Source organism: Aristolochia californica, unplaced genomic scaffold (genome assembly GCF_029961685.1).
Source record: "Aristolochia californica isolate CCGP_79_NKW_82.1479 unplaced genomic scaffold, dmAriCali1.0.hap1 SCAF_3, whole genome shotgun sequence".
Lineage (NCBI taxonomy): Eukaryota > Viridiplantae > Streptophyta > Magnoliopsida > Piperales > Aristolochiaceae > Aristolochia > Aristolochia californica.
Genome location: NW_027181992.1, coordinates 19,969,508 through 20,041,596, shown reverse-complemented (window position 1 = coordinate 20,041,596; position 72,089 = coordinate 19,969,508).

Genomic DNA, 72,089 nt, shown 5'->3' with positions numbered 1-72,089 from the left:
TCTCTCTCTCTCTCTCTCTCTCTCTCTCTCTCTCTATATATATATATATATATATATATATATATATATATATATATATATATATATATATATATATATATATTTCATTGCTTTCTTTTCCATATTGTATGTTATTGCATATGTGAGTCCCATATTTTCTTTCCCTTTAACGTGGCATTTATCTAGGTCTACTTCTTAAGCAAGGTGATCACTAATGAAAATTATATCCAAGAGGGTAAATACCAGGAATAACTTGTGGCATTTAGATTGGATGGAGAAGTCTGTTTCTTAAACCACTGGTGCAGTGATTATGAAGGAAAACATTCCTTGCTGGTCCCAGTAGGATATTGTGCAGTGTGTGGGGTTGAAATTTAATGGTGAAAAGACTCTCATAGAAGGAATTAATTCTAGGTTTTACTTTATAACCTAGAAGTCCTATCTTTCTTATGACGTGCAGAAGGTGGAAGGAAACCTAATTGGATGGGTATAGTCATTAGTTTGTGTTCTCTTTAATCTAAATTCAAATTTTATTTTGAGGATTCTCCCATTTGATGTTGGTTTGACTTCTCTCTCTCTCTCTCTCTCTTTCTCTCTCCCAAAGGTGATATTGGCTTGACTTTTTCTGTTTCCCCTTCATGTGCTCTAACTGATCCTCTATATCATGTGAGGCAACTTGGTGAAAAATGAGCATTTCATTTTACTTGAGATTTGGGAGAATTTCACATATATATTTGTATTGGTTTTGGGACATTTTTCTGTATGTTTCTGCAGAAGATGACTATTTATTTATTCTTTCATTATGCCTCAATAAAATATAGTGGGAATGGGTTTAAAGCCATCACAAGGTGGTGGTGGGTTTTCAAAAACCAGCCCTAGTCAATCTTTGTTATTAAGTATAAAGTTTCATAGCCAATAGGATACTGGTGGTTAACATTTTCTCGTGTATAAGCTAATTATTTAACATTCTGGTAGGTTTAGCAGTTGATACGCCCATTATGTTTGAGTGTCATTTTTTAATGGAAACTACATTTAGTTTGTGACTTTAAAGAAGATCAAATACTTCCTATGAAGATAATATTTGCAAGCATGTTTATATAAAACTAAGTACTCTTGTTGATTTTGTCTTTCACCGATAACTCAACAATCATATTTTCTTCTATGAAATTAGCATCGTTTTCATAAAAAGAAAAAGAGAAACAAATGAAATCTAAACAGTGAAAATGTGCTCATTGAAGGGGACTCCAAAGTTGTTATTAGTTGGTGCTCGAGCTCTACCTCTCCCCGTGGGTTAGCTCGAGCTTGAGTACAATTTTAGGCTTGAGGTTGGGGTTAGCTCAAGCTCAAGTTCAAAATATTTAAATCAAGCTTAACTCAAACATAGGAAGGTTCAAGCTCGGCTCGATTCGACTCAATGCTATCCCTACACTAGTGCATCAATTACCCAAATCGAAACACTTTCCCCGAAATTCTATGTTTGTACAGTCAAGTGGGTCCCACACCGAATTCAATTAGGAAAATTTAGCTCCCAACTCACTCAATTTAGAATGAATAGTGATCAATTCCAGCAATTGAGACCATAAATCGATGAAAGAATGACCTAATTGCAAGAAACCAGGATGATGCACGCTATATGGATGATGATGCAAGTATTGGGTTGATGACATAGGCAGATTTGAGAAATTTCCATAAATTGGGATCATCAAACACTTCTAAATCCCAACAATCAATCATATAGAAGCAGTAATCATTAGCCAATAGGCTAAGATAGGTAAAAAAATGGAAAATGGAATTTTTACCCTTCCAGTCAAGAAATTAATGAAGAACCTTCAGGGAGATAGCTAAAAATTGAGAGAAGATCCACAAAATTGAAAGAAAATTCACCAAGACTTGCGTTACTACTCTAATACCATGAAAAATATGTGATTTGGGGAGAAAAATAGAAGAGAAAAAAGAGTTCTGGAAGAGGGGCAGCTTTGTTGCCTTGGAATCCGAACCAAAAAGCCCTTCCGGCTTCTTTATAATCAGGGTTTAAGTGAAGCGGGAAGGCCTTTTTCTCAGGCCCCTTTGGTGCACATGACTTATTCAAAGAAGAATGCTGGGCCTTTTTCAAGTAATTGAGATCTTCTCCCAGCACTTCTACCACCATTGATTGTAGAACAGGATTCATTTAATGTCATTGGCTAGATGAAGAGGAACACTTCCTCTCCTTGGAGGATCTCTCACATATTTGACGAAAGTATTGATATTAGCTCCCACATAAATGCACAATGGAGGCATGCACACACAATGGTATTTCATATACTTCAACTAGAGAGGATATAATAAGATATTCTCTCTTTGAAGGAAACTCTTCCTATTCCTTTTAAGGTTTGTGGATTTCCTCTCCCTCTAGTATGTATTTGATTACATCTTAAAGCAATGAAAGCCAAAAAAAATCACCTTCTCAAAAAAAAAAGGTGGAAAGTCTGGAATAGACACAAATTAAATGCACACATATTAGAACCCTTAAAATGGTGTCAATATCTGAGATAGTAATATTTAATCATTCAAGATGGTGTGAACATATTTGATAGAGGTGAAGTGTAGCATTCATAAAGCTATCCGCAGTACTGGTTGGATGACTTATGAGAAAAACAGAATCAAAGATGATTGAAAGAGGATTTGTATTGTTGGTATAAAGATCTTAGAATGCTGTGGTTAGAAGTGTATGACCTTTTAGAGAGAATTTTCTACATCTATAAAGGATTTATATGTTGACTCCGAGAGAATTTACCAAACGGAGATGGGTCTTACTAAGTTATCATTTTGGGATGTTTAAATTGAGAGTTGCTGCTTTATTTTTAGTTGGCAGCCGATTCATATTTGCATAATAGCTTTAGAGTGTTATGTTATTATACTAATTTTTCCCTGCATTCTACTTTGCAGAAAGCTACAATGCATTTACAACATCAGAGCAGAAAGTGAGAGGGTAGAGTGGTGTGGTTTTTGTAGTTTCATATACAGTTGAAGGAAATTGTTCCATCGGTAACTCTACCCATGGTAGTAATCTATGACCAGGTGAGAGCATCAGCATAAGCAACATCCCTTGTGGTTCTATTAACCTCTTTTGGCGGTTCAAAGAACTTCCAAATAAATGCAGAATTGAGGATTACAATTGGGACTATGAATGGGTCAGAATGGCCTATTTGGCCTAACAGGGTCGAGAGTAGGCCCAAACCCTATCCAGCAATCCTTTTTAAAAGTCTATCTAGCAATCATTGTTTGACCAATTTAGCTAGTTGGGTTTTGGTAAAGGAATATTCCTGCAAAAAGAAATTTAGAACAAGGATTACTGGGCTATTTTAACAAGCTTGTGTGGCTTTGGCTTTTGATATTGGGCCTCAACTGTTTTGCTATAATAGATATGGACACAAAGGAATATAAGTGATAGCTTATGGGCTTAATTATTTGCTACACCATGTTTTCTCGCATGCATTATTACATGAGCTTCATTGTCTTTCCAGGAGAAAAGATCCTCCACCTTGGTTCCGATCATTATATGATGGATGCATCTAATAAGACACTTGTTAGGATCTCAGGTAGGATTAACTTGTAACAAAGCTCGAAGCTTCTTCATCATCATTATCATCTTATTCTTCTTCTTTTTTTCATGTCCTCATAGATTGAAGCATTTCCCATACATGTTATGTTCCTGTATTTTCATTGATGGCCAATTTGGATTTACTTGTATAAATCATACAATGGCTCTAAATCTGCCGATGGCATCAAGTGGGATTAACTCGTAATAGAACTTGTATTTTATTTTCTTTGTGTCCTTAGTGTGTAAAACATTTCCCTTGGAAGATCATGTTGTTGTGTTCTTGTTGATGGTCAATGTGGATATTCTTGCTTAATCATACTAAGGCTCTAAAATAACTGGCGTTGTAGTAGATGATGTTTGCATATGTTTTCCCATTTGATGTTTTGTGATTGAACTAGCTGATTGTGAAATTAGTTTCAAGGCTTTTAAAATTGTTCTATATGTAGGTGAGAAAATGTCAACAGCCACTGATATTGAAGTTGGAAGTGACTCCACAAAATGTTTTGAGCCCAGAAGGTTGTTGATCAGCAAGGATGACTATGAGAAGAAAATACATGTGTTTACTTTCAAATTCATATGTTTATACATTTTTGAGAGAGAAATGAAATCAATATGGAACTACTACAATTATACTATGAAGGCTTGAAACATATGGATGCCAATTCTCCCATGAGTTTGCATGTACTCTTGTACAACCTTTTCTTTATATGCTGCATGTAATAGTTTATGTACATTAATGTTTTGTAACATAAAAATCGTACTAGCAAGGGAAACAATCTTGTTAGGGATACAAGAAAGTTGAAAGACATATTGTCAAGAGAGAAGGTCAATGGAGCATGGATACCACAAGATTGAAGTTGGCAAAAAAAGCAGGAGTACTGCCTATTTTTTACTAGATTTGGGAAGTGCAACAAGGAAAATGGGAAGTGTCCATATATCCATGATCCAAATAAGATTGTAGTGTGCACAAAATTTATTAAGGGCGTATGTTTGGGTCTAAATTGCAAGTTGACCCATAAGTAGGATACTTATTTTTTAGGCAATTTGGTCATGATAGGCAAGCCTTCCACCCGCTTTTTCTGGTTATAGGTATACATAAGATTGGAAGGCGAAAAAATGTATGTCCAAAATCTTGAATATGCTCCCGTGTGCCCATAGTGTGTTTACTGTTTGCTTGTTAATCATTGAGTAGATTCTTAAGTCTAGCAGTCACGAAGTTCTCTCTCCTCTCTCCTTTCCACACCCACTCACCTACTTAAACCCTTAAAATCATGGACCTAGAATCTGGATGGAGGAGTTGTTGTGTAGATGTACTGAAAGCTACTCAGTGCCTTATATATGTTTTGTTTTGTTGGGAATTTTCAATTTATTTTCCTTGGTAACCTGTGTGATGAATTTTACTTTTTAGGTCATTCTAGAAAGAATGCAAGATTGCTCTTATTTTTGCAAGGTATGTAAGCATTGTCCACTGCTTCATATTTGTGCCAATCATTGTTGAAGTTTCTATATGCAGGCTAGTTTGACACTTTCTTTATAGGGTTATGTGAAAATGGAAATTGTTCGTATAGGTAAGTAAATGTAAACCCCAGAGCTATTGTTTATAAAGGTTTCCTTAGTGGCTACTTTCTTTACACATGAGGTTTTTGATTGTCACAACTTTGTTTAAGCTTATTATGAACTTTTCCATCAGCACAATAGCTCCTAAGGAAACTTTCACAAACAATAGCCCTGGGATTTACATTTACATGCCTAATATGGACAATTCTCATTTGTACATAACCGTGTAAAGAAAGTGTCAAACTAGCATGCATATTGAAACTTCAATAATGATTGGTAGACAATATGAAGCAGTGGACAGTGCCTTCCTTGCAAAAAAGAGAGAAATTCTGCATTCTTTTTGGAATGACCAACAATATAAAACTTATCACATAGGTTACCAAGGAAAATAATTGAAATTTCCCAACAAAACAAAACAGACATTAGACATTGAGTAGCTTGCAGTGAATCTACACAAGCACAACTCCTCTGTCCAGATTCCAAGCCCATGAATTTCAGGGTTTAAGTAGGTGAGTGGATGTGGAGAGGAGGGAGGAGAGAGAACTTCGTGATAGCACGACCTAAGAATCTACTCAATGCTTATCAAGTAGACAGTAAACACACTGTAAACCTTCATTTTAGAATACAATGATACCTGCTATAAGGAAGCTATGGGCACAATGGAGCCTATTCAAGATGTTGGACATACATTTATTGGCCTTCCAATCTTATGTATATCCATGACCAGATTAGGCGGGTGGAAGGCTAGCCTATCATGACCAAATAGCCTAAAAAATAAGTATCCTACCTTATGGGTCAGCTTGCAATTAAGACCTAAACACACACCCTTAAGAAATTTTTTGCACTCTACACTCTTATTTGGATCATGAATATAAGGACACTTCCTATTTTCCTTGCTGCACTTTCCAAGTCTAGTAAATAATGGGCAGCAATCCTGCATTTTTGCCAACTTCAATCTTGCAGTATCCAAGCTCCATCTGACCTTCTTACTTGCCAATATGTCTTTCAGCTTTCTTATATCCCTAACAAGGTTGTTTCCCTTGCCAGTATGAATTTATATGTTACAAAACATTAATTCTCATAAACTATTACATGCAGCATATAGAGCAAAGGTTGTACAAGAGCACATGCAAAACACATGAGAGAACTGGCATCCATATGTTTCGATCCTTCAAAGTATAATGCCAGTAGTTACATATTGATTTCATATCTCTCCTAAATGTATAAACATATGAATTTGAAAATAAACATATGGATTTTCTTATACTCATCCTTGCTGATCAACAACCTTCTTGCTCAAAACATTTTGTGGAATCACTTCCAGCTCCATCAATGGCATTTGACATTTTCTCGCTTGCATATAGAACAACTTTAAAAGCCTCGAAACTAAATTTCACAATCAGCTGCTTCAATCACAAAACATCAAATGGGAAAACATAGGACAACATCATCTACTACAACGCAAGTTGTTTTAGAACCTTAGTATGACTTAGCAAGAATATCCACTTTGACCATCAACAATAACACAACAACATGATCTTCCAAGGGAAATGTTTTACACTATGAGGACACCAAGAAAAGAAAATTCAAGTTGTATTATGATTTAATCCCACTCGATGCCATTGGCAGATTGAGAGCCTTAGTATGATTTACGCAAGTAAATCCAAATTGGTCATCAATGAAAATACAGGTACATAACATGTATAGGAAATGTTTTAATCCATGAGGACATGAAAAAAAAGAAGAAGAAGAAAATGATAATGATGATGATGAAGGTTCGAGCTCTGTTACAAGTTAATCCTGCCTGAGATCCTAAAGAGTGTCTTATTAGATGCATCCATCTTATAATGATCGGAACCAAGGCAAAGGATCCTTTCTCCTAGAAAGACAATGAACCACAGGTAATAATGCATGTAAGAACACACAATGTAGCAAATAATTAAGCTCATAAGCTATCACTTATATTCCTTTGTGTCCATAGTTGTTAAAGCAAAATATTTGAGGCCCAATATCAAAAGGCAAAGCCACACAAGCTTGTAAAAATAGTGGTCCCTGCTCCAAATATCTTTTTGGATAGCTGGATAGTCGCAACTATAATCATCGGGTCATGCATTTACATGGAAGTTCACAGAACTACCAAAAGAAGAGGTAATACAAATAAAACCACAAGGGATGTTGCTTATGTTGATGCTTTCACCTGGTCATAGATTAATATCATGGACAGAGTTACCGTTGGAACAATTTCCTTCAACTGTATACGAACCTACAAAAGCCACACTACTCTGCCCTCTGTTTTTCTTCTCTAATGCAACAAATGCATTGTAGCTTCCTATAAAGCAGAATATAGGGCGAAATCAGTGTAATAACATAACACTCTCAAGCTATTATGAAAATATGAATCGGCTGCCAACTAAAAATAAACCAGCAACTCTCAATTTCAACACCCCAAAGTGATAACTTAGCAACACCCATCTCCGTTTAGTAAATTCTATAAGAGTCAGCATATAAATCCTTTATAGATGTAGACAATTCTCACTAAAAGGTCATACACTCCTAACCACAACATTCTAAGAGCTTTATATACTCTATACAAGTCCTCTTTCAATCAGCTTTCATTCTGTTTTCTCATAAGTCATCCAACCAGCACTACAGATAGCTCTCTCAATGCTACATTTCACCTCTATCAAATATGTTCACACCATCTTAAGTGATAAAATTGTACTATCTAAGATATTGACACCATTTTAAGGGCTCTAATATGTGTGCATTTACTTTGTGTCTATTCCAGACTTTCCAACTTTTTTTTTGGAGAAGGTGAAAATTTTGGGCTTTTATTGCTTTATGAGGGAGAGGAAATCCACAAACATTAAAAAGAAGAGGAAGAGTTTCCTACAAAGAGAGAAGATCTTGCTATATCCTCTCTACTTGAAGTATCTGAAATACTATTGTCAGTGCATACCTCCACTGTGCATTTCTGTTGGAGAAAATATCAATAATTTCATAAAATATGTAAGAGATCATCCAAGGATAGGAAGAGTTTCTCTTCATCCAGCCAATAATATTAAATGAATCCCCTTCCTCATCGATTTCAAGGCTAACATAATCAGCATGTTGTCTATCACAAAAGAAAATATCCCCACCCCCAAGCTCAGTCATTTGATTCTCAGATACAAGTGACCTAATACCCACACCATCAATCAATTTGAGACAGTCAAAGTAATGGTCTCTGCCATTTCTCTGCTCATCTATGCGTTTCTGCTTTCCACACTTGCTTCTTTTCTTTTCTTTTTGATGGACAAATATGTTGATTATATTAGCCTAGTGGACAAATACCTTTTTTCTTTGAACTGCGGACAGACGTAAGTATGCTTCTTCCAACACTAAATTTGTAAAACATTGTATACAAATTGCCCAAAATCTAGTTACCAAGAAACCAAACTAATGACATGCTAACATTCTCAACTATAGATAAAATATAGTCAACCAAGTTCTCATTTTTTTCATGACCTTGATAGTGGAAACAAAGAGAGTTTAAGAATGAATAATCATAGCAACCCAAAGAAAAGCAAAAACTTCAACAAACACAATTAAACAACAAAATATAACAATAAGGTCCTGATTCTTTTAAAGCGGAATCTATTGCCAAGTACATCATAAAGAATCATGGCATCTGATGTAGTACATGGTTTACTAGTGGAAGTAGAAATTCATCTAAAAAATTGAAGATATGTAAATGATGGAAGAAGAATTTCTATTTTTGTAAAGTTATTGTTTTAGGAAAGTATTCTATTTTGATACTTCTATATGATTTTCTTGTCTTGGGCTAGCTACTTTTTTTTAATGAAGAAGTATGAACTATTAAAGGAGGAAAAAGTACAATACCTAGCTAAAAAGGGTCTTCTTCAACAACGAGGTGTTGGAGTGAAACACCGAATTTAGCTTGAGTGTCAGCTAAATGGTTAGTTGATCTAGGAATGTGCTTCCACTTACAGTTCATAAGAGAAATTAAATTACATATATAAAAAAATATCCCAATGCCGCCAAGGGGGAGGAGTTGACTTTGCACACCAGTTAATGACAATTTTAGAATCACCTTCAATACAGAGGGGGCCCACAAGATGGTGTTTGAAAATTTGTAGCCCATTAAACAAACCAGAGAGTTCAGTAGTGGTAGAATTGAAAATTACTATTGGCCCAACGAAGGTAAAAATTAAACAACCATTACCATCATGGATAACTCCACCAAATCCCACAGGACCAAGGAATCCAAATGCGCTACCTTCAAAATTTAATTTATAGTGGCTCATCAGAGGGGGAGACCAAATTTCCATAGTTGGGGGACGGTAAGGATATGCCATGCCAGCTACTAGCTCTTGGGTTAGCAACTACTAGTTACAAAAGTCAACTGAACATTCAAGTCCTCCCTTAGGTACTAGAAAACCATGAATTTCTTGAGTTAAGAAGATAATGGATGGTTATACATTTCTAGCTTTCTCTACCAACTTTATTTCTACGTTCAATGCTACTAGTATCCAACAACCCCAAACCAGCTAGGTTATCCACCACCATCAGAGGCAGATCTTGCACCCTTATGTGGTTAGTAGTTGGGATTTTTTGGAAAAGTCAATTTAGGATGGCCCTTGACCAACTTTAACAAGTTATAAATTCATTAATTATATATTTATTAAATATTTTAATATGTTTATATGTTAACAATAATTGAATATTTCTTAAGTTGTTTCTTACACTATGTTGAATTTTTGGAAAAGAGAAATACTTCATTGACTTCATTAACTTATTATAAATAGAGTACATGAAGCTCTATTTATAATAGAGGAAGGTTGTAGAGTCTAATTACAATAAAACTATCTTTGTCCCAATTACACCCAAACTCTAAAACTTAAAGATAAGTTGTAGCATAATTAAATAAGTCAATATAGATAAAAGACAAACATAACTCAAACTAAAACTCTTCTAGGACGTGACCATAAGATAAAAATACCTTTGTGAGTCCTTGATCTTTCAACTTATGTGATAAGGATGTCAACTTGTGCTAATCATGGTGGGTCCTACTTCTTATGTGTTTGGGCCTTCCTTGGTCATGTGGCCCATCTTATAATACTCTTACATATGTGGGCCTTCCTTGGTCGTGTGGGCTTGGGCCAACCTTCCAACACACTATTTACTATTACACGTTTATCCACAACTGATTGGATAAATAGACAAGTAATGAAACACCTTTTAGCCATTCCAAATGAAACAAATAATAGAATAGGTAAAGACAAATTGAATGGGTAACTAAACAACCTTTACCTTTTCAAGATTTAACCCATTTAGGACCCTACATGAAAGACATCCATGAAAAATGTAGTAGATCTTTACCATCAGTAAATAGAATGGAAATGTCCCATATCAACCTACAGAACTGCCAAAAAGTGGCTCTAGGATGGTCCAACTCACATAAATCATTGCATAATTTTTTTCCTGTCTATGTTTTGGATTTAGGGATTTACGCATCTTATGTGCATCCAATAAATAAAAATAGATTAACCTCCGACCCCCCCCCCCCCCCCCCCCCACATCTGGTTCAATTATCTGATTATTCAATTTAAATCTCAACCTATAACAGAAAATTTAAGAGGTCCAAAAATTGGGTTATATTCCAAGAGAAACATGTTGTTGTCATTGCAAAGCCAAATCAAGAACATATAGAAAATAAGAAGGCACCTCTTAGCCCTAGATTGAAATCAAGAACACTTAAGAAAGGGGAATGCAAAATGCAAACTCATCAGCGCTTAAAGAACTGAAGCTTTATCTGGTTCTATCATAGGAACATAAAACAACCATGCTTTTCGCCAGCCATAGTACAATATATATTATCAACACTCCAAAATTGATGGACCAAAATCACCATCAATGAAGTAAAATCAAACTCCTTTCCTTCAATTTTCTAGTTTTTTTTTTTACTATAAGCTACACACTCACATCCCCAAACACCTCAAAATAAATAACCAACCTAATCAGGAAAAGGACAGTCACAATCCCCTCCCCGCCCCCACCCCCCTCTTCCCTCTCTTCCCTCCTACACAACACACACACTCTCACCAACTCCCCTGAACAAGAAGTTGCAAGCAACCAAGAGAGATCCTTGCCCTAGAAGAGAGAGAGAGATGAGACCCATATGACTTGCTCAAAGATAAGTCTCTATAAGGCACACAGTAGTTCTTAAAACCCAGGTTGACTTCATCTAGAATAACATCTACATAAGTTACCTCATTTTTTTTTGACAGATAATGGAAACTCAACAAACACCGAAGAATCAATAGTCCTTGTTTAAAGTCTTTGCTTTGTTTGTACAATCCAAAGTTTTAGATTGCCATGAAGTAGTAGAAATCACAATGATTATATTAAGATAGTGAACCCATATCCAAGGAGCCATGCAAGAGCCTCTTTAAAATGTTATTTTAAATACAACTTTTATCCTAATCACATAGTTCTCAAATTTTTGGTGAGCTTCTTTGGACTTTCAATTCCTTTTTAATATACAAATTTTCATCCCTTTCACCAAAAAAATAAAAGTGAATGTGAGAGTATCTCGCCTATTCATATAAATTGTTTTAGAGTATTCTAGATGAGCTTTAATCAATTCCTCAAAATTTTTACACTACTCCATAAATTAGGGGAACATTGTTGTGGCATCTTACTATTCAAACATATCTACATCTTCTTATCAACTACGAGGCTATGTATAGTTTCTAGAGCATGATATTTAAAAGTGAAATAGAAACATATATAATCATAGGAAATGCTAAGCCAAAGTGTTAAAAATGTAAATTTCAATTAAAAAAATTTAGCAAGATGAGATTGGATCCTTACCTATTACAACTTCTTCCTCATCGATGTCAAGGCTAACATAATCAGCATATTGTCTATCACAAAAGAAAATATCCAGCCCTGAACATGACCCAATTCCTGCCCTAGTGAATCTTTGTTATTAATTATAAAGTTTCATAGCCAGTAGGATACTAGTGGTTAACATTTTCTCATCTATATGCTAATTATTGAGTATTATATTTTAATGGAAACTAAATTTAGTTTGTGACTTTATAGAAGATCAAATACTTCTTATGATTATAATATTATCAGGCATGTTTATGTAAAACTAAGTGCTCTTGTTGATTTTGTCTGCCACTGATAACTCAACAATTATATTTTATGCTATGAAATTAGCATTGTCTGGTTAAAAAGAGAAAGAGAAACAAATGAAATCTAAACAATAAAAAGGTGCTCATAGAAGGGGACTCCAATGTTGTTATCAGTTGGTGCTCGAGCTCTACCTCTCCCCCTTTATTTCATTGGAGCCCAAACTCAGCTCGAGCTCGAGCTTGAACTCCATTAAAATTATTGGGCTCGAGCTTGATTACGATTTTAGGCTCAAAGTGATATGCCCGGATCTAACACAGGGAGGATGACAATGAATAGGAAGGATTGCTGTGAGGTTTTGAGTTTTTGAAGGAGCTCCACCCTTAGGCCTCGTGAGAGAGAGAACCCAATCTCATTTACACTATGCTCAAATGCTTCCTCTTAAATTTAAATGATGCCCTTATAAAGATCAGGAATGTCCCTTACACAGCCAACGTAAAGCCATAGTTCTAAAGGGAAATTACATCAATGCCACTAAGAGAAAATAAGAAAATTACATAAGTCACCCTCTACGTCTACCTGCTACTCTGGATGCTATGAAGTTCATAACATCACTCCCCTCCTGGAGAGCAAACTTGCCCTCAAGCTCGTAGGTAGGTGTGCGGGCCCATGAGGACGTCACCACCCATGCTTAAGTGGCAACCGCAGTATCTGTGTCAGCCCTCTAGGCTACAAAACTAGAGCATTCACCTAGAGAAACGAAATTTTTTTTTTTTTGAGTTCGCCCACTTACATTCCAGTCAGGTCAAGAGAAACAAAATAATTCTCGTGTACATTCTTGATTTCTCTGGCCGGTAACCATGCATTCGGTGGCTGAGATAGATAGATCCCATGAAGCATAGCTTGTTTTGAGTTGTATAAGGTGAGTTCTTAGGCTAATTTCCTCTACCTGTATTGATACTGTTGAAGCTAATAGGTCTCCACATTGGTCGAGCATGACTCTCTCCAGTGCTGCTACGGTAGCAAGGTCTGACACCAGAGAATTCATCTCCTCTACCCTTGACAATAAATGATACATTGAGGAACCCATGGCTTGCATAACAACATCAGCTGAACTAATTGAATCCTTCACCATCTATACATCTGCCCTCGCCCCATCAGTGACAGGAGGTGGAAAGTGCATGGTTCCCATGCAGCAGTAGCCCCAGCCAAAGACATTGAATGCTCTCTATCCATTACAGCCCAATCAACAAGGTAGGTTATTTGTTCAATAAGTAGTGAATCCAACTTCATATCCCACCTGAGTTGCTGGAGGGTGATCCTCTTCATGGTGACAGAATCTCGGAGTTCTAAAGTAGTATTCGACATGTTATAGAGAAGATCCTCTGCCATTAGTCTCTGGATAGTCAAAGTTGTTTCTGCACATTCATTAACAAATCGCATTGAAAATGACAAAGCACTCCTGGAAGCTCTATCAGAGAGATCCATGCTTCAGGTTAAGGCACCCGCACCAACTTTACCATTCAATCTGCTTGGCCACCTATGCTGATCTACTAGCTTCTGTGAAAGCTCAATGGGTTTTGAATTCTCTGATTGATCAGTGCATTCTTCCCTCTCAGTGGATTACTCTTCCTCTCAGGGATAGCCTTCCTTTCTGGCCTTTCAGCTTGTCTATGAACCACATTTGCAGAAGACTTCAATGTATGATCACTTGCTGGTCTTTCTTTCTTTGCAACAGGCACTGGTGGAAGAAGTTTGAGAAACAGTGGACGAGCATCATACAATTCATCCAAAAAAATTAACACAACTATTTTAAAGGGACTGTTATAGCTGGAACAATGATCAGAAATAGCCACACTGATGCAGTGTTCATCCACAACTAAACAATTCGTCCCAGCAAAATGGATATAAATCCTCCACAAACAAAATGTTAGCACCCCGTTGTCAAATTGACTACCCAAAAGAATTCTATTTCCCTTCAGCAAAGAATATGAAACATGTCATTCAACCCTGTGGGCAGCAGAAATTGAAAGAGGCGCAAGGCGGCTGGTCTCAGCCGTATAGAAGAAAACAACATCCAAAAAAAATTTCGTGGCCGACCAGCATACATGGGATCCATAAAATTAAACCCCACAACGTCAATTGGAATGCCTCCAAATTCTCCAACCACATATTCCAATACCTCAATCGCATCATCCAAACTTCCCATTGCATTGTAAGTACCAGTGAAATTGCTATAAATTCCTACTGTCTCTGGGTGATATAGTCCATATTCATGTTTGAAAATGATCTTGGCTTCTTCGAAAAGATCTGCAGCCTCATTTATTGAATATCATTGTACACATACTAACCCCATTTGGTTAAGGGCAATGCCAAAGAATGCAGATTTCTTCGCTCCACTAGTGTGAAGCTTTTTAATAGCATTCATAAAGGACAAATAGGAATCTGAATACTTCCCGATCATGTATTACACCACCCCCGTCTGTGCTTCAATCCCAACAATTGTGCTTTGCTAGTCTGGGGCATTGTTGTATATTTTTAAAGTCGTTTCAAGCAACTTGAGTGCTTGTTCAGGCTCATTCATAGACACATAGATGGCAGAACCATTAGTTAGACCACTTCCAATCTTCTCACCAAGGATCCTAGGGGCAGGCTTATTTTAAATTCAGAGAGCATTCTCACAGTAAGATTTTGACTCCCTTATTTGACCAGTCATGTTATATAAATCTGCTAAACGAACAAAGATTGAAGCCACAGTCGGATGGTTGCCTCCTTTGGTGGACTTGAAAACAATAAGGGCTTTCTGATGGGCAAACTCAGCCTCATCGTATCAAGCCAACGCTAGATAGGTGTGCTAAAGGCTACAGTCCACTGAAGCCACCCTTGGATCCTTTTCTCCCAATACTTGCTTCTGGATTTCCAGGCCCATCTTGTAACACTGTATGGAATTTTCAAGTTGTCCGGCCAATTCATGATTAGCACCCCATTGTATATGGCCAGCAACTTTGGCAAGAGCATGCTCCTAACCTTCATATAAGTTGGGAATTTTAATTGAGTGCTCTGATACCAGTTGATATGTCCGGATCTAACACAGGGAGGAAGACAATAAATAGGAAGGATCGTTGTGAGGTTTTGAGCTTTTGAAGGAGCTCCGCCCTTAGGCCTCGTGGGAGAGAGAACCCAATCTCATTTACACTATGCTCAAATGCTTCCTCTTACATTCAAATGATGCCCTTATAAAGATCAGGAACGTCCCTTACACAGCCAACGTAAAGCCATAGTTCTAAAGGGAAATTACATCAATGCCACTAAGTGAAATTACATCACCCTCTACGTCTACCTACTACTCTGGATGCCATGGAGTCCATAACAAAAAGCTGGGTTCGGATCGAGCTTAATTTCCAAATATTTAAATCAAGCCCAGCTCGAACATAGATAGGTTCGACCTCAGCTCAATTTGATGCCATCCCTACTTGTATAGGCTCAGACCAAATCTTCAAACCACATAAATTAGATAGCCTTTTGAGTTCTGGTTGAGTTCATGAAAATCTTTTTTTTGAATGCTTGTGTAGCTTGTTTAATGCTTTTTTAAGTCCCTCTCTGAGCATTGCTATAGTTAGCCTTTGTGGCCTTTGATCATAAGTGCCATTGGTTTTTTATATAGTGGATTAAACACCAAAGTGTAAATTAATATTGGGAATTGATTAGCAACTTTAGTTGTGTGTGAAAAACTATAAAAATCTTGTTTGTCATTATTTGGACATGAGGAAACTTCTTCTCTGGTGGCCAAACTTTAGTTGTTAAGAGTTTTGCTCTCTCTTTTTGCAAACTTTCAGCAAAAACTTCATCCTCTTAGCATAAAAAATACACTCCTAAATGGTAACCTACACAAAGAAGTTTGTATCAATCAACCAACCGGTTTGATTTTGAGAGGGAAAGGTATGAAAGTTAAAAAAGTCAATATATGGCTAGAAACCTCCAATTCTTCAATTTGGTTTCAAGAGGTTGTAGTGGATCATTCGTTTGTTTTTGGTTTTTATGGTTGTGTATGAGGACTACATTATCCCCACTAGTTGTGGATCACCGATGTCAAGGCTAATATAATTAACATATTTGCTATCATAATAGAAAATATCCCTTCCCCAGGCTTTGCCATTTGATTCTCAGATACAGGTGATCTAATATGCCCATCGTCAATTAATGTGAGACAATCAAACTAATGGCCTTTACCATTTCCCTGCTCTTCTCTGTGTTTCTAGCTTTCTCAACAAACTTTATTTCTATGTTTAGTGATGTTTGCATCCAACAGCCCCGAACCAGCTGGCTTGGGAAAGTTATCTGCCACCATCTAGGACAGATCCTTCACCCTTATTTGGATGCTAGACAATTCATTTAATTGCAATGGAAGAATGATCTTTTTCACGGTCTCTTTCATCACTTGGATAATTTCACAGCAGTCATCATCATGGAGGGGGACTTAATGTGGTGATTTCATGGGTAAAGCGGACTGCACTCCCTCTATAGCAGTTTCATTCGCAGTTTCTCCGTCTCTCTATCTAGCCACATTTCTCCCTCTCATGGTTTCATGTGTATCATTTGGCTAATTTGATTGCAGATTGCTTGATAAAGAGGTCTGCTTTGATGCACACCTTGTTCTTGACCTATTGACGGTGCCTAAATAGCACATTTTGTTCCTAAATTCCATTTAATAAAATTACATATAGGCTAATGTAAGAAAAAGTCATATAGTTATTAGTTGGGATAAGACACATTCTAACTTCAGCTAATCATTTGGGATGATCCAACACCTAACTTTAACATGGTAGTAGACCAAGACCCTACATTATCAGGCCTAGTTTATGCCTCATCTAGTTTTCACCACATCTCACTTGAGTAGGTTCAAACATGAAGGGGAGAATTAGGGGAAATAATTTCACACAGTTTAATTTTAGCAAAGGTTATGTGGTTAGTAGTTGGGATTTTTGGGAAAAGTCATTTTAGGATGGCCCTAGACCATCTTTGACAAGTTATAAAATCATTAATTTATATTTATTAAATATTTTAATATGTTTATAAGTTAATAATAATTGCAAATTTCTTAAGTTATTTCTTACACTATTTACTATTACACGTTTATCCACAACTGATCAGATAAATAGACGGGTAAAGAAACACCTTTGAGCCATTCAAAATGAAATAGATAATAGAAAACATAAAGGCAAACTGAATAGGTAACTAAACAACCATTACCTTTACATGATTTAACTCATTTAGGACCCTACGTGAAAGACGTCCACACAAAATGCAATAGATCTTTACAATTATTAAATAGAATGGAAATATCCCAAATCAACCTTCAAAACTACCAAAAAGTGGCTCTAGGATGGTCCCTCTCACATAAACCATTGCATAATCGTTTGCCTCCTCTCTATGTTTTGGATTTAGGGATTTATGCATCTTATGTGCATCCAATGGGTTATATTCCAAAAGAATGCAAACATGATGCATTCATTGAAAAGCCAAATCAAGAGCAGATAGAAAAGAAGAAGGCACTTCCTAACCCTAGATTGAAATTAGGAACTCTTAAGAAAGGGAAATAAAAATGATATTCCACCGTGGCACGCACCCCCACTGTCCGCCATTGAGCCCAGCATTCCTCTCCACCTGAACACATCGCTGCCCCACATACCTCAAACCCTCTAATGGGATTTGACTCTAAAGCCGACGGAGATCAGACTCTCCAAATGAAGCAACATCGACAACAACATCAGCAGAAGCACGGTTCACAAGTGTGTTTCACCCCTCAAATCGGCCAAGACGACCATGAGCAAGACTCTGAACTCGTCCACTACAACAATGACCAAGGTTCAAGATGGAAAACGGTGGTTAGATGCACATCACGTAGAAGAATCCAGGAGGCCAAGACTCGTTGCTCCTCCTTTTTTGAGTCCCGCCATGGAAAAACCACCACTTCCAAGTGAAAGACAAATGAGCGGACAAGCGACGTTATCGGCATCCTGTCACGTACTGGGAAGAAGTGCTCTTTTGTGTCCTTACCCAATTCGACGGCAGAAGCTTTCATTGAGATTCTCGACAAGGTTCTCTCTAACATGGCGGGACAAAACTTCAGGCACACGTTGCAGATCGGTAACTTTAGATGATAAATACAAATTTTTCTTCAGTTGTTCAATTATTCTTTGATTTGCAAAGATTTTTTTTTTTTGCTGCTCTCTCCTTTTGTGTTTGTTGTTTTCATCTCTATTGCTCAATTAGATTTCTCAAATTTATTGATTTTTAGACTGCATTTCTGGAAGTTTTTTTATTTTTTATCTACACAAGTTCTTGTTTGTGTTTGTGAGTCTCTACATTTCTATTTGCTAGTCTCTACTTCCATCAAGTAAGTTTCAACACTGCTCTCATTTAGATTTCTTTACTTCTCTAATTTTCAATACTTAGAGAAAGATTATTTTGCTAGTCTCTACTTCCATCAAGTAAGTTTCAACACTGTTCTCATTTAGATTTCTTTACTTCTCTGATTTTCAATACTTAGATAAAGATTATTTTACATCTCTATTATTTTGTAAGATTCTTTTATATTTGTTATGGTTTATTAGTTGTGTTTTTCTATCTCCACTTCCATTAGGAAAGTTTTGTCATTGTTCCTCATTTTGGATTTCTTTGTTTCTTTGATTTTCAGTACTCAAAGAAACATGCCTTTATTTCTCAATTATTTGTGTCGGACTCCCTATATTTATTTATGATTTAAGCTATTTAGACATTCAATACATGTACTCTCCTATTTCCCACCTAGACATCACTATTTTTGGATTGTTATGTTTGTTTTCGAGACTAAATGCTTTTTCTCTATTTTATATTTTCTAAGAAAATGAAGCAACATATGAGAATGATTTCTAATAATATGCATCTAATCAAATATTTAAACCATTCATTGAACATTTTGATTTTCTTTTGGCTTGTTGACAACAAAACACCAAAGCAATAAAGAAAATCAATCGAGTTTCTTCTTCATTGGTGAAAATCATTGTGTTGTCATTTTGTATTCCTTCCTCCAACCATTTTTCTTTGTCCTGAAGTGGAGTCCATAATAATATACCGCACCTCCCTCAAAAAACTTAGACAACCCAAAAGCTTGGACGCCAAACTGCACTTGAACTTGAAAACCATCTCCAAGCCTCTCTCTCGGCTAATGTTACCGATAAAGCTTGGAAGTCATTCAAGGTCCCACTAACAATGCCTTTTACCTTTTAAAGCATCTCTCCAACTCTGTAATAGATCATCTCTACTCTCTTAAATAACTTCACAATCTCAAGAGAACTTTTGCTTCTACAATCTTTCTTCTTGAGAAAAAGGTCAAAGACCCTTTCATCCGAAATGATTGATTCTCTACTGAGAGCCTTTAATTCTGCTAACACACCTGTCATCCATGTTCAAAAAAAATTTATTTATAAACTTTAGCCTCTAGAGTCCAATTTTAATTGAGATTGGAAAAAGGCAGATTTATTGGATATTGGTAGGGTTTTCAAGAGAACTATAAGATAGCACTACATGCGAAGTTGGATTATATGAGACCAGATTTGGATGCTTGTAATGTCGCTTTAGAAGGATGTTTTTAAGATTTGAAATTTGTTAGTGATGTTGAAAAAATTACTGAAATCTTGTCAAATTAGGTGTTCGACCAACCTCCGCCAGCTTTGGACATCTTGCTTATTTGTATTCTTTGCAGGGTTATGAGGACAAAATCTGTGAATTTGAGAAATTGATGGTTGACTTTGTATTTGACTTCAATCAAGAAAATTTGGATCTTTTTATGGCTTGCAATATATATCCATCCAACACATTAAAAATCGTCTGAAGACGTTGAAGAAGAATTTTTTTACACTTCAAGAACTTCAACATAATAATGGTAGTGGATTTGGTTTTAATCAATCAACCATGATGTTTGAAGTAACTTCACAAGTGTGGAACAATTACATAAAGGCATGTTCATACATATTTTGTTTTTTTTTATGTTTTAAATAACCTTTGTTTACTAATTTTGTTTATAAGGCCCATCCAGATGCAAAACAATATCTATATAAGCCTATTCTGAATTATGATGACTTACATTTTCTCATCGAAAATGATCGTACAAGTGGGTCCTGTGGTACTATAGCCAAAAAGAGGTGAATGAATTTGGTAAGGGACCTACCATATCAAACTTGGGAGATAGCTACATCCCTTGAAGATGGTACTAATGAAGTGGAAGATACCGCAAATTCTCCTACTCAAGAAGCAATAATTCCTAGAACATCTACTTCGTTTGGAACTAGTAAGGTAAAGCTTAAAAAATGACAAGCTTTTGATGTCCCAGATGAAGTTGTGTGGAACTTCAGTTGGACTTCTCTCTGAGGAATGAGAAGTTATTATCGTTGTAGAGGTGATATTGATGATAGATTAGTCTCCAATTGGTAGATTGTGGAGCCTAATTAACGCTTGCTGAGTTGAGGAGCCTAATTAATGCCTTATGATATATTTTTTTTTTTTTCATTAAGGTCAGTTTGAGAATTTCACTCTTGTAATGTAGTTGCCCTTGCTTTCTCTTTAAATATGAGGGTGCCGCTATTAGTGTTTTATGATTTTAATCCGAGGAGCATCTCAAGTTGCAGCCCGAGAGGTTAGAGGGAAACACTTGTAAGTGTGTGATTTCTCTTGTAAACTACTTCATCTTCATAGTGGATTACTGCAGTAGTGGAAGACAAGACGTAGTCTCACCTTGAGGCGAACCTATATAAATCTTGTTGTGCTTTTCCATGCTTAATTTTCCCTTCTTCCGCGTTTATTATTATTGCTCTCGTTAGTTTGGAATTAGGGCATCTAATTCCTAACAGCCTTCACATAAATTATTGATTATAGTTTTCAACCCTGGTAGCTTCCCTTTGGACTAAAGCAATATCATTCCCTTCTCACTTATGTGAACGAGCCTATAATGCCACACATTAGAATCAATAACAGCATCAGCAATTGCAATTGTGTCTCTACAACTGGAAGTAATGTAAAGAGTTCCACTTTTAACTCTTCATGCAACAACCATGGCTCCCTTAGTGGCTTTCCAGGCAGCACCATTAAAAATCACATTATGATCTTCATCATCAAACTGCCCTATTGAGATAAGATTACGCATCCATTTTGGCACATGTCTCACATTGTGAATAACATTTTTTCCATGAGAATCATCTCAGATTTAGATTAAAAATGGTTGTAAGAAGACAACCAACTGCTCGATCATATGAAATTTGGACTTTCGAAGAAGACAACAAAATGCTTGATCTCTTGGTCGATCAAGTCAATATAAGGAACAAGCTACCCAATGGGGTTTGGAAGCATGAGGTATATATGGACTGTGTCAATAAGTTCAATGAAGATGTAGTCAATAAAAATTTGTTGAGCAACTCAAGAATTGAACAAGATCATGGAAGAAAACATACCAAACGATAACGAGTTGTCTCAAGACTAGTGGGTTCGGTTGGGATGCAACTTCACAGCAAGTTACTGCATGTAATTTTGTATGGCAAGACTACATAAAGGTCTGTAAATCATGATATTCTGTAAAACATTTTGTATATTTCCCGCATTACTAGAACTCTATTCCAAGTCGTCTGAAGGATATTTTAATCTTGTAGGAGCTTAGAGATGCTGAAAAGTATAGACAACAAAGCTGCCCTCTTTATGACAAATTGGCTTTGATAGTGGGAAACTCAATAGCCATGGGGACTTCTAGTATAACTCCTGTAGATTTGGGCAATAAATTCCTCCATGAGTCGGATCCTGTCCTGATGGACGAGCCCGAGCATGTCGATGTAGTTAGGGAAACTCCATCACAATTCATTAGAAAAAATGAGCCGAAAGCTGAGCAATCTCGAAGAAGTAACACATCATCTTCAAGTCATCATAGAAAGAGAAGCGAATTGCCCACTGGTGACAGTAGTAAATTCATTGATGCAGTTAACCGTATCGTCAGGCATTGAATAATGTTATGAAGCCTGACAAGGACAATGTAGAAAAAGATTGTGTCAATGCCCTCAGGGAAATCCCGTACCTATCGGACGACATGAAGTATTGCACTTCTGAATGGTTGGATATGCCAAGTAAGAAGGCCATGTTTAAAATGATGACAATGGAAGAGCGGGTCGGGTGGCTTATATATTGTGCAAGAAAATATTTGTAATGCGTTTTAAGTACACCATCTTCTTTGGGAAGATTTTTATGTATTAATGACGATGTTTGAATTATGACGTTGCAAGAGTTATCAGTATGGTTAATATTTTATTTTATATGATTGTTGTGTTAATATATTATGTGGATGAATATGGTGGATGAGTATGGATGTGGTAAATTAAAGATTTTCATGGCTATGAATATGATTGTTGAGTATGGATAAATATGTTATGATTGAAGATTGATATTTATTTTTGTTTATGACTTTATGAAGATTAAATTTGCAGATTTCCATGGCTATTATGACAAATGAAGAAAGGGTTGCAACTTATGTTGGATTGACATGTTTTATTGACATCGTAGGAAGATACTATCTATGGTATTGCGATAGACGTATACTACGTTCTTGTGGGATTAATGGTCCGTTGTATTTACAAAAGGCACTACGTGGAGTGGATTACAATGATATATTTGAATTGGAAGATGATGATTCGGATCAGTGGAGGAAGTGCTAAGGTCCAATTAGGTCCAACGGATGATACAAACAGTGATGATAGCGATGGTCTTGTGAAGAGGATACCCAATCAACAAGCTTTCTGAGGCAGCGTGCATTAGAATCAACAAGAGCCACAAAATTTCGAGATGACATAGTGACTAGCATGTGGAATAATAAATCATGATTGTATCTTATTGCTTTTGAACATGTGTTGTTCTTATGTACTAAACTTGTAATTTGATGATTTTAATATTAAAGACACAAACTCATTATTAGAATAATCTTTCTTAGGATCTTAATGAAGTTGAATATTTATTTATATTATTTTTATTAAACTTTATTACTATATTAAACTAGATATTTAAGTCTCGTAAATAAAATATAGTTACAATATAAATTTGATCAATTAATTATTTTCAATTTTGTGGAAATATATTATTAATTAATACCACGTAAAAAGGCCATCTTCTATTATTAATAAAATAATTATTTATTTATTCATATTATTTTTATTTTTTATTTTTTGTATTATATTAGTGATTTAATTATGGTAATTAAGATATTGTTAAATCAACAATTTGATCAATTATATTGGTTTAATTAATCTATTTTCTATTTAATAAAATCAATGGTTTTAAATTTAACAAAAAATATTATTAATTAATAACACTTAAAAATATATAGTGTGTTAAAGTTATGATTAGATCAATTTTTTTTGTTTAATCATTCATTTTTAGGTTAAAGTATATCATATGTTATTAATAAATTAATAATTAAACTTAGTACATTCATTTCTGTTATTTATAACGTTATTTATTTATTTTTATAATCAATCATGTGCATATTTCATTGCCTCACGTAATTACTATATTAATGTACAATAAAATGCAATCATTAAATAATATAATATCTAATTCAATTAATTAGTATATTAATATATTTTAATTATACCTTAAATTACTTATTCGTGTAGTCATAATACAAGTTTTACCTAATTTTGGGTCTAAGGATTATGTTTTAATTAAGTACATTGTTAGGGTTTAGGGATTCTCTTGCTTTTTATATTTTTCTCGTGTTGGGGTACTTACACTGGAAACTGTTTGCCAATGCACATGAAGTCGTCCTCACTAACACCATGTTCGAAGATGATGTTCATGTAGATGAATGAAATGAATTTGAATCAGGAGATGAAGATGAACTTCAAATTTTCGTTTTGTTGACTAACCCTTAATGTCATTGGTTGGATGAAGAGAAACTCTTCCTCTCTTTGGAGGATCTCTCACATATTTGATGAAATTATTGATATTTGCTCCCACATAAATGCACAATGGAGGCATGCACTAACAATGGTATTTCAGATATTTCAGCTAGAGAGGATATAGCAAGATCTTCTCTCTTTGTAGGAAACTCTTCCTATTCATTTTAAGGTTTGTGGATTTTCTCTCCCTCTAGTATGTATTTAATTACCTCTTAAATAATTAAAAGCCAAAAAAAATCACCTTCTAAAAACAAAAGGTGAAAATTTTGGAATAGACACAAATTAAATGCACACATATTAGAACCCTTAAAATGGTGTCAATATCTGAGATAGTACAATTTTATCATTCAAGATGGAGTGAACATATTTGATAGAGGTGAAGTGTAGCATTAAGAAAGCTATCTGGAGTATTGGTTGGATGACTTATGAGAAAAATAGAATGAAAGTTGATTGAAAGACGACTTGTATAGTTCATATAAAGCTCTTAGAATGTTGTGGTTAGGAGTGTATGACCTTTTAGAGAGAATTGTTACATCTATAAAGGATTTATATGTTGACTCTTAAAGAATTTACCAAACGGAGATGGATCTTGCTAAGTTATCACTTTGGGATGATTAAATTGAGAGTTGCTGCTCTATTTTTAGTTGGCAGCCTATTCATATTTGCATAAAAGTTTGAGAGTATTATATTAATATATTGATTTTGCCCTATATTCTGCTTTGTATGAAGCTACAATGCATTTACAACATCAGAGCAAAAAAAGATAGGGCAGAGTGGTGTGGCTTTTGTATGTCATATACAGTTGAAGGAAATTGTACCACCGATAACTCTATCCATAGTATTAATATACGGCCAGGTGAAAGCATCGGCATAAGCAACATTCCTTGTGGATCTATTTGTATAACCACTTCTTTTGGTGGTTCTAAGAACTTCCACATAAATGCATGACCTGAGGATTACAGTTGGGACTGTGAATGGGTTAGCATGGCCTATCTGGCCTAATTGGGTCGAGAGTAGGCCCATGCGATATCCAGCTATCCTTTTTAAAAGGCTATCTAGCTATCCTTGTATGACCAATTTAGCTAGTTGTGTTTTGGTAAAGGAATATTCCTTCAAAAAGAAATTTGGAGCAGGGATTACTGGGCTATTTTAACAAGCTTTTGTGGCTTTGGCATTTGATATTGGGCCTCAACTCTTTTACTATAACAGCTATGGACACAAAGGAATATAAGTGATAGCTTATGAGCTTAATTATTTGCTACACCATGTTTTCTTGCATGCATTATTACATGAGTTTCATTGTCTTTCCAGGAGAAAAGATTTTCCGCCTTGGTTCCGATCATTATATGATGGATGCATCTAATAAGAAACTTGATAGGATCTCAGGAAGGATTAACTTGTAACAAAGCTCGAAGCTTCTTCATCATCATTATCATCTTCTTCTTCTTCTTTTTTTCATGTCCTCATGGATTAAAGCATTTTCTAAACTTGTTATGTTCCTGTATTTTCATTGATGGCCAATTTGGATTTACTTGTATAAATCATACTAAGTCTCTAAATTTGCCCCTGGCATCGACTAGGATTAACTCGTAATAGACCTTGTATTTTCTTTTCTTTGTGTCCTCATAGTGTAAAACATTTCCCTTGGAAGATCATGTTGTTGTGTTCTTGTTGATAGTCAATGTGGATATTCTTGCTTAATCATACTAAGGCTCTAAAATAACTTGCATTGAAGCAGATGATGTTGTCCTTTGTTTTACCATTTGATGTTTTGTGATTGAAATAGCTGATTGTGAAATTTAGTTTTGAGGCTTTTAAAGTTGTTCTATATGCAGGCTAGAAAATGTCAACTATCTTTGATATTGGAGCTGGAAGTGACTCCACAAAATGCTTTGTGCCAAGAAGGTTGTTGATCGGCAAGGATGAGTATCTGAAAAAAATCCATATGTTTACTTTCAAATTCATATGTTTATAAATTTATGAGAGAGATATGAAATCAATATGTAACTACTGCCATTATACTATGAAGGCTTGAAACATATGGATGCCAGTTCTCTCATGTGTTTGCATGTACTCTTGTACAACCTTTGCTTTATATGCTGCATGTAATAGTTTATGTGAATTAATGTTTTGCAACATATAAATTCATACTGGCAAGGGAAACAAGCTTGTTAAGGATACAAGAAAGCTGAAAGACTTAATGGCAAGTGAGAAAGTCGAATGGAGCTTGGATACCGCAAGATTGAAGTTGGCAAAAAAGCAGGAGTACTGCCTATTTTTTACTAAATTTGGGATGTACAACAAGGAAAATAGGGAGTGTCCATAGATTCATGATCCAAATAAGATTGTAGTGTGCACAAAATTTCTTAAGGGCATGTGTTTGGGTCTTAATTGCAAGTTGACCCATAAGGTAGGATACTTATTTTTTAGGCAATTTGGTCAATGATAAACAAGCCTTCCACCGCCTATTCTGGTCATGGGTGTACATAAGATTGGAAGTCCAATAAATGCATGTCCAAAATCTTGAATATGCTCCATTGTGCCCATAGTTTCCCTATACTTGGTATCATTAAATTCTAAAATGAAGGTAAATAGTGTGTTTATTGTGTGCTTGATAACCATTGAGTAGATTCTTAGGTTGTGTTGTCACGATGTTCTCTTTCATCTCTCCTCTCCACACTCACTCACCTACTTAAACCCTAAAAATCATGGGCTTGGAATCTTGATGCAGGAGATGTTGTGTAGATTTACTGAAAGCTACTCAGTGCCTTATATCTGTTTTGCTTTGTTGGAAATTATCAATTTATTTTCCTTGGTAACCTGCGTGATGAGTTTTGTTTTGTAGGTCATTCCAGAAAGAATGCAAGATTGCTCTTATGTTTTGCAAGATAAGTAAGCATTGTCCACTGCTTCATATTGTATCTCAGTCATTGTTGAAGTTTCTATATGCAAGCTAGTTTGACACTTTCTTTACAGGGTTATGTGCAAATGGGAATTGTCCATATAGGCATGTAAATGTAAACCTCGGGGCTATTGTTTGTGAAGGTTTCCTTAGTGGTTAATTTCTTTACACATGAGGTTTATGATTGTCACGACTTTGTTTAACCTTATTATGAACTTCGCCACCAGCACAGTAGCCCCTAAGGAAACCTTCACAAACAGTAGACCCGGGGTTTACATTTACATGCCTAATATGGACAATTCTCATTTGTACATAACCCTGTAAAGAAAGTTTCAAAGTAGCCTGCATATTGAAACTTCAACGATGATTGGCACATAGTATGAAGCAGTGGATAGTGCTTACTTATCTTGCAAAAAATAAGACCAATCTTGCATTCTTTCTGGAATGAACTACAAAATAAAACTCATCACACAGGTCACCAAGGAAAATAAATTGAAAATTCCCAACAAAGAAAAACAGATATAAGGCATTGAGTAGCTTTTAGTAAATCTACACAACAACTCCTCCATCCATATTCCAGGCCCATGATTTAAGGGTTTAAGTAGGTGAGTGGGTGTGGAGAGGAGAGAGAACATCGTGACAGCATGACCTAAATAGGCAAGTGGAAGGCTTGCCTATCATGACCAAATTAAAAAATAAGTATCCTACCTTTTGGGTCTACTTGCAATTAAGACCCAAACACCCTTAAGAAATTTTGTGCACACTACAATCTTAGTTGGATCATGAATATATGGACACTTCCTATTTTCCTTGTTGCACTTCCCAAATCTAGTAAAAAATAGGCAGTACTCCTGCTTTTTTGCCAACTTCAATCTTGCAGTATCCAAGCTCCATCTGAACATCTCACTTGCCAATATGTCTTTCAGCTTTCTTGTATCCCTAACAAGCTTGTTTCCCTTGTTAGTACAAATTTATATGTTAAAAAACATTAACATAAACTATTACATGCAACATATAGAGCAAAGGTTGCACAAGAGTACATGCAAACACAAGAGAGAACTGGCATCCATATGTTTCAAGCCTTCAAAGTATAATGCTAGTAGTTACATATTGATTTCATATCTCCCCTAAATGTATAAACATATGAATTTGAAAATAAACATATGGATTTTCTTATAATACTCATTCTTGTCAATCAACAGCCTTCTTGGCTCAAAACATTTTGTGGAGTCACTTCCAGCTCCAATGGCAGTTGACATTTTCTCACCTACATATAGAACAACTATAAAAGCCTCAAAACAAAATTTCACATTCAACTACAATTACAAGACATCAAATGGGAAAACAAAGGACAACATCATCTACTACAACACAAGTTATTTTAGAGCCGTAGTATTATTAAGCAAGAATATCCACATTGACCATCAACAAGAACACAACAACATGATCTTCCAAGGGAAATGTTTTACACTATGTGGACACAAAGAAAAGAAAATTCAAGTTCAATTATGAGTTAATCCAACTCGATGCCATCAATAGATTTAGAGCCTTAATATGATTTATGCAAGTAAATCCAAATTGCTCATTAATGAAAATATAGGAACATAACATGTATGGAGAATGCTTTAATCCATGAGGACATGAAAAAAAAAAGATGATAATGATGATGAAGAAGGTTCGAGCTCTATTACAAGTTAATCCTACCTAAGATCCTAAAGAGTGTCTTATTAGATGCATCCATCTTATAATGATTGGAACCAAGGCAAAGGATCCTTTCTCTTGGAAAGATAATGAAGCACAAGTAATAATGCATGTAAGAACACATGATGTAGCAAATAATTAAGCCAATAAGCTATCACTTATATTCCTTTGTGTCCATAGTTGTTATAGCAAAACAATTGAGGCCCAATATCAAAAGGCAAAGCAACACCAGCTTGTTAAAATAGCCCAGTGATCCCTGCTCCAAATCTCTTTTTGCAGGAATATTCCTTTACCAAAACATAGCTAGCTAAATTGGTCATACAAGGATAGCTGAATAGTCCCAACTGTAATCATCAGGTGATACATTTACGTGGAATTTCTTAGAAATGCCAAAAGAAGAGGTGATACAAATAGAACCACAAGGGATGTTGCTTATGCTGATGCTTTCACCTGGCCGTAAGTTAATACCATGGGCAGAGTTACCAGTGGAACAATTTTCTTCAACTGTATATGAAACTATGAAAGCCACACCACTCTGCCCTTTCTTTTATTTCTCTGATGCAACAAATGCATTGTAGCTTCCTGCAAAGCAGAATATAGGGCAAAATCAGTATAATAACATAACGCTCAAGTTATAATGCATCGGCTACCAACTAAAAATAAAGTAGCAACTCTCAATTTAAACACCCCAACTGTTTGGTAAATTCTCTAAGAGAGCATATAAATCCTTTATAGATGTAGACAATTCTCACTAAAAGGTCATACACTCCTAACCACAACATTCTAAAAGCTTTAGGAGATACGTTCACTATAATATAAACACCTATATCGAAACCATCCATCATCATTGCTACTCAAGTGGCAAGAGAAACCTCAGGAAGCATTTAGGTTGTTTAGAGGGATACGTTCACTAGGTGTTGTGAACCTCGATGGGGTTGCCATAATTACATTCTTCAAGCTTGTAGTTATACTAAAAATAAAGATCAAGACATGTCAATCCACAGCCTAGAAATATCGAGAGGTTTAATCTGATACATTTGTAGATAACTCCCTAATCGATATGTATTATAAATGTTTTGATATTGACTGTGCTTATGAGGTCTTCAACAACATGCATCACAACAGCAATGTCCCTAGAAATTCTCTCCTCTGGATTAGTTCATGATGAGAGGTATGTAGAAGGGTTGCACTTATTAAATTTGATGCACAGAGCGGGGTTTGGGGTAGATGTCGTGACATTAGTGGATCTCCTTCAAGTGTGTCAAAATCTTGGTGAAGCAATTCAGTTCAAATGCATCCTATCTATTGTACTTCAAATTGGGCTTGATTTTAGCATACTTGTGTGGTATTCCTTATTGAGTGGATATTCAAAATGTGAAAAGGTTGATTTGTCTTGAAAAATGTTTCAAAAAATTGGGCAAAGGATTTTGATCTCTTGAAGTATAATGATCCAAGGCGTGGCCCAATGTGGTATGCATGATGAAGCCATGAGGCTCTTCATAGAGATGACACTATCAGTGGAGAAGCCTAGTTCAGTTACAATTTCAAGCCTTATATAGGCTTGATCCGTCTCAGTTGTAGTGGAAAGGTCAAGTTGGTCTCATGCCAAGGTGATCAAAACCAGGTTCCTACTTGATGTGGCAATTGGGACTGCCAATGTGGAGATGTATGGCAAATGTGGAGATATAAACTCATCAAGAATAATGTTTGAGGAAATGAATCAAAAGAAAAAGGTAGTATCATGGAGTGTAAAACTATTTTGTCTTTTACTTAAAAAAAAATTCCCTCAAAGAATCCAAGAATTCAGAGAGAAAAGAAAAGAAATAGTAAATGGTGAGGAAATTATGTTGGGTTCGTTTGGGATCTCCGACATTTCATCCATCCCCTTTGCCCTATTTCATCCTCATTTCTTCCGACGAGTGAGAGAAAACTTCATCGAGAAAAGCCCCTCCCCTCCAAAGAGTGCGAGAAAACCCCCTCCCTCCAACGAGCACTCCTTCCCTTCGGCGATTTGTAGGTATCTACCTCTCCTTCTCTCCCTTTCTTTGGTCTCTCTCTTTCCCTTTGTTCATGTTTCAAATGACATTATTTGGTTTACTGATGTTTATTCGTCTATTGAAAAATATTAAATGGAAGGATAAAGATAGTTGTCCCTCTTATCTTTGTAAGTTTTCCTGTTCTGCTTGAAATACAAAGACCGTTTGGCTTTTCTTCAATTGCTTTAAGTAGTGATACACAACTCCCAAAATAAGTCAGATGATAAATACAATTTTATCTCCAGTTGTTCAATTATTCTTCAATTTGCAAAGATTGATTTTTGATTGTTGCTCTCTCCTTCCATGTTTGTTGGTTTCATCTCTATTCCTCTTTTGGATTTCTCAACTTTTATGATTTTTAGACTATGCATCTATGGAAGATTTTTTTCTTCTACACAGGTTCTTGTTCGTGTTTGTGGGTCTCTACATTTCTGTGTGTTGGTCTCTACTTGCATCGAGTAAGTTTCGTCTCAGTTCCTCATTTAGATTTCTTTACTCCTCTGATTTTCAATACTTTGAGAAAGATTATTTTACTTCTCTATTATTTTGTAAGATTCTCTTATATTGGTTATGGTTTATTAGTTGAGTTTGTCTATCTCCACTTCCATTAGGTAAGCTTTGTCTATGTGCCTCATTTTGGATTTCATTGTTTCTTGAATTTTCAATACTCAAAGAATCATGCCTTTATTTCTCTATTATTTTTGACATTCAATACATGTACACTTCTGTTTTCCATTTAGATGTCTCTATTTTTGGACTTTGTTATGTTTGTTTTTGAGACTAGATGCTTTTGATCTATTTTATATTTTCTAAGAAAATCAAGCAACAATAGAAAATGATTTCTAATAATATGCTATAGACTGCGGTCATTTTGTATTCCTTCCTCCAACCATCTGTCTTGGCCATGAAGTAGATCTACTCTTATTATTGATGTTAATCAAATGAATGTGGTAATGGGCCAAGTTTACAGGGGCGGTCCGAGGATGGGTTAAGTTTAAGTTGGGTTTACAAGAGCATGGGGGACATGGTTGCAGGGATGGTGATCAGGTTGGGGTCAAGTTTTGGCTTTTTGAGTTTTTTCAGGTTTGGGTTTTGGGATCAGGGATCAAGGTCGTGTTCGAATTTTGAGAAATTGGCATCGGAATGATCGATTAGGCTCGAGTGTGTTGGACAAGACTATAAAAGCATGACCGATCAACCTTAGTTGATTGATCGATCATCCAGAATATGGCCATATCATGCTATTAGGCATGGTCAATCATCCCATTTGGATTGATCGATCATCCCATTTGAATTGATCGGTCAATATTGTTCAAGCAAGTGAAATTCACATGAAATGATCAATCATCCCACACGATTGATCGATTAGACAAAATCTTGTCAGTTAGGGAGATAAAACATGATCAATCATAGGAAGTTCACTGATCGATCATACTTGCATTACACAACCAGAAGGAATTTTGATTGATCGATCATCCCTTGGCAATTATTGATAACCTTAACTTTTTAGAACCAGCGATAACATATTGATCAATTAGTCCATCGATCAATAAGTCACATCCTAACACAAAAAGAAACGTTATACTCGATTAATTGATCAATCACTTTAAGTGATCGATCAATCAATAGTTTGGTTTTTGCAAATGGGCAAAAAATGACTAGTTTAGCTTTGAGAAGTTATAAACACCTCCACTAAACCATACATAGAGAAGTTAATGAGTATTTATTTTCAAAACCTTTGAGCATTTATTCTCAAACTTGAAAAACTTCTAGAAAGTGCTTTAGAGTGAAAGAGAAAGCCTTAACCTTAACATTTTCACTACTCTTTTTATTTTTTTCCTTGCATTGCATACTAGTCAAGTTCCCTCACTCCACATTGTGCATCTAAGGAAATGGAGATTGGATCTCTCGAGGAATTCTTAAAGCATGAAAAAACACGACTTAATCAACAAATTAAACCTCTAATACAAATACGAGGAGAAGAAAAAAGAAAAAAATTAAAATAGACCGATAGAGAAGAGGAAGTCAGAAAAAAAAAAAAAAGACAAAGAGAGGGGTCCAAAGAACAGATGGGAGAGAGAAGCTTTGAGAGAGAGGGAACAAGAGAGACGGTGTGAAGAGGAAGTCAGAAAAGAAGAAAGACAAAGAGAGGGGTCCAAAGAACAGATGTGAGAGAGAAGCTTTGATAGAGAAGAGGAAGTTAGAAAAGAAGAAAGACAAAGAGAGGGGTCCAAAGAACAGATGTGAGAGAGAAGCTTTGAGAGAGAGGGAACAAGAGAGATGTTATGGACTCAATAGCACACCGAGTCACTCAGAGGAGGAGACAATGACTCACCAAGTCACCTAATTTTACTTTTATTACTTATGTTGCTTTTAATTTCAAATTTAATTGATTATGTAATAAGACTTGAAGGTAGGGGTATAGTTGGGATTTATAAACCTAACCCTAACCTATCTTGGCGTGAATGACCCTATTTAAAGGGTAAGGAATGAGAAATAAGGTAAGTTCGGATTTAGAGTAAAATAGAGTAATTAGGTTCTTGCTAGGTTCCCTATCCTAGGGTTCTTGGCTTGAACTATCCTTGGTGGTTTGCTGCATCCATTGGGGAGTCTTTGAGGAGATATTGGAAGGAAAAGGAGGAGCAATCAGCCTTCTCTTCCTTACTGCAATAGTCATCCATCTCTTCCACGAACCAATAGTGAGGGAAGAAGGATTTGCGTGAGCCTTAGCATCAAGAAAGGGATTTTCGAGTTGCTGAATTGAAGGAGGTCTTCAAGAGGTATTTTTGTCTATCTTTTTCGAGTTTAGAAGAGCTAGAGATTGCCCTCTTTACATTCAGCATTGGTAGTTGCATGAATTCAGAAACCCTACTCATTGACGTGAGGTATAAAGTGGGGTTTCATAATTGGATCTGTAAAACAGTCTCTTGATTGAATTGGTGCATCTATAATTGAGAAAAGGAAACTCCTTTTCAATTATAACATGTGAGGGAAGAAAAAGAGAGTTTCTTTTTCACAAAAACGTGTTAAGAAACCCTCTAACAGTGCTGGATCCTTATTTGACTCGCCGAGTTACTAGATCCATGGCTAGGGACCATAACAAGAGACGGTGTGAGAGCTTACAAGAGAGAAGAGTTGATCTGCTAGGGAGGAGAATGAGAGTATATTGAGAGAGGAGGGGGAAGGGCTATCAAGGAGACCAACTTCACACCAAATGAGGGTAAGCATAAATAGAATTAATGGGGGCTGAAGATAATTAATGGACTTGACAAATGATACACTCAAATACTCGTAAATTGAAAGTAAAGTAGAAAGTTTAAATTTTGAAAACATGGCAGCATAGGAAATCTTTGGCAATAAAGGTGTACCTCTTCGAATCCGAATATTTACAAAATCTGAATCACTAAATTTTGAATTCATTCCAAAATTACATCAAATAAATTATTGATATCAAAATCTGATATGATAGAACTGAAATTTTCGAATCCTGGATTGAATCTGGATAATGACTAGATCCACTAACACTTCTATCACTTTGCTTCATCGAAGAACATTTTTTACCTTCACCCTTCTCTCATCTATCCATTGAAGACCACCTTGATCAAAACCATCATCACCTTATTCGCCATTGCCACATGTACAACCTTTTCTCTCGTTCCTTTCTCGCCTACTCCCTCTTCTTCCTCTCTTATTTACTACTCAAATTTCTACCTAGATCTTATTCTTGAACATTCATTTTAGGATTCCTTAGATTCTCCCTTGACCTCCCATTTATTAAATTCGGATTTTTCAATACTACATAATACCAACATGACCTTTGATTCTTCTAATGCGAATATATCTTTAAATATAGATCAAATTGACATAAAAATTTCTCCTTCTGAAAGTAGAATTAAATAAATTTCATCCAAGTATAACTTAACTTCATAAAATATAATTATCAAAAGATAAATAATCTGATATATTTCGGTCTCTGTCATCTGGCCAAACTAAGTTCTGTTTCTTCTGTTTTTCCAAAATGATCATTGACTCTTCCAAAATCAATATCTCCTTATAAAAAAATCATACCCAGACTTGGTTGAATATGTAAGAAAATAGACTTACATATCTTTCTTTTGATATATAATTCTCCATATAAAGTATCTTTCTTGATAACATAAAATACCTCAGAAGTTGATGCTTTCTACTGCCGCTCGAACCTCTTTTTCAATCTGACCTTTGCTGCTTCAAATATTGATTTCTCCTTGTAGATAACTCAGAAAAAAAATTGGTTGAATAGGTAAAAGAATAGACTTACAGATATTTCTTTTAATATATATTTCTATATATAAAGTCTAGTTCTTGATAGTAAAAAATACCTCGGAATCAGAAGATTTATGTTGTTGCTGCTCGAACCTTTTTTCAATCTGACCTTCACTGATTCAAATATTGCTATCTCTTTGTAGATAGCTTCGATTTGAACAAATAGGATTTCTTTGGAAATTAGACTCAAATATATTTCCATTAATATATAATTCAAAATATAAAAACCTACATATAGGGGTAAAAAATTCAAATAAAACTACTGGTGTAGGGACTGAAAAAAATAACTACGAACCTAGACTTAGGGTTTAGGGTTTAGAGAAAATGATCACATTACCTCCGTGAGTTGACCAAGTCAACTCACAGAACCTGCTCTGATACCATGTTGAATTTATGGAAAAGTGAAATACTTCATTGACATCAATAACTTGTTGTAATCAGAGTACATAAACCTCTTATTTATAATAGAGGAAGGTAGTAGAGTTGAATTACAATAAAACTACTCGTGTCCCAATTACACCCAATCTCTAACACTTAAAGTAAGTCCTAACATAATTAGGGAACTCAAAATTGATAAAAGACAAATATAACTTAAACTAAAACTCTTCTTGGTCGTGACCTTAAGATAAAGATACTTTTGTGAATCCTTCTTAATCTTCCAACTGATATGATAAGGATGTCAACTATTGGTAATCATTGTGGGTCCTACTTATGGGCTTGGGCCCATCTTGTGGGCTTTCCTTGACCATGAGGCCTATCTTATAATAATCTTTCATATGTGGGCCTTCCTTGGTCGTTTGGGCTTGATCTTATCTTCCAACAACCTCCTTCCTCGGCCAACCACAATAACCCGCCTCCGTGACTGTTGTATTGCATGGCCCGTGCAACTGGCTAGAGCAAAAAGAACCACCTAGAAACCCAACGGAAGAAAGGCCATAGCCGCAGGGGCCACTAGCCCTCCTGTCAACCACCTCATCGACTTTAGAAAGTGTGACACTGAGTTCTCTTGCCACCATTGAGCTCCTATGTTGAGTACCCAACAGTTGCTCGACATTCGAAGCCCATGCCCTCACAGTTCCACACCTCATCAAGTTCATCTTCAAGGTTTCCAATCAGGAGACGAAGTACGCCATCAGTGCCCTCCTCTTCTGCAACATTTCCCCTCTCTTCTCACATTGTCTTCAACCTCCAATCACTACACCAGCCTCGCCATCTTAAGAACCCCTCTTTCCTGGCACTTGCAGACACAAATTTCCCCAGCTCTCAAGACCTTTTCATAGATACGACGACTGTCTATTCCAGAGCTAGAACGATAGTGTTCCTAATCAAAACCCATATTTGTTCAAAGAACTGGCATGACCAATGGGTCTTGATAGTTACAACTCTATAGTCACAAGAGGTTCAATGACAATCTGCAACAGCAACTTCTAGGGGCTAGGAGTGGGCATGGGTCTCGTTGGGTTTGGGTTTCAAAAAACTTGACCCATCCCCGTAAATCCAACCCATCCTTGACTAGCCCCTACCATTTTTTAAATCTCCATCTCATCCCCTCGGGTTGGGTTTTGGGAAACCTGTCCCTGACCTGAAACCCAATGGGTTTTCTTTTTCGCCTCATCCCCAACGCGCGAGGTGAAACTCAAAATCTAAACCTGAGGTTATTAGGTCAGGTGTGGAATTGGCTCTGCCCAGTGTAGTGCAAGAATTTAGAACTTTATTTCTTCTTCCAAGGCAAGCCTTGTTATCCTTCAAGAGACAAAGGTCACTTCATTAGCTCATACAACTGTTCGGGACATCTGGTTGTCTCGTGATTTTGAGTGGCTGCAGCTTGACGCTATTGTCTCCTTTGGTGGTATCCTTCTTATCTGGGACACTAGGGTTCTTAAGGTTTTCGATTATGTTCGGGGGACTTTCTCCATTGGTACCAAGGTCCTGGACAAATGTACGAGAAGCAGTTGGTGTCTTTTCGGAGTTTATGGTCCGACCCGTTTTCATGACCATCAGTTCTTCTTGGAGGATCTTCTTAGTATTTGTGAGCATTGGCAACTCCATCTCCTTCTTGCGGGAGACTGGGAGACTTTAATGCCATTGGATACTGCCATGAGAAGACCTCCCCCCACCCGTCAAATCAATACCTCTATGTGGCAGTTTGCTAATTTCATCAATAGATCTTGATGAAATTGCTCTCACTGGGAAGTCCTTTACTTGGTCTAATGGTCGCCATCTACCATTTTTATCTAAATTGGATTGTTTCCTAGCTAATGAAGAATGGATGCAACTTTATGACAATGTGACTGGTAGAGTTCTTGGGTGCATGCTCACTGATCACTAGCCCATCATGGTCAACACTCATTTCGGTCATTAGGGCCCCTCCCCATTCATTTTGTCAACTCGTGGCTCAGTGACAATAGCTTTCCACATTGATTTCAAATGGCTGGAGTGACTTCGATGTTCATGGGCCTCATGGCTGGCACGTCCCTCAAAAGCTTAAGGTTCTTAAGCAACATCTCAAATCCTTAGGGAGTGCTGGTCTCGGTAGATTGATGAAAAGAGCTCTCTCCTCAACCAACTTGCTACCCTAGACACAACCGAGGAAACCTAGTGTCTCTCTTCTAGTGAGTTGGCCCATTGTTTTTCCATTCAAAACCAACTTCAAACTTTTCCTCACAATGAGTTCATCCAGTGGAAACAACTGGCTCATTTTCGGTGTCTCTTTGAGGGGGACGCCAACACAGTTTTTCCATGTTGTGGCCTCTGCCAAGCATCGGGTATGTCACTTTGTGTGATCGGTGAGGCAGCCTCTTTCTTTGCATATGTCTACACTAAACTTGCCACTTGAGGCCTCTTATCTAGAATGTTCACCTTAAGAGATTTCTGGAAGTGGTCGCCAGTCTGATCGAGCTCCCTTTCTCTGTGCATGAAATTGAAAAGGCTACCCTAGGACTACCTTGTGACCGTGCACCCAATTCTGATGGTTATAATGGCGAGTCTATCACCACTACTGGCCTACCATTCAAGAAGATGTTGTTGTGAAGGTTCATGACTTCTACCGCTGAGGGATTAAGTACCATAGCATTAGAGCCTCATTCATTGCCCTCATCCCAAAAAAATATAATGTTGAGCAACCTTCAGACTTCCGGCCAATAAGTCTCACCACAAGCACTTCCAAGATCCTCGCCAGACTGTTTGCCAACCGGTTTATAGTTGTCCTACCCTTGGACATTCATCACAAGCAAAGAGATTTCATTAAGGGCCGAAACATCCTCAACTTTGCCATATCGAGCCATGAGCTTCTTCACTATTTCAAGACGATGAAGCTCCCTTGGTTTGTCCTTAAATTGGATTACAAACAGGCATTCGATAGGGTCAACTGGAGGCTTCTCGATCACCTCCTCACCACAATGGGTTGGTGCTAATTGCCTTTAGTCTTGTAACAGGTGCATATGTTACCTCAAAGTCTATTCCTTCTTGGTTAAAATTTTTGGCAACTAACATAGCTTTTTTTGTTACAATCTTGTTTTCTTTATTTGCTTTGTTCCTAAAAACTCATTTAGTTCCTATCACTTGTTGATCTTGGGATCTAGGTACTGGAGTCCAAACTAGGGTTCTTTCAAATTGATTTAGTTCCTCTTGCATTGTCATTTATCCTGAAATCATCCTTTTCGGCTCCGGCAATGCATTTGGGGCCTAATTGAGAAAAGAAGACTATTTGCTCTATCTTCATGAGTTGTCCTTCTGTTGAAATATTCTTTTGGTTCACCAATTATTTGGTCTAAAGGGTGATCAGCCATGAACCTATAGTTCTTTGACTCAGTAGGAGGTTCCTCTTGGGTAACCGTGTCTTTTGGGTTCTCTTCAAGATTTTGGTCTTGAGGTTGGGAACCCGTTGATGGATCAAGAGGGGCTTCCACTTCATCATTGGACATTGGAGTTGGTGTTTTACTTGATGGATATGACTCATCAAATACAACATGTACCAACTCCATGACTCTCAGAGATATTTTGTTATAAAATCTATAAATTTTGCTATGAGATGAATAAACTAGGAGTATTCCTATATCGGCCATAGAGTCAAACTTCCCTAATTTCTCCTTTGGTTCTCTTAAGATGTATCTTTTGCATCCAAAGGTTCTAAAGTAGTTTATATTGGGAAGGGTACCCGTATACAACTCATATGGATTTTGTTGTGAATGGGCATGATACTTGCACAATTTACAATTTAGCAAGCTATATTTACATCTTCAACCCAAAATTTATGAGGCAAGTCATATGCATGTAAAATAATTATTGTCATTTCAATTAGTGTCATATTCTTTCTCTCGACAACACCATTTTATTGAGTTCGAGGAGCCAAAAAAGGTATGGTTTATACCTTGTCGAGTAGAAGAGTCCTTGAAGTAAGAAATCTCAAATTCTCCTCCATGGTGACTCATAATTTTAACCATGCCACAACCTTGTTCCTTTTGTATTTTTTCACATAATTTCACAAAGGCTGACAATTCATCATCATTGTTTGTTAGGAAATCTATCCATGTGAATCTAGAATAATCATCCACAACCACTAGGGTGAGACGCTATCCGCTTAAGCTTTGTTAGGAATTAGATGCCCTAATTCCAAACTAACGAGAGTAATAATAATAATCATGGAAGAAGGAAAAACAAGCAACTAAAAATAACAACAAGATTTATATAGGTTCGCCTCAAGGTAAGATTACGTCCTGTCATCCGCTATTGCAATAATCCACTATAAAGGTAAAATAGTTCACAAGAGAAATAGAACACACTTACAGGTGTTTTCTCTTTTTTCTCTCGGGCTACAACTCCAACTCCTTTTCGGTGATGATAATACTCATCAAGGTGATAAAACCCAAATGATGGCGCCCCCATATATAAATAAAAAATTAGGGAACCCAAATTACAAGTGTGAAATCCCCACACCCCCTTAATGACACAACAGTCAATATATCAAAGTCGATCCACGCCAGAGGGTAAGGTGTTAATAAGGCTCCACAACTTAACAATCTCTCACTTGGAGACTGATCCATTATTAATATCTCCTCTACAACGGCAATAGCTTTTCAATCCTTAGAGAAAAGTCCAAATGAAGTTACACAACTTCAGTTTCTCAATCATAATAGTCTTTCCATGCTTGAGACCTAATTCTTCCCCGAAGAATTGCAGCCATATCATCTCTTTGTTGGCTTCAGTCATGACGACCTATTGTACCGTAGCAGTGGAAAGAGCAACTATCTTTTGCAACCCAGAGACCCAATTCACTGTTGTACCACCCATGTGTATACCATATCCAGTGGTACTCTTCCTGCCATCAATGTTTCCAGCCATGTCAGTATCTACATAACCCTGTAATCCCAAGTCTGACTTTCTGAAACAAAAGGCTGAGTCTGCAGTGCCTCTCAAATACCTAAGAATCCACTTCACTGCTTCCCAATGTTGCTTACCCAGATTACTCATATATCTGCTCACAACTCCCACTGCATGAGTTATGTCGGGCCTAATGCACACCATGGCATACATGAGACTGCCAATAGCAAAAGTATAAGACACATTGGCCATGTTGGCTCCCTCCTGCTCTGTAGAAGGTGACTGCTTCTTAGATAGCCTAAAGTAACTGGCCAAAGGAGTACTCTCTAGTTTTGCATTATTCAAGTTGAATCTACTCAACACCTTCTTCACATATTCTTCTTGTGATAGTTTCAAGACATCAATGTCCCTAGTAATCCTCATCCCACTATTTTCTTTGTTCCACTTAAATCCTTCATTGTAAACTTCTTAGACAACTCCCTTTTCAACTTTTCTATTTCTTGTTTGCAAGCACTAGCTATCAACATGTCATCAACATATAGCAGTAGAATGGTATAGGAGTCATCAAACTTCTTCACATAACAACAATTATCTGCCTAACACCTCAAGAAACCATTATTACTCATAAAGGTGACAAACTTCTAATACCAATGTTTTGGAGTTTGTGACCATACTAGCTCTTTTGAAGTTTGCACACCATTTTCTCTTTTCCTTGTGCTTTGAAACCATGTGACTGTATCATGTAAATTTCTTCCTCCAAATCACCATGAAGAAAGGTTGTGTTTTTACATTCAACTACTCTCTAAATGCAAGTCTTAATTTGCCACTAGTCCAAGCATTATTTTAATAGTAATCAATTTCACTACTAGAGAGAAATCTCAGAGTAGTCAATGCCTTATTTTTGTGTAAGGCTTTTACAACTAGTCTTGCCTTGTACCGTTTGCTGCCATATTTTCGTATTTTTATTCGATACACCCATTTATTCTACAAGGTCTTCTTCCCTTTTGGTAACTAGGTAAGATGCCATGTCTGATTGGATAGCAGTGAATCCATCTCGTCTTTCATGTCCAAATCCCACTTGGTTGATTAATCAACTTGCACAACTTCCTTATAACTCTTTGGTTCACCTTTATCAGTCAACAAAATATAATTCAGTGTAGAAAACTACCTTTGTGCTGGTCTGCTAGTTCTGGCAGATCTCCTGAGTTCAATCACAAGAATGTCCTGATTTACTTTTGGGTGTATATTTTTATGGTCTTCTTGATCGATATTCTTCATATCAATAACTGGAAGATCTCTCAACTGAATCACTCTAGACTTCTTGGCTTCATCACTTGTACTCTCAGACTCTGTTCTCAACCTATCTTTATACATGGCACGTTCATTTAAGATCACGTCCTCACTCCTTATAACCTTACGACTTTGGTCATCCTAGAAGCAATAACCAAAGTCGATACCACCATAGCTAATAAAGAAACATATTTTAAATTTAGCATCAAGTTTATTTCAAACAACAGAATCAATATGAATATAAGAAACACAACCAAAAACATGCAAGAAGGAGACCTCTTGTGGTATTCTGCAATCCAATGGTGTTGAGGAACCTCTGTTGATCAAATAGCCAATGGTGCTAATAGCCTCAAACTAGAACATCTTTAGCAATCCTACATGTAATCTCATGCTCCTAGCATGCTCGTTCAAAGCTTTGTTCTTCCTCTCAGCCACACCATTCTGTTGAAGTTTTCCAGGAATGATCTTCTTCATCTTGATTCCATTATCAACACAATACCGCTTGAAATCATCATCTATGTATACTCCCCCATTATCTGACTACAGACACTTCACCTTCAAATTTGTCTCATTATCAACCATTGTTCTCCATCTCTTGAAGGTATAAAAGGCATAGATTCTTTTTTTAGGAAATAAACTCATACCTTTTTTTATTGCATCATCAATAAATGTCACATAGTAGTTAGAACCACCAAGGGAAGTAATGGTTGAAGACCCACACATCTGTGGGAACCAACTCCAATTTTGTTGTCTTTTGCTCCTTTCCAGCCTTAGAAAAGTTAACCCTTTTCTGCTTGCTAAAAATACAACCTTCACATAAACTGTTATATAGTTTTCAACCCTGGTAGCTTCTCTTTAATCTGCGGCACTTTCATTCCCTTCTCACTCATGTGACTGTTATGGACTCCATAGCATCACGAGTTATCCACAAGCATAGGAATTAAATTGTGTCAATTTACTTTTAATGTAATTCCATTTGGTTTGGTTTGGTTTGGTTTAGATGTAATATGGCATGAACCAATTGACCCATGGGTCTAATTTGTATTTCCGTCCTCAACCCTATTTATGGGGACGTCAAGGTGAAGGAAAGTAAATATTGAGAAAATTAGAATTAAACAGGTCAGATTCTCCCTCAAATCCGACCCTCTGAGGTCCAGATCGAGCTTACTTCAAAGCTCAATCATTCCATTCCGATTTCCATCATTCCATATTCAAGAAACCAGAATCCTCTTCTAGCTTCAAGATTCAATATGGAGGGAAGAGAAGAAAGAAGGGTGACGCGATCCATGATTCAGGAAGAACCTAACATCTTGGTATCAGATAGGTCCACCCTTGGGGATTTCTCTTCCCCTGAGGATTTGCGGAAATTAGTTGAAGACAATCGCCAAAGGACAGATGTTCAGGATCAATCCTTGGAAGAGGTGCGTCAGACCACATCTAATCCACGTGAGGCCATCAAATCCATGGACGCCGCCATCCAAGCCCTCCTCCGGCGACAAGATGACAGTGGTCTATGAGCACTGCCGCCGGCAGCCTACTCTCCACCGGCCGACCACCATCACTACTAGCCACCACCACCAATGCGCCATAACAATCCCCATCTGGGGCTTGCCGCACAGGGACCAAATACAGTTCCCAGGTATTTCAAACTCGATTTTCCTACATATGATGGGTCTAAGGACCCCTTGATTTGGTTAACCAAGTGTGATCAATTATTTTATCATAAAAAAACATCTACGGATGAGAAGGTTTATGTGGCCGCATACCACATACTCGATGAAGCGCTCCTATGGTGCCACCAATTCCGAAATGACCAATTGGTTCAGGATTGGGCAACCTTTAGACAATCATACATAATGAGGTTTGGTCCTCCAGCTAGTAGCAATCCCTTGGGCGAATTAATCAATTATAACCAGAATGGATCACTAGAGGTATATCAAAAGACCTTCCAAGAATGTTTGGCCAACGCTAATGAGTTTGTCAGTCACACCTAGTATGTTCACATCTTTACTGCTGGTTTGATAGAAGCTCTGCGGCTGGAAGTTGAATTACATGGTCCTACAGATTTGGACCACACTATGAATTTAGCCAGGTCAATTGAGCATAAGCAGTGAGTTCTAAAGGATTCACTGGTCAGAAAACCAGCTTGGCCAGGAAGGCACAATGCCACTACGCTAGCACCATATTCTGGGCCTCCACATTCTGGAGCCAGTGTAGCATCACGCCCAGATAGTTCTAACGCTATTCCACCAGCTCCTTACTTCAAAAAACTGAACAGACAAGAAATGGATCAGAAAAAGGCCAAGGGCCTTTGTTTTAACTGTGATGAACAATATGTCCAGGGTCACATATGCAAAAGATTATTGAGTATATGTCTGTGGGAGGATTGTGAGGACCTACTACCAGAGGAAGAGATTGTGGAGACAGACCAAGAGGGTCCAGAGATTTCACTTCATGCCATGACTGGTCTGCGAAGTTCTAATACCATGCAAGTTAAAGCCCAGTTACATCATCTACAATTACTTGCTTTAGTTGACTTTGGCAACACACATAATTTCATCAATCAGCCAACGGCCAAACAACTTGGGTTAGTCGTCCAGCAACAGACAGGCCTTTCGGTCTCAGTAGCCAATGGGGCTAAAATTACCAGTGTGGGCATCTCTCCAACCACACACTTTGATATTGAGGGACACGCCTTTATTGCAGCTTTCCTTGTGATTCCACCGTCCGGATTTGATTTGGTACTTGGAATTAAATAGCTACATCTGTTGGGGCCTATTTTATAGAATTTTTAGGCTCTGACCATGACCTTCACAGAGGACTACCGTCAGATTACATTGCATGGCACCCAGGCACCAGTGCCCTATGCCCTTTAGATTGTTCAGGTCCATAGCACTGACAATTGTAAGTTATCTCAATTACTTACAGACTTTGAGGATATATTTCAGGAACCTACTGCTCTACCGCCTATTAGGCACTGTGATCACCGCATCTGTTTGAAAACGGGCACTGAACCTGTAGTGGTGCGTCTTTATCATTACCCCCACTTACAGAAGGATGAGATTGAAAGGTAGTGCCAAAATATGCTCGCCAGGGGTATTATTCAGCCAAGCAGGTCTCCTTTTTCCTCCCCGGTATTACTGGCACACAAGCATGATAAGTCGTGGAGGTTTTGTGTAGATTACAAGCAACTCAATGCGCACACCATTAAAGACAAATTTCCCATACTAGTGGTGGACGAGTTGCTAGATGAGTTACATGGTGCTACTATATTTTCCAAGCTAGATTTGAAGTCTAGCTATCATCAAATCTACGTTCATCCATCAGATGTGGAGAAAACTGCGTTATGCATGCACCATGGGCAATTCGAGTTCCTCGTGATGCCATTTGGTCTCTCAAATGCGCCTTCCACATTCTAGGCCCTCATGAATGAGGTATTTTCCTCTCTTGAGGAAATACATTTTGGTATTTTTTTATGATATTTTGGTATATAGCAATAGTTGGGAAGAGCATCTTCAGCATCTTCAGCACCTTCACCAGGTATTTACTCTTCTCCGCTCATACCATTTGGTTTTAAATCAGTCCAAATGTTCTATGGGTACCTCAGAAGTGGCATAATTAGGCCACGTTATTTCAGCAGTTGGGGTGAAGGTAGACCGGAGTAAGATTCAGGCTGTCACAGATTGGCCTCCTCCCACCTCCATTACAGCCTCGTAAAGGCGTGATTAGACCTTGTCAATTCTGACTTTTCATTTGCTTTATAGCATATTTCTTTATAATGGCCATATTTTCCACAGTAAGTGCATGCTCTGTAACGACACTGATCTATAGTGTGGCCAAAAAATTTACAATGAGTACATTTGGTATCATCTATTCTGCCAGCACCAGTCCTTCCACCTCTTCCTCTGCCCCCTCTATAATCTTTACCTCAGCCTCGGCCGCGGTCAGATGATGATCCTCTATGATCAGAATACATAGCGGATGATACATCAGTAGTGGAGGAAGAAGTGTCTAAAATACGAAGTAGTGTTGCACACATATCATCAAACTTTGGGACAGCAGAAGCACTCAAAAGTTGACTCTTGGCAATCTCAAGATGAGGTTTAACATTTGCATGACAAATAGCAGTAATTAAGGTTTCCTTCTGTTTGTCTTGGATAGAAATATAAGTGGTTGAGGGTTGAGTTAACTTCCACTCTTGAAGAAAGCCTCTAAATTGGGCCAAGTACTCATGAATATTTTCTCCTTGTTTAGTATTTAACATTCTTTGGAGAATATCATAGGGTCTGTAGTGTATCCAGGCATGAGTATAGTTTAGCACATGTCTCCAAAATTTGTTTAGCAGTATCAAGATGAATAACATTAGTAGAGACATGTTCTTCCATGCTATTTATTAGCCAACCAATTACCAAAGTATCATTCTTCAGCCATTTCTTATAAAAAATATCATCTTCATCAACAGGTGGTCCTCGGGTAGTGAGGTGACCAAGTAGGTCTTTTGTTATAAGAAACCTCCGAACCGATGTGGACCAGCTCATAAAATTTGATACCCCATGTAGGGTATGATGGTTATTCTCAGTATATCACCTTTGATATTCATATTTTCGTCAGCCATGATAGGCCTTTCTTCAATTTTCTTCTTCTAATAATAACACCAAGTAGCACTTCTTCAATCAACTCAACGTATGGGAAAATTTAGCATCAATGCTAAATTATTATTCTTAATTTTTTTCTCCAAAAACCACTCATAAGAGGCTCAATAACATTCTTCTATATCAATGAACACTTATCCCATGAAAAAAAATCCAATAATCTGATTATGGATTGGTAAACAGAATTTCCAAACTGATAAAATTGTTTTGGTAACTCCTTCTAGATAGAGAGACATGCATATCCATAACATAATAAGATGAAAGCATTCACATATTCATCCTTTAATCATCTTCTAAATTCAAAAACCAGTAGCATAGAAAAAAAATTGGAACACTTATCTCTCAGCTTGTGTTCTTCCTTCATAAAAGAGCCTTATTTGAGTGGTGTTGATCATCACTTCCCTAGAGCATTAATTTTATGAGGAATCCTAAATATAATGCTCTGATATTATGTTGGATTTAGGATCCCTTTTCCATAATTTTGAGCAAGAGAAATAAAAAAGAGAAAGGAAGATGTTAGGATCTTCCCAAGCCATGGATCGAGTCATCCTTCTCTCTTCTCTTCCCTCCATATTGAATCTTGACGTTGGAAGAGGATTCTTGTTTCTGGAACGTGGAATGGTGGAATTCAGAATGGAATGATTAAGCTTTGAAGGAAGCTCGACCTGGACCTCAGAGGGAGAATCCGACCTAGACCTCTGAGGGATAATCCGACTTGTTTAATTCTAATTTTCTCAATACTTACTTTCCTTCACCTTGACGTCCCCATAAATAGGGTTGAGCACGAAAATAAAAATTAGACCCATGGGTCAATTGGTTCATGCCCACCTGTGCTGGAGTAGAAAGGACATGTCCCTCATGTAGTGGAGGCAGAGGGGTGTGCAGCAAGGGAGAGTCACCCTGGAAGCCCTTCAATTGGGAGATGTGAAACACATTGTGAATCCTTGCCTCTGGCAGAAGCTGCAAGCGGTAGGCGACTGTGCCAATGCGGTCCATCACCTGAAAGAGACCATAATACTTTGGAGAGAGCTTGTGGCATTTGGAGGCTGTCAGTGACAGCTACCTATAATGTTGGAGATGCAGCCATACATAATCTCCTGGAGAAAAGAAGACTTCTCAGTGCTTCTTGTCATAATATAATTTCATAGTATTCTGGGCCTCCTGGAGATGAGTGCGCACCTCAGTGAGCATGGTGTCTCATTCTGCTAACGCTTGGTCCAAAGTGGCTACCTTGGAGGCACCTGGTTCATATGATAAAAGTCGAGGCGGGTCTCCACCATATACTACCTTGAATGGGGTAGTTCTGAGTGTGTTGTGGTAGGAGGTGTTGTAACATAATTCAGCCCAGACGAGCCATTTAACACACCATTTAGGTGAGTCCCCCCACGAAACAACGAAGATACATCTCAATCATCTGGTTGACGACCTCGGTCTGACCATCAGTCACCAGATGGTAGGTAGAAGAGAACGCTAACATTGTGCCTCGCAGTTTGAATAGTTCTTTCCAGAATGTACTGGTAAAGATGGCATCTCTGTCACTGGTAATTGAGGTAGGCATCCCATGTAACCGAACAATATTTTCCATAAAGAGCTGAGCTACGTGAGCTATAGTGTAAGGATGTGCCAGAGGGAGGAAATGGCCATACTTTGAGAAACGATCAACCACTAAAAATATAATGGATTTGTCGGACGACGAGGGAAGAATCTCTATGAAGCCCATGGAAATATCTGACCAAACTTGTGACGGCAACTGAAGTGGTTGGAGCAAACCTGCTGGACTTAATGATTCAGCTTTATTCCGTTGAAAAATCTAACAAGCCGCCACATAATCGGCTATACTGCGCTTCATACTCTTCCAATAAAAATCCCGACTGATCCAAAAATATGTTTTTTGTCTGCCCTCATGTGTACTGTCATGGAAGGAGGCTAAAATGTTGTGAATAAGTGGTGACGTGTGGTGTAGAAAAATCTGGTTTTTGAAGAGGACAAGACGATCCTGAATCATCCAATGTTTCTCCGATCTCCCCTACTGAATCTCATGATATAAGACAATAAGTTTCGGATACTGTTGTGTTTCCTCCCGAATAGAATCCAACAAGAGAGCTCTGGGCTTACTTATGGCATGTAATTGCGGCTCTGGAATGTCTCAGCGAGATAAAGCATCAGGCCCCACATTTATGTAATTTCCTTTTAGGTGTTATGTTGGTTTATTTGTAATTCTTGTGAACCTTGTGCCCCTCGGTTTGGGCTGGTTATTTGCGTCACTAATCTTCTTTATATGGGAGAAAGGGTTTGAATGAAAGGCAAGAATTGAAATCAAAATTAGAGTAGAGGTCAGATTCTCCCTTTCTGAGGTCTAGGTTGAACCTCCTTCAAGGCTCAATCATTTCCATACCATTGCACGTTTGAAGCATAGAAAAATCTTATCCTCATCAATAGCAATTTTGGAGGAAAGAGGAGAAAGAAGGGTGACACGATCCATGGCAAATCCTAACATCTTGGTATCAGACTGGACCGCCCTTGGAAATTCCTCTTCCCAGATTTTTTTGAGTCACATCATGGAGGAATTGCAGCATACCATGGAGGGAAATCGATGACACACTGATTCTGCAATTTCCGCCATTAATGATACTCTCCAACACCTACTCCGGCACGTGGAGGAAGGCTTTGCTCGGGGTCCTACACCGCTGGGCAGTTCCACACTTCCAGCTGAGCACCTCCCTCCCCACCCCCACCACAATTGCACCACCAACCTCCCACAGCCATGGGACCTCACGTAGCGGGCCACAATACGGTTCCCAGGTATGCCAAGATGGATTTTCCTACCTATGATGGGTCTACGGATCCTTTGATCTGGTTAAACCGGTGTGGCTTGTTCTTTAACAATCAAAGAACGCATAATGAGGACCGCGCCCATTTAGTTGCATTCCTTATGCTTGATGAAGCGCTCCTATGGTATCAAAAAAATAATTTGGGGCACCATGTTTTTTATTGGGATTTATTTAAAGAATATTGCACATTGAGGTTTGGCCCCCCCTGATCGTAGCAACCCTTTGAAACAGATCGGGATGATTGAATCATATTAGAAACAATTTCAATAATGCCTGCCCGCGCCAGTTGATTTGTGTGTCATTCGCAATATGTTAACTTATTTACTGCTGGGTTAATGGAGGCCTTGCGTCTGGAAGTAGAATTGCATGACCCTCAAGACCTGGTCCATGCTATGAACCTCGCCAGGACTATAGATGCCAAACAACGTGTAGTCAAGGAGTGTCTGGTCAAAAGACCCTCTTGGCCAAGCAGGGCGTCCACCATTGCCTCCTCATCCTATTCAGGGACTCCACGCTCTGGGCAAAATTCGGCACCACGTGCAAACAATTCTCCTACCATGCCTCCAGCCCAATACATTCATTGCCTATCTAGACCTGAGATGGAACAACATCGAGCCAAGGGGTTGTGTTATAACTGTGATGAACAATATGTCCAGGGTCACCAATGCAAACATTTATTCTGGTTGTAGGTATTGGATGACACAAAGGAAGATCCACCGTTGGAAGACAGTGTTGAGGCCGAACAGGATGAACCAGCCATTTCTCTCCATTCTATGACTGGCATGCACAACTCCAACACAATGCAAGTCCGTGCGGATTTACAACATGTGCAGTTACCGGCCTTAGTAGATTCAGGCAGCACTCACAATTTCATTAGTGAGCCAACCGCACAATAGCTTGGATTGCTGATTAAAAATAACATGGGCATTTCAGTCTCAGTGGCCAATGGGGCAAAAATTTCAAGTGTAGGCATTTCTCCCTCAACAGACTTTTGGATTGAAGAGCATTCCTTTGTAGCATATTTTCTGGTCATTCCCCTGGCTGGGTTTGACTTGGTCCTGGGCATTAAATGGCTCCAGACGTTGGAGCCCATCTTGTGGGATTTTAAGGTGCTCACCATGACATTTACGGCTAACCAACATCAGATTACACTTCATGGTACACATGCTCCCACGCCATGTACTCTTCAAGAAATTCAAGTCCAGGACATAGATACCTGTAAGTTAAATGCTTTACTTACAAAATTTGGTGACTTATTTTAGGCCCCTACTGCACTTCCGCCTATCCGCCATTGTGATCATCGTATCCAGTTGAAATTGGGTACTGAACCAGTAGTGGTTTGCCCTTACCGCTACCCACACTTACAGAAAGATGAAATTAAATGCCAATGCCAGACTATGCTCACCTAAGGGATTATTCAGCCCAGCAGGTCTCCATTTTCCTCACCAGTGTTACTCATCAAGAAGCATGATAAATCATGGAGGTTTTGTGTTGACTACAGAGAGGTCAATGATCATACCATTAAAGATAAATTTCCCATTCCAGTGGTTGATGAACTATTAGATGAATTGCATGGCACCAACTTATTCACCAAATTGGATTTGAAATCAGGATATCACCAGATTCGAGTTCACTCCTCTAGCGTGGAGAAGACAACATTTCGGACGCACCATGGGCATTTCGAGTTTTTAGTCATGCCATTTGGTCTCTCTAATGCAACCTCCACCTTCCAAGCCCTCATGAATGAGGTATTTCGTTCTATCTTAAGGAAGTTTGCTCTTATCTTTTTTGATGATATCCTGGTTTATAGTCAGCACTGGGACGAGCACCTTCATCATCTGCACCAGGTGTTCACTATCTTACGCTCCCTTCATTATGCTCTCAACCAATCCAAATGTTCCATGGGAACATCAGAGGTAGCATATTTGGGCCCCGTTATCTCAGCATCTGGCGCGAAGGTAGACCATAGCTAAATTTAGGCAGTGGTTGACTGGCCTACTCCCACATAAGTCTCAACGTTACCGGTATTCTTGGGAGTAGCTGGTTACTACAGGAAATTCATTCGGAACTACGGTCTGCTTGTAGCTCCGCTCAATAATCTCCTTAAGCGCAATGCTTTTATTTGGTCTGAGACAGCAACTTCGTCTTTTGAAAATTTGAAGACAACTTTATCATCCACACTAGTACTTCAGCTGCCCAACTTTGATGAATTGTTTGTTATTGAATGTGATGCATCTAGAGGGGGTATTGGCACGGTATTACTGCAGCACGGCCACCCCATAGTTTATTTTAGTAGGCAGCTCGGCCAACATCACAACAAATTAGCTATGTATGAAAGGGAACTGATTAGCTTAGCCAAAGCTATTCAGCACCATAGGCCCTATCTTTGGGGGTGCCCCTTTATTATCCGGACCGATCATTGCAATTTAAAGTACTTACTCGAGCAGCGTCTCACCATGTCCCCACAACAACATTGGTTGAGCAAATTGATGGGATTTGATTTGAAGGTTGAGTATAAACCTGGCCACCTCAACGTTGGGGCAGATGCTTTGTCCCACAGGAACCTGCCTATGGCTCAACTACACACTATAAGTCAACCCAGATTTATTTTTCTGGACTCTATTCGGGATGAAACACAACAGCACCCTAAGCTCCTTCTGCTATATCATAATATTGAGCAGAACAAAATGGATAGCACTTGGACCATTCAGGATTGACTCATATTGTTCAGGAATCGGATTTATCTCAATCACACCTCGCCTCTCACTTACAACATATTATCTACCTTTCATGATAGCACACATGAGGGCCAGAAAAAAACATTATTTCGGATCAACCAGGATTTTTATTGGCGGGGCATGAAAAGTAGTGTGACGGACTATGTGACAGCTTGCCAAATTTGTCAGCGGAACAAAGCTGAGTCCTTAAGTCCAGCAGGGTTGATCCAACCCCTTCAATTACCTTCACAGGTATGGGCCGACATATCCATGGACTTTATTGATGGACTTCCCCATCTTTGGGCAAATTAGTTATTTTTGTGGTAGTCGATTGCTTCTCCAAATATGCACACTTCTTGGCCTTGGCGTAACCTTATACAGCAGCTCATGTCTCCCAACTCTTCATGGATCATATTGTCCGATAACATGGGGTGCCTGCGTCCATTACTAGTGACTAAGATGCCGTCTCACAAGTACTTTTTGGAAGGAACTCTTCAAGCTGCAGGGGAAGAAGTTGGCCTTCTCCTCAGCCTACTACCCATAGATCGATGGCCAAACAGAGGTAGTCAACCGCACCATTGAAATGTACCTCTATTGTTTTGTCGGCGATTTGCATAAAAGTTGGATCTGGTGGCTGGCATGGGTGGAGTTCTGTTATAACACATCCTACCACACCGCACTTGGCACCATTCCTTTCAAGGTTGTCCATGGCAGAGATCCTCGACTCTTATCCTATGAACCTGGCTCTTCAAAGGTGGCAACTCTTGACCAGGCTTTAGCAGAACATGATGCACTACTCAGCCAGGTACACTCTCATTTAGAGGCCGCTCAATTGACATTGAAAGCCAACTATGATAAAAGACATCACAACTTGGTCTTTTCTTCGGGGATTATGTGTGGCTTCATCTTCAACATTACCGACAACTCTCCCTTATGGCCTACAAACGTCACAAATTGTCCCCCAAGTTCTATGGCCCATTCCAAGTCTTGGAACGCATTGGCACAGTCGCCTACCATTTGAAGCTTCCACCGGATGCAAGGCTACATGATGTTTTCCTCATCTCTCAGTTGAAGTCATTCAGAGGTGACTCTCCATTGCTCCACACACTTTTGCCACCAATTCAGGAAGGATGTGTGCTATCCACTCCAGCCAAGGTGTTGCAGGCTCGCCGAGTTCAAGGCGACTGGGAGATTTTTTTGCAGTCGGCTGACACTGAACCACTTGACACTACATGGGAGCCTTTGGCGTCTTTTAAGTCTCTCTACCCACTTTTGAGCTTGAGGACAAACTCTTTCTCCAAGAGGGAGTGATGTTATGGACTCCATAGCATCTCGGATAATAAACAGACGTAGGAATTAATTTATGCAATTTCCTTTTAGGTGTTATGTTGGTTTAATTGTAATTCTCATGAACCTTGTGCCCCTTAGTTTGGGCTGGTTATTTGCATCCCTAATCTTCTTTATAAGGGAGAAGGGGTTTGAATGAAAGGCAAGCATTGAAATCAAAATTAGAGTAGAGGTCGGATTCTCCCTTTCTGAGGTCTAGTTTGAGCCTCCTTCAAGGCACAATCGTTTCCATCCATTGCATGTTCGAAGCATAGACAACTCTTATCCTCGTCAATAGAAATTCTGGAGGAAAGAGGAGAAAGAAGAGTGACACAATCCATGGCAAGGGCAGATCCTAACACGGTTGTGCCAAAGTTGGGCCTCAGATGTAGTGGATGATAGGGTAGCTAATGGTGGAAGAGTGAAGTAGTACAAGCCCCCCTTTTAATGACTACCACCAATCACCCGCTTCGTAGTGAGATCCTAAATTATACAAGAAAATGGTGAGAAGGTGATAGAGCAATTCAACTATTTTTTTAATTGACAAACAAAAAGAAAATTTAAAGGAAATTGAGGGACAAACAAAACCTCTTGAAGAGGAATAGATGAGGTAAGAGAGGAGGAACCTTTGCCAAGGACCTTTCTTTGGGTACCATTAGCAATAGTAATGAATTTCTGAGGAAGACAAGGAGATAATAACTGAAACAAGTGTTTTTTACCTAACAAATATTCGGAGGCCCAGAAGTCGATGATCCAAGAGGAAGAGGATGAAGAGAAAGAAAGCATACCTGAGGCAATAGTAGTAGTGGCAGTAGATAATGGAGGAAAGGAGGATTCCATTAAGGACTTCATCTTCTGAAATGCAACATAGTTTTCAGTAGTGAGAATCACATTTCCGTAGTGGGAGTCAGACTTTTCTTCATGTTTCTCAACATTAACAAAGACTGGGTTAGTCATGGCCCAATAAGGCTTGCCATAAAGTTTCCAGCATGTTTCCACAAGGTGGTTTTTACCACCACAGTAAGTGCAAAGTTGACGCTCAGTACAAGAATTATTCAGACCTGTTCGACCACCTCTATTTTTTGTCCCCTTCGTAGTTCTACCCCTCTCATATTTCTACCATATCCAAGGTATGCGGATGATGTACCCTGATTGGTTGAGAACATAGCCGATGGAGCATCAATAGGAGAAAGAGGGGATGGATCAGGTATCTATAGTAATGTAGCACTGATGTCATCGAAGGATAGAAGAGCAGAGGAACTTAGAATCTAAGTCTTCACAACCTCAAGGTAAGGCTTAATATTTGACAAGCAAATAGCTGCTGCCAAGGCTTCTCGTTGTCGTTCTTGAATAGCAATGTCAGTGGAGTATGGCTGACCTATTTTCCATTCATGGAGAAGGCCCCGAAACCGGGCCAAAATTCATGAATGTTATTTCCGTGTTTAGTATGCAGCATACTTTATAAGACATCATATACTCTTTGTAATGAGGAAGTACTTGAGTAAAGCTTAGCACAAGTGTCCCAAATGTCCTCGACTATTTCCAAGTGGACAACATTGTTAGCTACATGCTCTTCCATGTTATTGATGAGCCAACTGATAACCATGTTATCATTTTTAACCCACTTGTGGGAGGCTTCATCTTCTTCATCAATCGGAGGAGGGATTTTGATAACATGGCTTAGAAGGTCACGTGTAATGAGAACCCTCCGTATTGATTGTGACCAACTAAGGTAATTGGAGAAACCTCTTAATGGAATCGTAGTAATGCGGAGTTTGTCACTCTTATTATTGGTGTCCACTCTCCATGTTGAGGCAAGGCAAATGTGGAGGTCAAGGGCAGGGGCCTTCTTCAAATAACAATTACTCAATGTAATTTGAAGAACTCGTGGAACAAATCAGTCACCAACAATAGAGGGAAAGGAGAACAAAATTTCTTCACGAGAGTAAGCACCAAATTATCAACAAATTTGTGCTTTTGGCAAGTGAGAATAAGATCCAACCATCACTCAATTCCTCTTATATTCTTAAAGGGAAAAACACAGAGGAGAAGGTAGATGCAACCACTTAGGCCTTAATCCAAACTCTAACACAAACTGAGAGAAAAAAAATATTTAGAGAAAACGTAGAGCCAAATCAAGACACTCGGAAGGAAATTTATCTTCAGCTCATGAGAATACTTCAATGTAAAAAAAAAATGCAATTGTTGTAGTTCAAGAGCAAAAAAAATAATAGGGATAAGTGAGTTCTGGAATTTCATCAAACATATAATGGACATCCAACAACATAACACAATCCCATGAGCAACATCAAGTGGGAGAAGTTACAGCAACATGTGTTGGAATTCCACCTCAAATGAAATTGATCCAAGTTACATAAAGGTAACTGAATCTCAAACATCAATCTTGATAAGACACAAGTAGCAATTGATCTTGATCAAACTTGTAATGGATATACAAGAAGATCAAGATTATAACATCATTATAGTCATAAAAATAAATCCTCACAACATATGAAGATTATCTTGACTTTATGTGATTCAAAGTTCAAGAAGAAGAAAAAAAATGTAAAGAAGGAGTATGTAAATAAGAAGAAAAGAAAATGTAAAGAAGAAGAGAATTGACTTATCTCTTCATGACTGAATTCCTTCTTTTACCAACTTCTTGGACAGATTTCATAACTACTTCATCAAGTAGGATCCTATCATCCTTGTTCTGATACCATGTATAATTTAGGATCCCATGAGAAGAACTTTAGATCAACGAGGAAGTAGAAGAAGAAGAGAGAAAGGAGAGGAGAAGAAAAAGAATGTAGAAGGAGAGAGTTTGGACTAAGGGAAGAAGGGTTTGTGTCAAATAAGAAAGAGGAGGGCATGACGAATTTGTGGAAGGAGAGGAGAGGGCTTCAATGCTTTACCTCTTAGCCTAGGCCTTTATTTATATTTTTACAATGCCTTTAGAGCTACATCTAGATAAAACAAAAGACATAAAAGGAATACATATTTAAACCTCTATGCCATCTTTATGGAAAGTACCATATTTTACACATATGTTTCTTCTTTGATGTGTGGGCTTCTTGTCTTGAGCTTGTGGGCTTGAGCCCATCTTCCAACACTAGTCACTTTAGGCTATCAAAGGAGCAGTCACCTTCTACAGAGAAGAAGCGAGTCTACATGGCCAATGTGCCCTATGCTTCTGCCATTGGCAGTCTCATGTATGTCATGGTGTGCACTAGACCAGACATAGTTCATGTAGTGGGAGTTGTGAGCAGATATATGAGTAATTCGGGTAAACAACATTGGGAAGCAGTTAAGTGGATTCTCAGGCATTTGAGTGGAATGATAAACTCAGTCTTATGTTTCAGAAAGTCAGACTTGGGATTTCTGGGGTATATAGATGCTGACATGGCTGGTGACATTCATGACAGGAAGAGTACCACTAGATACGTGTACACTTCGGGTGGTACAATTGTTAGTTGGGTATCTAAGTTGCATAAGATAGTTTCTTATTCCACTTCCAAGGCGGAATATGTCGTCGTGATCGAAGCCAGCAAAGTGATGGTATGATTTCAATCTTTTTTGGAAAAATTAGGTCTCAAACATGGGAAGAATGTGTTCTATTGTGACAGTCAAAGTGCTATTCATTTAGCTAAAAATCACGTTTATCGTGCCAAAACATAAGCACATATAGGTGTGTTATCACTTCATTAGATCCGCTCTAGAGGATGGTGTCTTAGCACTTGAGAAGATTCAAGGAAGTCATAATCGGGTTGATATGTTGACAAAGACTGTTACGTTTGAGAAACTATTGTTGGGTGTAAATTCAGTTGGACTTCTATTGAGGATTTAGAAGTTGTTGCCACTGTACAGGGGATATTGATGATGGATTAGTATCCAAGTAGGAAATTTTTAAGTTGTGGAGCCTAATTAATGCATTACGCTGAGTCAGTACACGAATTGACTGTTAGGTTCTTCCTGAGCCATGGATCGAGTCACCCTTCTTTCCTCTCTTCCCTCCATATTGAATCTTGCGCTGGAAGAGGATTCTTGTTTCTTGAACGTGGAATGATTGAACTTTGAAGGAGGCTCGACCTGGACCTCAGAGGGAGAATCTGACCTAGACCTTTGAGGGAGAATCTGACCTGTTTAGTTCTAATTTTCTCAATACCGACTTTCCTTCACCTTGACATGCCCATAAATATGGTTGAGGACGGAAATACAAATTAGACGCATGGGTCAATTGGTTCATGCCATATTACATCTAAACCAAACCAAACCAAAACAAAAAAAATGGAATTACATTAAAAGTAAATTGACACAATTTAATTTCTATGCCTATGGATAACTCGTGATGCTATGGAGTCCATAACATCACCCCCTCCTGAAGAAAGAGCTTGTCCTCAAGCTCGAATTAGGGGTACAGGGTTTGGAATGCGGCTAATGGCTCCCATGTTATGTCACTGGGATCAACATCAGCCCATTGCACTATGATCTCCCAATCACCATGAATGCAGTGAGCCTGTAACACCTGTGCTGGAGTAGAAAGGACACGTCCCTCATGTAGTGGGGGTAGAGGTCTACGCAGCAAGGGAGAGTCACCTTGGAAGGCCTTTAGTTGGGAGACGTGAAACACATTGTGAATCCTGGCCTCTGGTGGAAGCTGCAAGCGGTAGGCAATTGTATCAATGTAGTCCATTACCTGAAAGGGACCATAATACTTTGGAGAGAGGTTGTGGCATTTGGAGGCTGTCAGTGACAACTGCCTGTAGTATTGGAGACGCAACCATGGATAATCTTTAGGAGAAAAGAAGACTTCCCGGTGCTTCTTGTCATAATAAAACTTCATAGTATGCTGGGCTTCCTGGAGATGAGTCTGCACCTCATTGAGCAAGGTGTCTCTTTCTGCTAACACTTGGTCCAATGTGGCCACCTTGGAGGCACCTGGTTCATATGATAAAAGGCTGGGCGGGTCTCTACCATATACTACCTTGAATGGGTAGTTCCAAGTGCGTTGTGGTAGGAGGTGTTGTAACATAATTCAGCCCAGGCGAGCCACTTAACCCACCATTTAGGTGAGTCCCCCACGAAACAACTAAGATACATCTCATTTGTTCGGTTGACGATCTCTGTCTGACCATCAGTCTGCGGATGGTAGGTGGAAGAGAATGCTAATGTTGTGCCCTCCAGCTTGAATAGTTCTTTCCAGAATGTGCTGGTAAAGATGGCATCTCTGTCATTGGTAATGGAGGTAGGCATCCTATGTAACCAGACAATATTATCCATAAAGAGCTGAGCTACGTGAGCTGCAGTGTAAGGATTCACCAGAGGTAGGAAATGGCCATACTTTGAGAAACGATCAACCACTACAAAGATAACGGATTTGCCGGACGATGAGGGAAGGCCATCTATGAAGTCCATGGAAATATCTGACCAGACTTGTGATGGCAGCTGAAGTGGTTGGAGCAACCCTGCTGGACTTAATGATTCTGCTTTATTCCATTGAAAAATCTGACAAGCCACCACATAATCGTCTATACTGCGCTTCATACCCCTCCAATAAAATTCCCGACTTATCTGAAAATATGTTTTTTGTCGGCCCTCATGTGTACTGTCATGGAAGGAGGCTAAAGTGTTGTGAATAAGTGGGGACGTGTGGTGTAGAAAGATCTAGTTTTTGAAGAGGACCAGACTATCCTGAACCGTCCAATGTTTTTTCGATCTCCCCTGCTGGATCTCATGATATAAAGCAATAATTTTTGGATACTGTTGTGTCTCCTCCCGAATAGAGTCCAACAAGAGACCTCTGGGCTAACTGATTGCTTGTAATTGTGGCTCTGGAATGTCCCAATGAGATAAAGCATCCTCCCCCACATTCAAACTCCCAGGTTTATACTCCACGATAAAGTCAAACCCTATAAGTTTACTTAACTAGTGCTATTGCGGTGAAGTAGTGAGGCGCTGCTCAAGCATATACTTGAGGCTGCAATGATCGGTGCGAATCAGAAATGGATGCCCCCAGATATAAGGCCACCAATGCTGTATCAGTTCCCTCTCATAAGTTGCTAACTTGTGGTGGTGTTGGCCAAGTTGGCGGCTAAAATAAGCCATCGGGTGTCCTTGTTGGTGTAACACTGCACCAATTTCGCCCCCCAAAGCATCACATTCCACCACAAATGACTCATCAAAGTCCGGTAGCAGCAAAACCGGTGCGGATGATAAGGCCTCTTTCAATTGCTGAAAGGAATGAGCCGCTGTCTCGGACCAGGTAAAGGCATTTTTCTTGAGTAGGTTGTTGAGCGGTGCTGCAATCTGGCCATAGCTGCGAATAAATTTCCTGTAATACCTAGCTAGGCCCAAAAATCCCCTTAAGGCTGTAATGGAGGTGGGAGGAGGCCAATCTGTGATGGCCTGAATCTTACGTTGGTCTACCTTCACCTCAACTGCTGAAATAATGTGGCCCAAGTATGCCACTTCTGAGGTACCCATAGAACATTTGGACTGATTTAAAACCAAATGATGTGAGCGGAGAAGAGTAAATACCTGGTCAAGGTGCTGAAGATGCTCTTCCCAACTGTTGCTATATACCAAAATATCATAAAAAAAACTAAAACGTATTTCCTCAAGAGAGAGGAAAATATCTCATTCATGAGGGCCTAGAAGGTGGAAGGTGCATTTGAGAGACCAAATGGCATCACGAGGAATTCAAAATGCCCATGGTGCATGCGGAACGTAGTTTTCTCCACATCTGATGGATGAATACGGATTTGATGATAGCCAGACTTCAAATCTAGCTTGGTAAATATAGTAGCACCGTGTAACTCATCTAGCAACTCATCCACCACTGGGATGGGAAATTTGTCTTTAATGGTGTGAGCATTGAGTTGCCTGTAATCCACAAAAAACCTCCATGACTTATCATGCTTGCGGACCATTAATACCGGGGAGGAGAAAGGAGACCTGCTTGGCTGAATAATTCCATGGACGAGAATATTTTGGCACTGCCTTTCAATTTCATCCTTCTGTAGGTGAGGGTAATGGTAAGGCGACACCACTAGAGGTTCAATGCCCGTTTTCAATCGGATGTGGTGATCACAGTGCCGAATAGGCGGAAGTGCAGTAGGTTCATGAAATATATCCTCAAAGTCTGTAAGTAATTGAGATAACTTACAGTTGTCGGTGCTATGGACCTGAACAGCCTGAAGTGTCCAGGGCATTGTTGCCTGGGTGCCATGCAATGTGATCTGACGGTGGTCCTCTTTGAAGGTCATGGTCAGAGCCTAAAAATCCCTTAAAATAGGCCCCAATAGTTGGAGCCATTTAACTCCAAGTACCAAATCAATCCTGACAGTGGAATCACCAGGAAATCTGCAATAAAGGAGTGTCCCTCATTATCAAAGTGGGTGGCTGGAGATCTGCCCACACTGGTAAATTTAGCCCCATTGGTTACTGAGACAGAGAGGCCTATCTACTGTTGGATGACTAACCCAAGTTGTTCAGCCGCTGGTTGACTGATGAAATTATGTGTGCTGCCGGAGTAACCTAAAGCAAGTAATTGTAGATGATGTAACCGGACTTTAACTTGCATGGTGTTAGAACTGCGCAGGCCAGTCATGGCATGAAGTGAAATCTCTGGACCCTCTTGGCCTGTCTCCATAATCTCTTCCTCTGGTAGCATGTCTTCACAATCCTCCCACAGACATATACTGAATAATCTTTTGCATATGTGACCCTGGACATACTGTTCATCACAGTTAAAACAAAGGCCCTTGGCCTTTCTCTGATCCATTTCTTGTCTGTTCAATTTTTTGAAGTAAGGAGCTGGTGGAATAGAGTTAGAACTGTCTGGGCGCGGTGCTGCACTAGCTCCAGAACGTGGAGGCCCAGAATATGGTGTTGGCACAGTGGCATTGTGCCTTCCTGGCCAAGCTGGTTTTTTGACCAATGAATCCTTCAGAACTCCCTGCTTATGCTCAATTGACCTGGCTAAATTCATAGCGTGGTCCAAATCTGTAAGACCATGTAATTCAACTTCTAGCTATAGAGTTTCTGTCAAACTAGTAGTAAAGATGTGAACATACTGGGTGTGACTGACAAACTCATTAGCACGGGCCAAACATTCCTGGAAGGTCTTTTGATACACCTCTAGTGATCCATTTAGCTTATAATTGATTAATTCAACCAATGGATTGCTACTAGCTGGAGAACCAAACCTCATCGTGCATGATTGTCTAAAGGTTGCCCAATCTTGAACCAATTGGTCATTTCGGAATTGGTGGTACCATAGGAGCGCTCCATCGAGCATGTGGTATGCTGCCAAATAAACCTTCTCATCCGTAGGTGTTTTTTGATGATAAAATAATTGATCACACTTGGGTAACCAAATCAAGGGGTCCTTAGACCCATCATATGTAGGAAAATCGAGTTTGAAATACCTGGAATCGTATTTGGTCACTGTGCGGTAAATCCCAAATGGGGATTGTTATGGCACATTGGTGGTGGTGGCTGGTAGTGATGGTGGTCAGCCGGTGGATGACTAACCCAAGTTGTTTGGCCGCTGGCTGACTGATGAAATTATGCGTGCTTGCAAAGTCAACTAAAGCAAGTAATTTGTTACGGTCCCGGGTCATGGATTGTGTAACACGGCGTGGGATTTGTGAATCCAGCACTGGTACTAAGTTGTTGGACTTGGTATGAGGGTGGAAACAACTCTTCCTTGCTGGTTTTCTCGCACATGGACATGCCTCTTGATGAATGCAATATATATATAGCTAGATATATGAATTTAAGCAACCCAATGTTGACCAGAATAAAATAAGGAGGAATACCTTTTCTTGCCTCATGAAAATCAGGGTTTCAACCCTGATTTGGTTGTTGCACATCAAGAGATGCAACACCTAGCTTGTAGTAAGCCTTGGCCCACGTGAATGGATTATTCTCCTCTCTTTCCTTGCTGGCGCCAAGCTAGGAACAACAATTAAACTCCTTCACGTGGAGGACCAGAGAATTCTCCACTTTGCTGCTTGTCAAGAGGGTTAGAACACTTGATGGTTGCTGATGTTGATGAAGAGGGAAGACCCTCTCTTTGGGCTCGGAAAAGGGGCAGGAAGCTCCTCTTCTTAGTATGGATGATGATGGATGAATTTGGGTGAATATGGATGGCAATGGAGGGTGAAGGATAGGTTGGATTTTTGGAGTAAACCCTAAACTCGAGATCAAGAGGTGATCTCAACCTGTTTAGACTAGGTTATACTAAAATCTCAAACCTTACCTATTTCATTCATACATTTCCCTTAAATAGGTCACGTCATGGAGTTTTAGGGTTAGGGTTACAATAATTCCCCATAATGCCCTTACATATAAAGTAATTAGAAATAACTCCTACTTAAAACAATATAAGAAATAAATCCTATTGAGTGAGTTGTTGTTGTCTCCTTCGTTGTGTGACTGGGTGTGCTATTGAGTCCACAACATAATTGTAGATGATGTAACTGGGCTTTAACTTGCATGGTGTTAGAACTGTGCAGGCCAGTCATGGCATGAAGTGAAATCTCTGGACCCTTGGTCTATCTCCATAATCTCTTCCTCTGGTAGTATGTCCTCACAATCCTCCCACAGACACACATTGGATAATCTTTTGCATATGTGACCCTAGACATACTGGTCATCATAGTTAAAACAAAGGCCCTTGGCCTTTCTTTGTTCCATCTCCTGTCTGTTCAATTTTTTGAAGTAAGGGGCTGGTGGCATAGAGTTAGAACTTTCCGGTCGCGGTGCTGCACTGGCTCCAGAACGTGGAGGCCCAGAATATGGTGTTGGCATAGTGACATTGTGCCTTCCTGGCCAAACTGGTTTTCTAACCTGTGAATCCTTCAGAACTCGCTGCTTATGCTCAATTGACCTGGCTAAATTCATAGAGTGGTCCAATTCTGTAGGACCATGTAATTCAACTTCTAGTCGCAAAGCTTCTATCAAACCAGCAGTAAAGAAGTGACCATACCGGGAGTGACTGACAAACTCACTTACGCGGACCAAACATTCCTGAAAGGTTTTTTGGTACACCTCTAGTGATCCATTCTGTTTATAATTGATTAATTCTCCCAATGGATTGCTACTAGCTGGAGGACCAAACCTCATCATGCATGATTGTCTAAAGGTTGCCCAATCCTGAACCAATTGGTCATTTCGTAATTGGTGGTACCATAGGAGCGCTTCATCGAGCATGTGGTATGCGGCCAAATAAACCTTCTCATCCGCCAATGTTTTTTGATGATAAAAGAATTGGTCACATTTGGTTAACCATATCAAGGGGTCCTTAGACCCATCATATGTAGGAAAATTGAGTTTGAAATACCTGGGAACCGTATTTGGTCCCTGTGTGGCAGGCCCTAGATGGGGATTGTTATGGTGTAGTGGTGGTAGAGGAGGTGGTGGTGGCTTATAGTGATGGTGGTCGGCCGGTGGAGAGTAGGCTGCCGGCGGCGGCGCTCGAAGACCACTGTCGTCTTGTTGCTGGAGGATGGCTTGGATTGCTGCGTCCATGGATTTGATTGCCTCACATAGGTCATTTGTGGTCTGACGCACTTCTTCCAGGGATTGAGCCTAAACATCTATCCTCTGACGATTGTCCTCAACTAATTGCCGCAAATCCTCAGGAGAAGAGGAATCCCCAAGGGTGGACCTATCTAATACCAAGAATTTAGGATCTTCCCGAGCCATGGATCGAGTCACCCTTCTTTCCTTTCTTCCCTCCATATTGAATCTTGACGCTGGAAGAGGATTCTTGTTTCTGGAACGTGGAATGGTGGAATTCGGAATGGAATGATTGAGATTTAAAGGAAGCTCGACCTGGACCTCAGAGGGAGAATCAGACCTAGACCTCTAAAGGAGAATCCGACCTATTTTATTCTAATTTTCTCAATACTTACTTTCCTTCACCTTGACGTCCCCATAAATAGGGTTGAGGACAAAAATACAAATAAGACCCATGGGTCAATTGGTTCATGCCATATTACTGTTATGGACTCCATAGCATCACGTGTTATCCATAGGCATAGGAATTAAATTATGTCAATTTACTTTTCATGTAATTTCAATTCGGTTTGGTTTACTTTATTTGGTTTGGTTTATTTTGGGTTGGTTCAGTGTAATGTGGCATGAACCACTTGACCTAATGGGTCATCTTTGTATTTTCGTCCTCAACCCTATTTAGGGGGACGTGAAGGAAAAGAGAGGCAAGTATTGAGAAAATTATATTTTACAGGTCTGATTCTCCCTCAGAGGTCAAGGTCGGATTCTCCCTTTGAGGTCCAAGGTTGAGCTTCCTCCAAAGCTCCTTCATTCTAAATTGAGTTCCACCATTACTCCTTTAAGAAACAAGGTTTCTCTTCCAACGTCAAGATCATCCATGGAGGGAAGAGAGGAAAGAAGGGTGACTCGATCCATGGCAAGGGAAGAACCTAACATCTTGGTATCAAACAGGTCCACCCTTGGGGATTCCTCTTCCCTTGATGATTTGAGACAGCGAGTGGAAGAAAATAGGCAAAGGACAGATAACCAGGCTCATGCCCTGGAAGAGGTGCGTCAAACAACCTCTGATTTGCGTGAAGCAATAAAATCAATGGATGCTGCCATCCAAGCTCTCCTCCGGCGACAAGAGGACCATGAGACACGAGCCCAACCTCCAGCTGCCTACTCTCAGCCAGCCGAACACCATCTATTCCACCCACCACCTCCCCCACAACCACCACTGCGTCAACACCATTCTCATGTGGGGCCTGCCGTTCAAGGAACAAACACTGTGCCCAGATATTTAAAACTTGACTTTCCTACATATGATGGGTCTAAGGACCCTTTGATTTGGTTAGCCAAGTGTGATCAATTCTTTTACCATCAAAAAACACCTGTGGATGAGAAAGTGTATTTGGCCGCCTACCACATGCTCGATGAAGCGCTTCTATGGTACCACCAATTCCGAAATGACCAAGTGGTTCAGGATTGGGCAACTTTTAAACGGTCTTGCATGATGAGATTTGGTCCTCCTGCTAGTAGCAATCCATTGGGCGAGTTAATCAATTACAAACAAACTGGCACACTAGAGGTGTACCAAAAGACCTTCCAGGAAAGGTTAGCCCGAGCAAACCAGTTTGTTAGCCACACACAGTATGTTCATATTTTTACTGCTGGTTTGACAAAAGCTCTGCGTTTAGAAGTTGAATTACATGCTCCTACAGATTTAGACCACGCTATGAACTTAGCCAGAGCAATTGAGCACAAGCAGCGTGTTCTAAAAGAGTCACTGGTCAGAAAACCAGCTTGGCCAGGAAGGCACAATGCCTCTGCGCCAAACCATTCCTATGGACCTCCAAGATTTAGAGAAAGTGCAGCCCCACGCCCAGACATTTCTAATTCAGCTCCACCTGCCCCTTATTTCAAAAAACTTACTAGACAGGAAATGGAGCAGAGAAAGGCCAAGGGCCTCTGTTTTAACTGTGATGAATAGTATGTTTTTGGTCACCACTGCAAACGATTATTCAGTATATGTCTGTGGGAGGATGGAGAAGAAATACCACAAGAGGAAGAAATTGTGGAAACTGACCAAGAAGGTCCTGAGATTTCCCTTCATGCTATGACTGGTCTATGCAGTGCAAGCACAATGCAGGTTAAAGCCCAATTACATCATTTACAATTACTGGCTTTAGTTGACTCGGGTAGTACACATAATTTCATCAGTCAGCAGGCGGCAAAACAACTTGGGTTAGTAGTACAGCAACAGAATGGTCTTTCTGTATCAGTAGCCAATGAGGCTAAAATTACTAGTGTAGGCATATCACCAGCCACACACTTTGATATTGAGGGATATAAATTTGTTGCAGATTTTTTGGTGATTCCACTATCAGGATTCGATTTGGTGCTAGGAATTAAATGGCTACAATTGTTGGGATCAATACTATGGGATTTCCAAGCTCTCACCATGTCTTTTATAGAGGACCAACATCAGATTATATTGCATGGCACACAAGCACCACTCACCTGCGCACTACAGGTTGCCCAGGTCCAGTCCACAAATACATGTAAGTTATCTCACTTACTTACAGAATATGAGGATATCTTTCAAGACCCTACTGCCTTACCGCCACTTAGGCACTGTGATCACCGTATCCGTTTGAAAACGGGGACCGAGCCGGTAGTGGTACATCCGTATCGTTACCCTCACTTACAGAAGGATGAGATTGAAAGGCAGTGCAGGCAGATGTTAGCACAGGGTATTATTCAGCCCAGCAGGTCTCCTTTTTCTTCACCGGTATTACTAGTCCGCAAGCATGATAAATCCTGGAGGTTCTGTGTAGATTACCGACAACTCAATGCCCATACAATTAAAGATAAATTTCCTATTCCAGTGGTGGACGAGCTGTTAGACGAGCTACATGGAGCTACTATATTTACTAAACTCGATTTGAAATCTGGCTATCATCAAATCCGAGTTCATCCATCCGATGTGGAGAAAACAGCGTTCCGCACGCATCACAGCCATTTTGAATTCCTCGTAATGCCATTTGGTCTGTCAAATGCGCCTTCCACCTTCCAGGCCCTCATGAATGAGGTATTTTCCCCTCTCTTGCGCAAATATGTATTGGTCTTTTTCGACGATATTTTGGTATATAGCAACAGCTGGGAAGAACATCTTCAGCACCTTCACCAGGTATTTTCTCTTATACGCTCCCATCATTTGGTTTTAAATCGGTCAAAATGTTCTATGGGCACATCAGAAGTGGCATATTTGGGCCACGTTATTTCAGCATCGGGGGTGAAGGTAGACCAGAGTAAGATACAAGCGTTCACAGATTGGCCAATTCCTATATCTATTACAGCCTTAAGAGGATTTTTGGGCCTAGCTGGATATTATAGAAAATTTATTCGTAGCTATGGCCAGCTTGCAGCTCCGCTCAACAATCTCCTCAAGAAAAATGCTTTTACCTGGTCAGAGACAGCAGCTCATTCCTTTCAGCAATTGAAAGACGCCTTATCATCAGCCCCAGTTTTGCAGCTTCCCGACTTTGAGGAGTCCTTTGTAGTGGAATGTGATGCTTCAGGGGGCGGTATTGGCGCAGTGTTGCACCAACAGGGCCACCCGATTGCTTATTTTAGCCGTCAACTGGGCCAACACCACCACAAGTTGGCAGCTTATGAGAGGGAATTGATTGGATTGGCGAAAGCTATACAACATTGGCGCCCTTATCTTTGGGGACGTTCTTTTTTGATTCGTACTGATCATTGCAGCCTCAAGTATCTTCTTGAGCAGCGTCTCACTACTTCACCACAACAGCATTGGTTAAGTAAGCTTATGGGGTTTGACTTTTCTGTCGAGTATAAACCGGGAAGTTTGAATGTAGGGGCTGATGCCTTATCTCGCCGGGACGTTCCAGAGCCGCAATTAAACGCCATCAGTCAGCCCAGAGCTCTCTTGTTGGATTCTATACAGGAAGAGGCACAACAACACCCAGATATTATCTCCTTATGCCAGGATATCCAGCAGGGCACAGCGGCACCACATTGGACGGTTCAGGACAATCTCGTCCTCTACAAAAACAGAATTTTTCTCCACCACACATCCCCTCTGATTAACAGCATTTTGGCCTCCTTCCATGACAGTACACATGAAGGCCGACAGAAAACATATTTTCGAATTAGTAGGGAATTTTATTGGAGGGGTATGAAGCGCAGTATAGCTGATTATGTGGCGGCTTGTCAGACTTGTCAACGGAATAAAGCTGAAACATTAAGTCCAGCGGGGTTGCTCCAACCACTTCAGCTTCCGTCACAGGTCTGGTCTGATATTTCTATGGACTTCATAGATGGACTTCCCTCTTCGTCGGGTAAATCTATTATCCTTGTAGTGGTGGATCGTTTCTCTAAATATGGGCATTTCATTCCTCTAGCACATCCTTACACTGCACCACAGGTCGCTCAACTTTTTATGGATAACATTGTACGATTACATGGGATGCCTAATTCAATTACCAGTGATAGGGATGCAATCTTTAAAAGTTCCTTCTGGAAAGAACTCTTCAAGTTACAAGGCACAACATTAGCCTTTTCTTCAGCCTACCATCCACAGACTGATGGTCAGACAGAGGTCATCAACAGAACCATTGAAATGTATCTCCGCTGTTTCGTGGGGGACTCACCTAACAGGTGGGTTAAGTGGCTCGCCTGGGCTGAGTTCTGTTACAACACCTCCTACCACAGCGCACTCGGCACAACCCCATTCAAGGTGGTATATGGTAGAGAACCTCCCCGTCTTTTAGCCTATGAACTAGGGGCCTCTAAAGTCGCAACTTTGGACCAAGCATTGGCTGAAAGAGACTCATTCATCACTGAGGTGCGCACTCATCTACAGAACGCACAACATTCTATGAAACAATATTATGACAAGAAGCACCGGGAAGTCTTCTTTTCTCCTGGAGATTATGTTTGGTTGCGTCTCCAACACTACAGGCAGCTGTCGTTGACAGCCTCCAAACGTCACATGCTCTCTCCAAAATATTATGGTCCCTTTCAGGTGATGGACCGCATTGGGACAGTGGCCTACAGATTGCAGCTTCCGCCAGAGGCAAGAATTCACAACGTCTTTCATGTCTCACAATTAAAGGCCTTCCACGGTGATTCGCCCTTGCTGCACACCCCGCTGCCACCACTCCATGAGGGACGTGTACTTTCTACCCCGGCACAGGTATTACAAACTCGCCGTATTCAGGGTGATTGGGAGATCTTAGTGCAATGGGCAGATGCTGACCCCAGTGACACGACATGGGAGCCATTAGCGGCGTTTCGCACCCTCTACCCATACTTTGAGCTTGAGGACAAGCTCTTTCTCCAAGGGGGGGGTGATGTTATGGACTCCATAGCATCACGAGTTATCCATAGGCATAGGAATTAAATTATGTCAATTTACTTTTCATGTAATTTCAATTCGGTTTGGTTTACTTTATTTGGTTTGGTTTATTTTGGGTTGGTTCAGTGTAATGTGGCGTGAACCACTTGACCTAATGGGTCATCTTTGTATTTTTCGTCCTCAACCCTTTTTAGGGGGACGTGAAGGAAAAGAGAGGCAAGTATTGAGAAAATTATATTTTACAGGTCTGATTCTCCCTCAGAGGTCAAGGTCGGATTCTCCCTTTGAGGTCCAAGGTTGAGCTTCCTCCAAAGCTCCTTCATTCTAAATTGAGTTCCACCATTACTCGTTCAAGAAACAAGGTTTCTCTTCCAACGTCAAGATCATCCATGGAGGGAAGAGAGGAAAGAAGGGTGACTCGATCCATGGCAAGGGAAGAACCTAACAATTACATCTAAACCAAACCAAATGGAATTACTTTAAAAGGAAATTGACATAATTTAATTCCTATGCCTGTTGATAACTCGTGATGCTATGGAGTCCATAAGAGAAGAAGAGCTCTCGGGTAGAGAGAAGAAAAAATAAAAGAACAAAGAGGGGTTACGCCAAGCAAAGGGAGAGAGAGAGAGAGAATAACTCAAGAATGGGATGTGTAACTTGATTAATTCTGAATTAAAACACCTCTATTTATAGTAGAGGAGGAGGTAGAGTCCATATACAATTAGCCTTTCAATCCTAATTACATTCCAACTCCAACTCTCTAAGATAAGTCTATTTAAACCAAACTACTAGAAGCATAATATGAGTTGAACTAGAACTCTTGCTTTCTTCACGTGACTATAGGAGAGAAGGCCAACTCATAGCCTTATCCTTGTGGGTTCCTCATGATCCTCTAGCTCATCTTGATAAGTTTGACAACTCGTGAGATATTTGTGGGTCCCACTTGATCTTCAAGTCTTCTAACTCAATTCTGCTTGTGATTCTTGATTCCTTAACTCGTGCTTGCTTCGGTGAGGACTCTTCTTGGTGTCCCACGTCCTCATAGTGGGTCCCACCAGCTCGAGCACCATGGTGGGTCCCACATTGTAACACATGCTACACAAGTTTCTCCACTCCACATTGTGCATCTAAAGAAGTGGAAGGTTGGATCTCTTTAAACGAACTCTTAAAACATGAAAAAAACACGATTATTTGAGACACAAAAAAGCTTAATCAATGAGGTAAGCCTCTAATAAAAAAACAAGGAGGAGAAGAAAAAAGAAAAAAGAAAAGGCAGACAAAGAAGAATGAGTGAGAAAAGAAGAAAGACAAAGAGAGGGTTCCAGAGAGCAGATGTGAGAGAGAAACTTTGAGAGAGAGGGAACAAGAGAGAAGATGTGAGAGTTTATGAGAGAGGAAAGCTGGAGATGCTAGGGAGGAGAATGAGAGTTTATTGAGAGGGGAGCAGAAAGGGCTATCAAGGAGACAAACTTCACACTAGATGAGGGTAAGCATAAATAGAATTAATGGGGTTGAAGATAATTAATGGGCTTGAAATATGATAGACTCAAATACTCTTAATTTGAAAGTAAAGTAGAAGTTTAAAATTTTAAAACTTGGCAGCATAGGAAATCTTTGGCAATAAAAGTGTAACTCTTCGAATCTTTGTAACTCTTTGAATCTGAATATTTACCAAATCTGAATCACTAAATTTTGATTCCATTCCAAAATTTCATCAAATAAGTTATTGATGTCCGAATCTGATATGATTAAACTGAAATTTTTGGATCTTGGGTCAAATTTGGATAATATATACATCCACTGACACTTCTAATGCTATGCTTGATCGATGAACATTTTTTACCTTTTACCCTTCTCTCTTCTATCAATCAAAGAAACCCTTGATCAGAACCATGATCACCTTATTCACCACTGCCACAAGGTACGACCTTTTCTTTCGTTTCTCTTTTGCTGCTCCCTCTTATTCCTCTCTTATTTTCTACTCAAATTTCTACTTAGATCATACTCTTGAACATTCATTTTAGGATTCCTTAGATTCTCCCTCGACCTCCCGCTTATTAAAATAGAACAAAGATACTTGATCGAAGACAATATTGATTATGCTGTTAGAAATAAACTTGATGCTAAATCTAAGATATGTTTCTTTATTGGCTATGGTAGTACTGAGTTTGGTTATCACTTATGGGATAACCAAAGTCGTAAGGTTATCAAGAGCAAGACGAGATCTTCAATGAAGGTGCCTTGTATAAAGACAGGTTGAGAACAAAGTTTGAGAGCACAAGTGATGAATCCAAGAAGTCAGAAGTGATTCAGTTGAGAGATCCTTCAATTATTGAGATGGAGAATATTTCTCAAGAAGACCAAGAAATAATACCCCCATAAGTAAATCAAAACATTCCTATGACTGAACTCATGAGATTTTCCAGAACTAGCAGACCACCACAAAGGTACTCCCTTGCACTAAATTATATTTTATTGACTGATAAAGGTGAACTAGAGAGTTATGAGGAAGCCTTGCAAAATAAATAGGTGTACCAAATAAAAGAAGAACATGATGGCAACAAGTAGTGCAAGGCAAGACTGGTTGTAAAGGACTTTCAACAAAAAGAAGGTATTGACTACATTGAGATTTTCTCTCCAGTAGTGAATATTAGAACAATGTTTGCACTAGTGCCAAATGAAGACTTGAACTTAGAGCAAATGGATGTAAAAACAACCTTTCTTCATGGTGATTTGGAGGAAGAAATTTACATGATGCGGCCAAAGGGTTTCAAAGTACAAGGAAAGGAGAAAATGGTGTGCAAACTTTGAAAGACCTTGTATGGTCTTAAACATGCTCCAAGACAATGGTATAAGAAGTTTGACACCTTTATGA